This window comes from Miscanthus floridulus, chromosome 16, assembly GCF_019320115.1.
Source record: "Miscanthus floridulus cultivar M001 chromosome 16, ASM1932011v1, whole genome shotgun sequence".
In the NCBI taxonomy this organism is placed as follows: domain Eukaryota; kingdom Viridiplantae; phylum Streptophyta; class Magnoliopsida; order Poales; family Poaceae; genus Miscanthus; species Miscanthus floridulus.
In genome coordinates, this window is record NC_089595.1 from 118,585,839 (window position 1) to 118,656,104 (window position 70,266).

A 70,266-nucleotide genomic window follows, 5' to 3' on the forward strand; every position below is an offset into this window, starting at 1 on the left:
CTCATCCACTTCATTCCTAGGATTACATCGATTCCTACCCCCTGGTAGGAACTACAAGATCCATAAGGAACTCTGGATCTCCAATCTCAATCTTTACATCTTAACTACTTAGTTAGTCATGATATTATTTCCAGCAGCACTAATACAATAACCACCCTTGACAATTGTAATCACATTCATCTTATGCATAGATGCAAAAGTAGAACTCACAAAGGAATGTGAAGCACCCAATCAAAAAGCACAACTGTAGGGTGATCATTAACAAGGAACTTACCAGCGGTGACCACTTCACCAGTAGGAATTTCCTCCACAGTAGTGTAGTGAACACGCCCCTGACGGATGTTTCCCTGAGCATTCTGCTTGGGAGGATAGGGACAAGTACTAGCCCAGTGACCCAGGCTTGTTATAGTTCCAACACGGCCTGGTTTGCTGGCGGGACATTGGAGCTACCCTGTCCAGAGGTATTCTTGGGCAAGGAAACTATGTACCCCTTGCGGAAACCAGTTTTAGCTTGATCTTCTTCTGAGGTGGGCGATACCGGACATTAGCATTGGGTGGATGGTATTGGGTTTTGGATACCACTGGTGCTTTAGACTGAGAAGCATCTGCCTCAAAGTTTCTTTACAGGTCTTGAAAGCAGCATATATCTATCATATTCTCCTGAGTCAGGGTGTCACTGATAAACTCGTTGAAGGTAACACACTTGCAGTTGCCCATAGACTTCATCAGTTTAGGGGAAAGTCCCCTCTTGAAACTAGCTATCCTTTTGGCGTCAGTATCAACAAACTTGGGAGCATACCTCGCCAGGTTGTTAAATGCCTAGAGGTATTCAGTAAGACTCTTGTTGCCTTGAGTTAGCTTCATAAACTTGGTATGCTTAATGGCCATGAGACCAGGAGGGATAAAATGTCCCCTAAAAGTTGTCTGGAACTGGTCCCAAACTATCTCGACGTTTGCAGGGAAGGTGGTCCTATGATGGGTCCACCAGATGCCTACAGGGCCTTTGGAGCTGGTGTCCTGCATACGAGGCCTTCATACCTTCTGTCAATCAGAGCAATCCAAACCTTTGCTCTATCGTACTCAACCATTCATCAGCTTGTAATGGTTCTTCTTCCTCTCGAAAGATAGGAGGCTTTGTGTCCATGAAGTCCTTAAAGCTGCTATACTGGTTCGGCTTGGGGTCCCTAGCGGACATGTCGGTCATCACGGTTAGCCAGTTGGCGCATAGCCTCAGCTAGCATGTGCTGACTTTCGATGACTGTCTGCATTAGCTCAGCTGGTGTGGGCGGTGGAGGAGGTGGTTGTTCCTCATCTCCAAGGCTACGACCGCGATGAAGATTATAAGCCATCTGCAAAATGTATAGCCAATGAGCACTGATGATGTGGAAATTTTGTAGATGAATTGTATAATTATGCCAAACTGACTCCAATAGAGAAAATGAATTTATACTATCAACAGAGGCACAATCATCCATCACAATCACACAACGCATCAAGCGCATCAATTGACACATTAATGCGATGAACTTAACCAGCAATGAGATCGATAGACCGCACAGACGAAAATTATCAAAGGCTCACATACGTGGAGCATAACATGTTTGATAGGTTACATCCAAGCCATAGAGGTTCCAACTGACATCAAAGATAACTTAAGGTTTGATATTACATCCCAACGATTAACTTATTACAAAGCTACTCATTCATGCATGAGGATCAACAAAAGACTATCTCTAGCGCATGAGCGAAGTAGTAAGCTAAACTACGCATCGTCCTCGAAGTCAGTGTCAAAGATCTCTCCTCCATCTTCATCACTAGCAGGTTCTAACTCCTCATCTTCCTCCTCATCAGGTGGAACGTCCTCAGGTCCATTAATCTCCATGTCATCATCATCCTCAGCCATGATGACACCAGAGCCCATCTCATCCTCATTGTCATTCTCATCATCAGGGGGCAGGAGAGGGTGAAGCTAATTGTGTAACAGGTGAACCTCCTCATGGAGATGGTCATTATACTCTTCGGCAGCTGCCAACTGCTGCTCTAGTTCTACCTGTCGCGCTCTCAACACATTATCCTCGTGCCAGGCTTCATTCCGTTGGTTCAGCACATGAATCAACATACGTTCATAGTTGTGGTGAGCAACTGTCAACCTCTGAACCTCTAGGGTTTTCTTGATCCTATTCCTGTGTTACTTGCTCCAAACAGTGCTGAGCTACACTCCTCTCAGCAGTCACCTGGGCTAGCTCTGCCCTTAGCCTTTCCGCCTCAGTAGGCTCTGGACGGGGCTCACGAGGAGCTAACCGTGACGAGGCACCCTGCCTCCAGCGGACTTGCGAGCAGTGTGTTTCGTGCGCGCCATCTGTAGCAAAAAGTTGCAACGTAAGGGGAAAAATCATTTAAGGGATACGAAATTTAATTAGTCGAGACCATCAATTTTAACGGAGGAAGTAATGCAAAATGCTATGTATGCTTGAACATGATGCATGCACGATCCGTACGTCCTCACAAACCTAGAAAAATTTAAAGGCTAGCGAAATATACAGTGGCATACATACGTTCTCTCGTATACGGTAGCTAGTCGATCTACAATGATACGTTGTTAGTGTACCTACATAAAATTTCATTTCAGCCCAATAATTCCCAAAAGACATGCAAAGTAAGCAGTAAACTAAATACTTTCGTACATACATCCCCCGATGTATATACTCTAGTATCACAGCTACCCGACAGAGATACCCACACTTAAGTACTCTCATAGATACATGATCGAACATGTAAGTATGCGAGCAACCACAACTACTCTCCCCTAGACCGACGGTTGGACGGTCATGCTCTCACAACTCCCACTTACCAGACCGTAGAGGTATTCGATCCATACATTACCACCCAAGCGGATGGCATCTATACAATAGCACGCCGTATGGACAACGAACAGAAACAAGCAGGCACCCCCAAGTTAGTACTTTAATAAGCCACCTAAGAGTCCTTATTTGGGCATAAGGGGATATGACCACTGACAATACTTAGTATTTAATTAGAATTTTCACAAATACTTTTGTTTTAAATACACAAATGACATGTTTAGTGTCGAATCTGCTCTGATGCCAGCTGTAACAGAACCGACCAAATCATAAGAACGTAAGTACAAAAACAATCACCGAAGTAATCAAATTCCTGTACTTAAGCTCCCATAATCCCGGTAGTCCGGAAATCACGAAGGATTTCAACCAACTCTCGACGTACAAACCAAGATCGTAGTGATTCAACACAACACATCATTCGTTACAACATTTCACAAGTAGCATTCGGATTACATCCATCAGAGTTCAAATAAAATATTACAAACCAAGTTCGAATTTGCGGAAGCAACATAGTTTAGTACATAACTTCATAGTTTCAAATACATTGCCAGATCTCAGTCATGTCCCACAAAAGCATCTTCAGATACGAGAACTAGGAGAGACCGCGCCCAACGGTCTAGTCTTCATCCCCAGCCGGGAGAAGGCAATACTTGCAGCAACCAAAGTAGAACTGGTCATCTAGCAACAGGTGGGAGATAACCCTGAGTACTGAGAAGGTACTCAGCTAGACTTACCCAGTCCAAACCAAAATAAAAGACACCAAGGTTCATGCAAGGCTTATGAAGTGGGCTAGCTGGACACAGTTGCATAAAAGAGCTTATGAATATAGTAACCAATTTAAACTTCGCATCAAGTTTATCATCATTTACCTGTCCACTAGATTTGCACCTGTACTAGAGCACTCACTTATTAGGAGCAAACAATATTAACCATAGCAGGTATAATAAGGCTGTCATCATCATATCATCATTTCCGAACCATTATGTTATTTAGTGTATCTACTTGGAGATAAGCTCGTCAAGTTCTCACTAACCGGGAGAGATCGGCGACTCGAATCGAATTACTAACTCAGCTGAGGGGGTATTCCTAACTCTCACCCTGACATACATTTGCAAGGGTAGCCATGGGTCACTTTTGGGACAACTCAGGAACCAAATTCGTGGGTTCGATTAGCGCCAGCGCTCTCAGGGATTACCCTTCTGCCAGGACGATCAGGACTTTTAAATCACCTGCCCTTAGGACTCACGCCTACGGCTCCCTTCCGAGGCGTACTTTATACTTTATCGACTCCCGGCCTGAGTTGAGCTACTCGGCTTTCGCGGTCGGTCTTCGGACACGGCCAACTAAGAGAGAGGCATGCGTTCAACATGAATAGGAAAGGCTTCAAGATTCAGTCCTTAAGCGACACAGACGGAGTCACTACAAACCGGTAAGCCTCTGCCCAGGTCTTCATTTCAAATTAAGACAGGTTCTTTTCCACGATAGCAAATATAGCCAACCGTGCCATATGTATGTCCCTATATCTCGCAGGTGACAGGAAATCACCCGACTTCTACCGCGTTTAAGCTAGGGCTAAGCACTACACGAACCTGAAGCTACATAGGATTCAGGGCATCAATATCTAGACAAGGATTGGATAACCAATGCAGCAAGTGTTTGCATCCAACACCTAAACTTAATACAATATATATATATATGTAACAATAATACTTTAACTGTATTTCGGAAATTATGAGGCTTAATATGCTCCGGGGCTTGCCTTTCACAAAGTTGCATGGACGGTGATCCAGGGCACTCAATGGCGACCTCGTCTGGCACCTCTCCCATGGGCTGCACCTCCTGAACCTCCAGTGTTGGCTGCTGCTGCTTCCCGCTCGGTTCCTCGAATTCCAACAGTGTCACACCTTCTGGTACACCTATTGCATGCCGATGCACAAGATAAATATCATGGATGCATAAGGAATGACATGATGCTCATGATGAATGGATCACAGTAAGTGTTTAACGAAACATCACTGGACACTCGTTTACCGATTAAGAATAGCTCTATTCAAATCACTTTAAAACATGTATCTAACTTAACTTGAAGAACGAGATCTACTTACCTAACTTGCATAACCTAAGATAAAGGTGCTCATCTTCAGTTAAAGGCCTAACACCTAGGAACATTACCACAAGCTTAGGAATAGTAAAGGCATACTTAATTCAAAGTTAAGGTTTTACATGCAAACGAGTTGTTCCGTAATTCAATCACAACCCGAGTTCTATAAATTCAAATGACTTGCAAGAGGACATTCTGGAAAGCTTATGAAATTCTCTATAATTCATTTATAAACATCAAAGCATGATTCTTAAGTTAACTAAATCGAATTAAGTCAAACATAGAATCTATCCAGAAATGATAGGTTTACTAAATTAATTATTTAGTGATGATGCAAAAGCATAATTGGACCAAACCAAGTTTATCAACTTATTACATATATCTGAGGAACACCAGAAAGTATAGTGCCAACCTCTAAATAAATTATTTAATGTCCTTTTCTAATTTATTTAGTTAATTAGGTGATTAAAGCAACATATAGTAAAACTATTCAGAAAAATCTACAAAACTTACAGTAGCTATCTCATGCTTCACATAGACTACCATAAAAATTTCAAAGCAATTGGTCAAGCAAAACTTGCTGTATCAAAAATAACAGATGGCAGGGCCATTTCTAGCATAATTAGGAAACCATAATGAAAAGTGTCAAGCAACAGATTTCACATTTTTCCTAGCATCATTCTAGCATAAGAATAGCACTCACCAAATTTTACCTTTACTGGATCTATAGAAAAATTATGAAAATTCACACAAGATCCATCCATGCAAACAAGAGAATTTCCTAACTCCTACATACAGTGTCCAAAATGTATGAAAATTTAAATACAAGCTATTCATGATATGAGCAGTACACCATAAAAATTTCATGCCATTTGGAGCTACATAGAAAAAGATATAATTACCCCTATTTCCTTCATGATTAAAAGAGATAATTATCAACTCCATTTTTCATAACAGAACAAGGCATAAATTATATTTTTAATATAAACTAGACATTATCATGAACTCAACAAAATTGGAACCACATCATTTGGATCTACCAACTAGGAGATACATATTTTTGAATATATACACAAATCTGTGAAAAAGAATAAAACGAAACAAAAATGGAAACCCTAATGATCTACTGGGCTGGCCCGGACAGAGTCGGTGGCCCGCGACGCGCGCGCGTCAGCGTTCAGCGTGGCCCAGAACTCGGCATGGCCCATGCTGGCTCCCGCCTCCGCTTCAGCGACTGACAAAGGGGCCCCGCGAGTCAGTGAGTCAGATAGGGGAGGAAGAAAGGACGGCGGCATAGCTCGTCGCCGGTGATAGCTCCGGCGAGGTCAACGGTGCCAACATGTTCGTCTCCCCCGTGCGCACCTAGGGGCACCATCTATTGTAGTGATTACCGTAGCTAGAGGGGGTGGCGACGGCCATGGCAGCGCACGACCACGGTTTGGCCGGCTCCGGCGAGGCCCGACCCCGTAGGGTGCGGCTAAGCTCGGTACGAGCTTCCTAGAGTTCACTACTAAGCTAACCAAGCAAGGAGGAGGGGATGGGAAGGCCACGGTGGTAGTTGGCCGCGTGGAGCGCCAACTCCGGCGAGGTCCCGCCATGGCGGCGGTGGAAGAAATGGCGAATACGCCCTTACCAGGCCCCAATCGACCTGGCTGAGAGGTGGAGGTGGTAGAGGAGATCACGGCGAAGCTAGGGACAAGATGGCTGACGTGTTTTTGCAGTGGCAAGCGTGCAAGGCGATGACGAAGCTCGGTCAGAAATGGAGGAGCTGCTACGGCTTGTCGCTGCGCGCGGTGGAGGCGAAGGAGATGCAAATGAAACGGCGAGTGCATCGGGCAGGCGGGTGCGAGTTCAAGGCGTGGCCAGCAGCGCCAGGACACCCACGACGTGTGGTAGCGTGAGCAGGAGACCGGTGACGGGTGGCAAACACGCGGCGGTGATCTTCTGACGGTCGGTTCACTGTAGCAAAATGAAATTTCGATTCAGTACTCGATGGTGATGACTGACAGCGTGGCTTTGATGACCTATAACTCCCAAACGGTGACGATCTAGTTCATGGTATTGTTAAAAAAATTGAAGATCTAAATGAGTACAACAACTTTGTCAATTGGAGCTCAAGTTGGTTCGGCCTGGTTAGGGAGATATAAGGCTCCAAACAATGACACACGAAACTGAAAATCGTCTTAAGGACTTAGAAAAATTCTAAGTGTAGAATTCCACCCCAATTCTGACTTATGGGCCATGTTTGAGGCTGTTCCACACATTTTCATGAGTTGATCATAAAACAACTTTTGTTCCTTGATAAATTGGCTACAACTTTGGTAAAGGGTGCACAGCCATGCAAGATCTCTAGGTTGGACTTTTGAATCAGTCAAACAGTGTCCCTCTAAGGGTCATTCAAAGTCAAACATCTACTTGAGGGCATTTTTGTCATTTTGATCCACATGAACAATGTCCCATCAATTACCCTAAGTGTAGTTAAGGTGTATTAGACCATAATCAACCACTTTACACAAGTGCTATACTAATTTCTAATGATCACATGTGATAAAGCAACAAAACAATCAATTCACTCAAATGTTGCAATTCCATGTTTTACATGTTTCATGCCTTTGTTGCAATTTTAACTTGCCACATTCCTACCATGTTGCCATGTTTCAAGGTATGAGAAATTCATGTTGCATTCACATGTTGCACTACTACCATTCACAAGCAAATCAAGTATGAAACAAATAGAATTGCGAATGTTGCATATGTATGTTTCAGTGACAATGGCATGATGAGATAGATGATGCACATGTTTATGAAATGAAATGCACTTTTGTAGAAGCCAAACACCTAGGGTGTTACATCTACCCAACACGGCCTGAGTTGGAACGGCGAGGACAGTGATGAGCGGCCTCAGGGCCAGCACCGTTTCTCAGGTACTCCAGTGTCCTCCATTTTTGTAATTTTGTTCTGCCTCTCTGATTTCTCCCCGAATTGACTTCGATTCCTGTTCTAGGGTTTGGGCTCTAATGCTTGGTTGACCTTCCAGACTTCAGGTAATCTCCTAAACCTTGCAATTTATGAGTTCAATTTGCCTGAAAATATGTATGGCGTCACAGTTACTGTGCTAACATAACTAAAGAGGCACACTATGATTCTTTTTTAGGATTGGTTCAACAAAAAACAGTTTTGTTTTTTCTATTCTACCTTCTCTACTCATATCAGCTCATGACTAGGTATACCAAATTTATTTCCAGTCTTATAAACGAAACTATTGATTACATATAGCGTTTGGCATTTTTACATTTCAGTTACTGAACCTGTGTCAGCACTATTCAGACAAATATGCTTCCAGCTTTCTGTGTTTAGTCAACCTTGGTTGTTGATCAAATCTCATATGTACCTGATTTAGAAGAATCGAAAACAAAACGTATTTTCCATCCATTAGGTTCAGATACATCAAGCCTCTTTCTCTTTCTACATGTAGCATTTGATTATTGGTTCAAACAAGGCATCGGAGTGATGCATCAAAGTTCATGGATTATATTTTAACTATTTCGTACTGGAGTTATTTGGACACAAATCATAGTCACACAATACACCATTGGCCTACGTGCTTCAGCAACAATCAAACTGCGCAACCTATTGGATTTTAGACAAATGAAAACAACAGTGAACAATGAGACATCATCCTATGTACATGTCCTAAAAAACTGCAGCACAACTTAGTGTATCATGTTATCCCGTTATGAAATAATGTTATAATGATATATAGATGTACAAAAAAAACATATTTAGAAAGATCTTTTATTTCTTTACTGAGTTTCACTTTCATGCAAGTGGCATCAGGATCTTCAGAGGATGCTGCCATATCAAGATACAGATTGCCAGGGCAAGCACTAGGCAACTGCATATGTCTACCAAGCTGGCACAAGGTCTAAAAATGAAGAAAAACATCTGATTTGCCTTACATATTTTTTTCCAATTGCTCATTTCGTAAGATGACTACCTAGTCCAATACACTACAGAGAAGCAGATGTAATTACCTTTATTGAACTAGGATGCTGAGCCCTTCCAAACTGAACGCTATTTTGTCCAAGGCGCATCCCTCGCTCTTTGTCAGTGTGGTCTTGGTCAATTACAAGTACAGGTAGAATCAATAGTAATCTTGGCTTCTGCTGATCAGATGTTATAGCTTTATTCTTTCCATATTTTGGTGTCATAGCAAATTGGTAATAGTAAATATCTCTTTCAAAAAATGGTAATATTAAGTTACAACTAGAGAGGAATGACAAATCCATGCTCTAAGATCATTGATAACATGCAACATGATTATTCTGTGCCTCTTAGACATCTCATGCACCTTCCTGTATTTATCATTGATAACATCTCATGCATCTTGCTTTACTCGCATGAAGTAAAATCTCATCATGTTTTTCCTCTTTCATTGATTGGCAAACATGTCTGCATGGATGCATACACAAAGCTAAAATTGGTTTCTGTTCTTGTGCATTCATCACACCAGCAAGTGTCTTACCTTGCTTTGGCTGAAATGTTCAGAAACAAGTGGTCATATCTCCAACACAAGTGAGGTACTGAGTTGGATATGATTGTAGTTACATGCTCTGGTCTGCCTCAATGTTCCTTTTCAAGCCACAGCGATGTCACTGTTTTCCACACTACCATGTGTGTGCGAAAAAGTTCTAACAAAATAAGCTTGATTTGGTTTCATTCTGCTTCTTTGGACATGAAAAATCTACACACTCCTTCAGTTTTTAGCCATCAGTTTATTGGCTGTAGGCCCTGATCCAAAGAAATTTTACAATATCCATGTATGCTCCATTCCAAATATTTCTTCGGTTTACTATGTTCACCAACCTTTTTTGTATTTTCTAATGATTGATTTGTACATTATACCCACAGCATGATGACATGTGTTATGCATAAACTGATAATGAGTCCAGATGCTTTTGATCATCACCTTTATGTTGTATGTGGATTGTTACCAGTTTAACTAAGGTAACGAAGGTAAACCACATGTCTCCATTTGGATTTGGACAAACTCATGCCGCTGTCTTTAGATTGTCAGATAATTTTCCAGGATGTTTCAAAGTTTTACGTTCACTTGGTACATATTTTAGTCAACAGTTCATTGGTTCTTAACGAGGCATCAGGTTTCCGCAGCGAGATGGTCTGTACTGGATACGTTTTTACTTGAAATGGAACTACTAATGTATGAGCAAACAACCATTTGTAGTATGTTTTCCTTTTAATATGAGTTAGCACAAGTACATAAGCGTACCTCTCATATATGAGAAAGGACTGCCAGTTTTATGTTCATAGAATGCAAATTGAAATTATCTATTGTTGTCTTATATGCTCACACTATGTAGCTTAGTGCCTAAGGTTATCTAATTAAGCAAATATAAATATGTGTGCGCTCAACGAACGGGCGCAGCGGAGCGCGCCTATCGTGCTAGTTCTACCAAGCTGGCCCTTAGATTCTCAGTACTGAGCATTGTTTGGAGTAGTTGGTAGGCCAGAAATGCTATAAGCGGCCTGGTAGCCGGTTGCCGGGCTTACCGCTTTGCTAGCAGGCTTCAGGCACACGGACCGCAGCCCGCAGCGGAGCAAGCAGGAGGCGGTCGCATCGGCATCGTAGTCGGCGTCGGCGGTGCCTAACTTCCCTTTCCCCCTCGGCGTCGACGGGCCGAACCCCCGCGAGGCGCCGCGTCAGCGACACCAGGACCAGCTTGACCAATCAAGGATGGTGCGGGTGCTGTCGGAGCAGAAGCGGGCTGCGGGCGGGGTACTGCTCCGTCGTCCTCCTGCCGCGACGTTTATGCCATGCCCGAGAGCTGTGCCACGATTTCGAGGTAAAACCAACCTTCTCTTCTTAGATAGATGCGTTCCGATCGTTAGATGAGGGGGTCAATTTTGGGGAATCGATAACGCACCACTGCCGCTGTATGTGGCTCTAGTCCGCTAACTGTTTGGTTTTGGTTCCAACAATCTAGCTCGCTAATTGTAACTGTATATAAGTGGCCCGCTAGTCGAAGTTGCCTTTGACGGCGCAATGGCGTGTTTGCTTCTGTTTATGTTCCTGTCCTAGTGTCCCGATTATATTGAGATGAGCTGTGGCTAATCTTGCTCATTCCAACATTTTTTCCGGTACCTAGGCTTAGGTATCTGAACCAGGGAACCAGGTGGTTTAGCTCGGGCCTGTCTTGTTCTTAATTGTTACTATTCTATCGTCTTTTGTAAGAGTAAGAATTGTATCTTTGTATGTCTTCTGTTATGCAATGGGAAATGGAAGGCACCTCGTTTCGGTTATGGGCAAAAGGTATATATAATGCCATATTGATGTTGCAGATTCGTATACTCAATGTTGAGACAGCACATTCAAATTAATTTCCGTGGATACACAATGTTAAGTATCGGCACAATGCTTTTAGTCATCAAACAATCACACATTTGCCAGTGGAACGCTAGTATCACCAGCCTATCTACATCTGTATGCACATTGTTTGGTCAGCGTTACTTTCGACACAAACTGCTAATAGCTTTTCACTTCTTGCCTTCCTTTCCTTTCTTTCTCCTTTTGAAGGGAATTTGCCAGGGATTTTATTGTCTCTGTTATCTTATCATACGGATGTTTATTTGCACCCTTGTGGCCATTTGTGGTTAAATTAGCATATTTTGTCTTCACTTCTGGGGATCTACAAGATCATGGAGCACAATGCCAGTGTCACTATTCCTTATCAGAACCTCAGCAACCTATGCAGAGGTCACCATCACCTCTTTGGTCACCTCCTCAATCTCTGGATGTGGCAAGGAAAAAATTGTGGAGATCGTGTGAAATGCAGGACATCCACAGGAAATGACTCTAGATAGCAGAATAACATTAAGTACTGCTTTACACTTTCCAAGGTTGGTGTTTGAAAGGCAATGGCATGTTTGCAGTTTCATGTAAATTGTCATATGGATTTTGCATATCTGTAATTCTCCATACATGCTACTAAACAAGTATGAACAGAACTCTGCAGACGCACTGCAAGTACCAGTACACATCATTGGTCCAAAAACACAATGTTGACAATATGCAAACACTCGCATACGCCAATGGATTCCCTGTAGGATCAATCTATATGAAATACGATATGCATTGCTTTCATCTTCTTTCCTCTTCTAGAAGGAACTGCACTGGGTTTTATTTTTTTTCAATATCTTGTTCTCTTTCTCCTCATCCAGCTGGTTATTTGCTTCCTTGTGTTCAGTCTTGCTCTCAAACCGCTATTTGCTTTCATCTTCTTTTCTGGAAGGAATTTCACTGGATTTTATTTTTTTGCCATTATCCTCGTCGACTTTCTTCTCATCCAGCTGTTTATTTGCTTCGTTGTGTTCAGTCTTGATCTCATTGGCTTCCTTCATTTTTGACTTCAGGAAATCAACAAGATCATGAAGCACAACATCAGTGTCATCATTCCTCATCAGAACCTCAGCAACCTCTGCGGGTGTCACCGTCACCTCCTTGATCAGTTTCTCAATCTCTGGATACGTGTCATGGTACTCGATAGAGTGGTAGTTGTTGGCAAGGATTTGGAAAGACTCTGGGGTGCAATACCCCATGTGGATGTGCATGTCCATCCTTCCAGGCCGCAGCAGTGCCGGGTCGAGGCGCTCCTTGTAATTGGTTGTGAAGACGATGATCCTTTCCTCCCCACTTGTTGACCACAGCCCATCAACAAAGTTGAGCAGTCCAGACAGCGTTACCTGTTCAGAAAATCCAAATTCTTGTCAGGACAAGTGAGGAAGTGGTGGGATCGAGAAGATACAGGTTTTGTACATTGAAAGTTAGTACTCACCTTGCCTTCCTTCTTGTTTTGTTCTGTAGAATTTGACTCGTCATGTCCTTCACCTTCCTCCCGCTGTTTCAGTTCTATGGTGCAGTCAATATCTTCGATCACAAGAATGGATCGGTTGCCCATGTTAACAAGAAGCCTCCTGAGGTCTGAGTTGGATGTGACCGCAGTTAGCTCGAGATCATATATGTCAAACCTGAGATGGTTGGCCATGGCTGCGATTAGGCTTGACTTCCCAGTCCCAGGTGGACCATACAGCAGGTACCCCCGCTTCCATGCCTTGCCAATCTTCTTATAGTAATCTTTCCTTTTCATGAACCTGTTAAGGTCATCGATGATGGACTGCTTCAGCTTGTGGTCCATGGCAAGCGTGTCGAATGTAGATGGGTGGTGGAGGTCAATTGGGGACCAATTGTCGTACTCAGTCATGTATATCATGAGAGTTCTCTCCTGGGCTTTAATGGCCTTGGCTGTGGCCAAAATGAATGGGAGGTATGATGTGAGGGCCTTGTCCTTGTGCTTCTTGTTGAAGGTCAACTCGAAGAACTGGGACTCGCTGTGACTGCCGTTCATGGAGTCATTTGAGTTGTCTTTGCAGACAAGGCGCCACTTGAACTCCATGCCTTCATAAACATCCAGCATCTCGTCGCCCTCATCCATGCTGACCATCATCTTGTCATTCTCGTCCATGCTGCTGACGCGCAGGCGCTGCTGGATGTCAGTGTTCATGCGCGTGGTGAGGTAAGTCTTCACAGCGCAGTAGACGTAGTTGTTGGCGAACCCGTCGTTCTTCTTCTCGACGATGATGGTGTGGTCCGAAGACGTGCGCGAGCGCAGGTAGCCGAAGCCGGAGAAGAGCAGCTCGCGCACCTCGGGCGGCACCACCTCGTTCACCACGCTGCGCACCAGCATCATGGACGCTGCGACGGATGCCGCTGTGGTGAGGGCCTTCTTGTAGGACTCGAAGGCCTTGTCGTAGGACGCCATGGTGGTGAGCGAGTTCCTTGCCCCCTACTCTTTTTGCCTATTCTTGCTCTTGGATCTTGGTGTGGAACAGTGAGAGTGGTGTGAGAGGGTCAGGCTGGCTTGCTTTGTTGCTAAGGAAGGAGAGTAGGTGGAGAATTGGGTGCGGGCTGGGGATGGGTGGCTTTTATAGGCGTGAGTGAGTTGGGAGGGGTCAAGTGATGGATGACTTCGTCTAAAAGGAATAGTTTATATCACTAGATTATTCCAACTTCCTTGAGTGCGGTCTTGGTCAGAGAAGGAGAAGGAGGGCTTCACATGCATTACCGCATACCCGGACCTGTGTCCAACTGTGAATAATAAATCTCTCTTTTCATTAGTTATAGGTTAAGGCCTTGTTTAAATCCAGGGCGTAAAGTTTTGGGGTGTCACATCAGATGTCACATGGGGTGTCGTATGGGGTGTTCGGATACTAATAAAAAAAACAAATTGCAGAATCCGTCAGTAATCCGCGAGACAAATTTATTAAGCCTAATTAATCTTTCATTAGCACATGTGTTACTGTAGTACCATATTGTCAAATCATTGACTAATTAGGCTTAAAAAATTCATCTCGTAAATTAGTCACAAACTATGGAATTAGTTATTTTTTAATCTATATTTAATACTTCATACATGTGTCTAGACATTCGATGTGATATGGAGTAAACTTTAGGGGAACTAAATAATGGAGGCTTTTAAAATGCCTTTTCGAGGCGCGAATAAGTACCTTCCTTTTTGTCAGCTGCTCTGGTTCCTTCCAGCCGTTGATTGTAAGCCCCCCAACTTTGAATAATATCCTACTGGATCTTAGGCTGTGTTTAGTTGTAGGAATTCGGATTTTGGGGCTACTGTAGCACGTTCGTTTTTATTTGGCAAATAGTGTTCAAACATGGACTAATTAGGCTCAAAACGTTCGTATCACAATTTTTCACCAAACTGTGCAATTAGTTTTTCTTTTCGTCTACATTTAATACTCCATGCACGGGCCGCAAACATTCGATGTGACAGGTACTGTAGCAACTTAACTTTTTGGAAGTTGGGGTAGAACTAAACAAGGGCTTATTCGGAGTTCACACACTGAAGACTGCACTGCACTTAGACTAGTGCTTGGATAAAGTCATCATGGTTCAGTAGGAATGAAATGAGAAGACAAGTAGTAGCTGCATTTCTTTTATTGTTTGTTGTATAATTATATAGAGAAGAATAAAAGAAAAGAAAAAGCAGCATTTGATTTATTGTATTTCCTTGGCATCCAAGCTTCCTTCTGAAACGGCAGGCTGCTGCTTTTTCCGCAGAGTGCTGTGCGCCGCAAGTTTCCTCGCTGAACTGGAATGGAGAGTGAGATTGCCAGGAAGCTTCTCCCGCCGATCAGGTCAGGTCCAGGTCTCCGCTTGTTGATTCCCACTACCAGATAGATCCAGGGGGCACCTGCTCAACTGGGGCGTGTGCTGGAATGGTAATCGGTTAATCGCACGCGTTCCGTGCCGGCGAAGGAGCCTGATCCTGACGCGGTTGGTCGACGGCTCGATGGCGCCATCAGATAATCACAGTGTGGGATGCTAGTATGCTACAGGCTGGAAAGCGAGCGGACAGACCTTCCCTCCTTCTCAAAATAAGTAGAATCAACTAATTTCAAGCTTAACTAGAAAATGGTATCAGACATCTGTTACCCTGTTCGCTGATGCTGAAATTTGATTTATGCTGATGCTTATGCTGAAACGTTGTGAAAAAAACATTGTTCCATGGCTGAAAAGTAGTTCGGAATAAGCTCAAGCGAACAGGCCAAACCGGTTTACCATGAAACTATATGATGTGGTTAATCTAATGATGTTTATTTGGTATCATAAACATTATTATGTTTTTGTGTATATTTAATCAAACTTAAGATTTCTTAATTTTAGGACGGAGTGCGTGGATATGTATCCGTGTTCTTTCTGTCTGTGCCAGTTTTGTTTCCTCCTGGCAAAAGTTGCAAGTGACTGTACCCACGATTGTTTTGGAAGTGGAACGCCAAGTCAAAAGGATGGATCGGTCGCGTGCCAAATTGGACGTGTCGTGTTGTGGTACCATGAACATCTGGGTGCAATTGATCTGGAAATCTTTATATTAATATTTTTTATTAACTATGAATGTGCCCGTGCTTCATTCGATTCAAATCCTCTTAGATTTTTTTAGGTATACAAGAAAATATAGATTAATATTACATATAGATACATGTAATGTTTTTAATATTAGGTATAGATATAGATTAAATATCAGCCTGTTCGGCTGGTGCTGATACGATCGTATACGATCGTGGATTATTACTGCTGGCTGCTTTGGTGTGAGAGAAAAATACCGTTCTGGCTGGAAATTTACGATCGTTTACGACCAAGCGAACATGTTGTATCACTTAAGACGGAGATACAGCTCAAGATAGAGATAGATGCAGAGCTAGAGATAGAGATATATTGATGATCTCATTTGTTTTAGAAAAATGATTTTTTTTTAATTCTGACCTCTACACAAGTCATGCACTTAGTCATCCTTTATTACAAGTATAGCATCTGACTGATAGTAGCAAGCTCTCATAAAGAAAACAAATACATGCATGCACCAAACTATGTGCTAACTACTAAGTCTATTAGAAAACAATCACTCATACTTAGCAAAGATCTCCGTTGTTGCGGCCTGTGACGTACAATATACCCTCTCGTTCTCCTTTTAGAGGATGGACCAAAAACGTGCCCAGCACATGGCCTTAAAAATAACCTATAAGTAATAATAAATTCACTTTTTGTCAAAAACCTTATCATTTCGGCTCAACCAAATACTATAGTAATTGATTACATTTACTCCCACACAAACTTGGGATCAAGATTTAGAGTACTTTGTTTTGCCAATGCCAAAAAAAAAAAACTATTGTGTTTCTTGGTGGTTGTAACCAAAAGCAACATGAACCGCTCTCCAAAGAAAACACGCCGCATGACAATCGTAAAACAAGTGTTGAGGGTTTCTTTATTGATGCAAAACAACATTTTTCAACATCTTTTCAATTCTCCTTAACAAGATTATCATGTTGAGTTAAAATTACCTCCTTTATAAAGAACAAAGGGAGACTTAATTTTAAGGGGCAATTTTAGCTTCCAAATAGCCTTACGAACAAGCAACACAATTTGGTTTACCAAACGGTTTATACATTGACTGATTGACTATACTATAAAAGAAATCTTGTTGGCCATTTAATTGCACAAAAGTAACTTTCATGGCCAACTCATTCTATTTTGCTACAGAGTGTAAGATTAAGCAGTCTAGAATTAAAGACCTGAATATCTGAAACATGCCTTTTACTAACAATATTATAGAGAGATGGCATTGAGCGAAGCTTCCTAACCACTTATCTTTCCAAAACCTAATATTACTATCATTGTGAATTATGAAATTAGATAACTCTAAGAAACAGTTTCTGAACTTCATAACGTTTGACTAGAAATGCAAGTCTCCGCTGTGCTTCACAATGGTCATGTTTTTCCCCCATTGATCTCATAAGATTCTTCGTATTGTACTTGAAAGAAAAAATTCTTCATTTGAGGTGTGTTTCCAACGGGAGACTGCTTTTATGAATCCTTGGATGCTACTCTTTTTCTTTTTCTTTTTCTTTTCTTGTAACCTGGTGCTCTAGAATTCCCACAAACCTCATCATCATTAAAATTTGAGGCAAATAAACCTAATAATAACAATACAAACAAAAAGGGAATGCCCAGCCCGTGCACCCAACACGGCAACAAACCACGAGAGACGATCCACTTCGCTAATGGTCTGGGCCATAGATGCCGACACGATCCGATTCGCTACCAAGCTGGCCCCAAGGACCCATTGGGCCGTGGTCCACAGCCCACGGCCCGCGAAAGGCAAGGAAAAGCGCGACCCAGCGACAGGACAGCCTGCCGAGTCACGTGTACCCGCCTGTCGTCTCCCTCACCCACGCCCACGGCCCACTGCCTCGCATCGGCATCGGCATCGGCATCGCCATCGCGTGCGCCAGTGCCAAGCTAAAATTCCCCAACTCGCGTCGCGTCGCCAGTCCCCCGTCCCGTCCTCATCGCCAGGCCCAAAACCCCCAGCCCCGGCGAGCGATGGCGGGGTCCGCGGCCGACGCGGAGCAGGAGCAGAAGCGGGCGGCGGCGGCGGCGTACGACTACGAGGGCGACGCGCGCTGGGCCGACTACTGGTCCAACGTCCTCCTCCCGCCGAACCTCGCCTCCCGCCCCGACGTCGTCGACCACTTCAAGCGCAAGTTCTACCAGCGCTACGTCGTGAGTTCCACTTCCACCGCTGGCGCCGCCATCCACCTGCCCTGGAGTTCCGCGATTCCCCTTCCCCTCTGCCGCCGCCGCTGTTCCCCTACCCGTCCGCGCGCGCTGAGTAGCAGCACTAATTTAGGATCTGACGCGCTTTCCGTACGGAATAGCAGTCCTGCTAAATTCGTGTGCTGGGGTTTGCTTAGGCTTGTCGTGTTGAGGTCCAGATTGCAGGAGCGTGCCTTGTAGCGTCGGGTTTATATGCTGGACTGCTGGTTGCAGCGAGTGGCTGAGCAGAGATCCAGTCGCGGCCCGCTGCTTTGTTAGCAGGTGACGGTCTGCTTGCTTACTGTAGACTGTACCTGAACACGGCATGTTCGATCGATTCCATGTGTTGCTTGCTTCCAACCCTGGGTGCTTGTGCTACTCCTTCAAGCTTGTGATTTCATTATGGGGAATGCAGTATGCTCATTCATAGTTAGTAAGTTTATTATCCATACAACCCATCTATAAGTTGAGTCAGGATACTGTTATGCAGTTGAGCAGGCAGGGCCACAGAACAAGTTTGTTTGTATGCAGACTTTTAAGAAAATGGAAAACAAATTCTTGCCATTTGCTTTTGTACACATTTTGAGTTAATAAATATCATCGCTTGTGTGCCTCTGGACACTGAAGAGTGAAGCAATACAGTAGTTCATGCATTTTGATTTCCCCCCCTTTGGTTCCACAGGACCATGATCTGGTCGTTGAGCCGAGGTCATTCACAGGTTCTACTCAGCCCAGCAGGCCAGATGTAAGGTCTTCGTCTTCGTCATCCAGCGAGAATGTCAGGGCACTTAATTCAGGTAAAACATATATGTTTTGGACATCCATCAGTTTCTGTATCACATGTATCGTTAGCTGAATCGATTTCTTGTGTAGGATCTACTTCGAGGTCAGTGCCGCCGCCGCCGCCACCTACACAAACAGACAGTGCTGCCAACCCTTTACGGTTCGATGCACGGAGTATACATTTCTCCCTCAACGCATGGGTAAGGGATAAGCCACTCTTTTCTTTGGTTTATTGAATTGTTAATTGCATGTGTCTAAAATGCTAGCTGGTTTTTCAAGTTCCATTGTTCTGCTTGTTTCTATGGCAATCCTTGTGGGCATGCCATTGGGAAACTCTCTTTGTTCTTGACCGCTGACTCATCAGCCTGTCATGTTACTGTTCTGAACCTTACTTGTGGTTTTTTGATTCATTACTTGTGGGCATGACCGAAATATTATGTTTCAGATACTTGTGGTTGCTGGTCTGGGAATGCTTCCTATTTTGCCAAAACACCTTGCTGACAGAGCTTGCAAACTTTCACTACTGGGAACAATATTTTCATCAGGATATTCTCTATACAGTACTTATGGGGTAATTACCTGCCTATCTTACCAGATTCTTTTCGCATGATGTGACTTTGATTAAATTTTCTTTTGTGTACAGAAACCAAGAGCATGGAACATGCCAGCAATTCAAGCTTGGTTGCAGTCTGTACTTGCAACCAAGGATTTTATCCATTTAATGTTCTCTTTTATGCTCTTCACATCTCAATTGCACTTGAAGAGTAAGATGCACCTTGTTTCGTGCAAATTCATGTCTCTGATGTCTGCTTTTGGATATGCTTGCCTCATCATAATTTTATATTTCTCACAGCTGCTGCACTACCTGTGCTTTGCTGGGCACTTGATCATGTTGCCAGATTCCTAAGGCGTAACTTTGCTCGATCCTCTTTCTATAGGTAACTGTATGTGGATTCGTTTCTGTATCCTTGGCACAATTGGTATCCAGTTCCCATTTCTCAATACTGTGTCGATGTCTTTTTCAGGCAATACCTGGAAGAGCCTTGTCTTTGGGTAGAGACAAATAATACTACACTGAGCCTCCTTAGTTCAAATGCTGAAATTACCTTGGGTTTTCTTCTGATCATATCACTGCTCTCGTATGTATATTCAGATTTCCATACTATTGTGAAGTTTTAATTTTATCTTAGGAACTACAGTACATCTTTGATCTTTACCCTTTTGGGTTGCAGGTGGCGCCGTAGCATAATTCAGACATTCATGTACTGGCAGGTGAATTAGCCCCCAAAAGTTCAGGCTTCCCTTTTTGTATTTCATCTCTTACTTGCATGCTGTTTTGCTGCATGTAATTCCTAACCTCTGTATCTTTGGCCAAATGTACTGATTTACCTTGTTTGTGTTATTGTTTCAATTCCAAGAGATCCAATTTATCTTCTGCCTTGCTTTTTGCCCACCAACAACCAGCTAGAATTTGGTCGACAATAGCAACTAGGTTATTAGTTATAACTATCGTCTGTTAGGTGTATTACTGCTCTTTCCCAAGTAACTTGTATTAACGGTCAGCACACACACGCTGCATTGCCTACCAGTGCCCTTCACATGCTTGTTTATCGTGCAGGTATTGAAGCTGATGTACCATGCTCCTGTGACATCCAGCTATCACCAGAGCGCCTGGGCGAAAATCAGCAGGATTGTGAATCCATACATCCACCGCTACGCCCCGTTCCTCCAGACGCCCATTTCTGCGATCCAAAGATGGTGGTTCAGGTAGAGAGACAGGCGGGTAAAAAGAAAATCATGTATCTGCTGCTGAATCACTGAACAAAACATAGCACAGCTGCCGCGTTCTTATGTAAAGCTGCAGCAGTGCACTGTATAATATAACCTTTTGCGGGATGACTGATATCCCTGAATTCTGGAGGGCCTTATCATAACAAGAAGGTTGCTGTATGCCTGTAAACTCTGAGGTTGCAGGGATGACCAACAATGCTGAATTGCAATCCGTGGGCTAACGTAACTGTGTTCCATGCTTTTTAGTCACACAATCCACTGTCAGTATATGTACATTAGTTGTTGGACACCAATGCCTTCGTAGAGCCCACAGATTTGCTTCGACGGGGTATTATGTTTGTGCAGAGGTTATGGGTGAATCTTCTTGGTTCAACCCGCAATCCGTTATGTGTTATGCCGTGACTTTCCATGCATTTGGATCAACCCGCAGTCTGCAGGATTGTTGAGATGAGAATGAGATGCGATGGCAGGCTTTTTTTTGTTGCGGCAGTGCCGGACGCGTGTCCTGCGCTCCGTTTTGCACGCCCATGTGGGGCCTGCACCGCACGAACATCGCCCACACCACCTGACCCCCGCTTGCGCCCCCTCCGCTTCCCCGTCCGAACGTCTGTGCCCGCGCGGAGGTGGGTCCTAGCAGTAATATTGAATCTACTTTTAAAATATTTAGATAAAACATTTGTAGCATTCTTCTAAAGACGGATAAAACAATTAAACATGTATCTGAAATCCTTGCAAGAATATAAAAACACTTGAAAAGCCATTGCAACACATATAAACATTTTGATAAAACTTATAACACATGTGTGAAACATATGCAACATCCAAATAAGCATACTTGCAACATACGTTTAAAAAAACAGATGAAACATTTAAAACGGACGCTCGCATCATACATGTACAACCATTACAACATATGTAATATCTTAATCTATTTTTACAACATCCATATAAAACATATGCAACATATCTCTAAAGCATCTAAAACAATTGAAAAATACTCTTGTAACATCCACTTTCAACACAAACATCTCCTTGTTGCTCGGCAGAATGGAGGCTCTGTTCACTGGAGGCAGTGGCCCGGCGACGCTTATAGGTGGCGAACGGCGACAATGGCTACACATCGCGGAAAAGGGAGGCATCGGTCGCACGAGCAAGGAGGTCGCATGACTTGGAGAGGGCAGCCGCGCGTCGTAGGGTCGGTAGCCGAGCGCCACGTCTCAGAGGTGGCCACGCACCGTGCCTGGCAAGGCCAGTGCCCGAGCGTTGCACCTTGGAGGCGGCTACGGACAGCGCTTGGCAGGGCCAGCGGTCGTGCGCTCGGAGGCGGCAGGCAGGAAGGGGAACGGGCGGATAGAAATAAATGGATGAATCCTTTTTTTGAGAAACGAAGGAGCGTGGGTTGTTGGGCTAGCGTCGTGGGCTAGCAACAGAGCGTCCGGACGGATGGACGTCCGGTTAAGAGCATTACCGTTTTTTTGTGTTGCCTTCTTAGCCCTGGGCTTGATTTTTTTTTTGAGGAAAAGCCCTGGGCTTGATGCCAAGGCATCAATTTAAGTTGGGTCCAGCCCAAATATTTCAACACTTACGGCCCAGTCCATCTGTCTCCTCCGAATCCGAAACCCTAAATAAAAACCATTCGACCCTAGCACACACCGCCGCCGCCAGCGCCAGCAGCCCAGACCAACCCCCGCACCGCACACGCCGCCGCTGGTCACACCGTTTCAGTTCCAGCGCCTCGTACCCTCACCGATGTAGTGCACGCTGCTCCGTCTCCGCCCCCACCTATCCAGACAGGCTCCGATCCGCGCCGTCCGTTCAGCATCCGGCCACGCGGCCGGTGGTCTCAGAGCTTCTGCCCTGCCGTGCGGGAGCAATTCGTCGATCAGCTAGAGGCGCGAGGCCGGGCAACCCGGGCGTCAACCATGCACTCCCAGCTGTTCGACGAATGCCTCCTCCACGCCAGGCCTTGCCACGGCTACCCCCGCCTTCAACCACCTCCTCGCCCATGTGTTCGCCGCTTTCTGGACGGGTTGCAAGGTGGAAAGAAACGTATATTTGCTTCTATAGGGCAGGCTGATGTATATGTATATGATTTGCAGGCTCATCGCCAAGTACAGGTCCAGTTTGCCTATTCCTTCGGTTACCATTCGTCGTCTGATCTCCACCTCTAGTTTATGATGAGAACATGAGTTTTTCTTTTGTGGATGATGACCAGAAAGATGAGATTGAAAAGGTGAAGCATCTTGAGCTTCTTGTTCTTCCTGCTCATGGAGCAAAAGTGTCCTTGTTACTTTTTTATGCAAGTGCTAATGCAAAGGAAAAAAGAGGAGGGAGTGCTAATGCAAAGGAAAAAAGAGGGGGTGGGGGAGCTGTATGCATTTGGTAATTCCTGAAATTAAGAAGTTGCCTTTAAAAGTTTAAATTCAGAGTTGATCTTCGTGTTAAACCATGCCAGTGATTTATATTTATATCTTTTTTTTAAAAAAGATGGATAAATATGATAAAACAAGCATCTGCTAGCAGAGATCTTCCCAAGACAGGAGTAGGAAACTAAGCTGAAAATTGTGTTCCTGTATACTTTTCTGTTTAGTTTTGTGAAGCACTGTTAGACAAGTAAAATGCATGGATGTATGATAAGCTCACATCCGCCTGCTATTATAAGAAGTTTTGCAGCAGTTGCACTGTTGAACTTAGTTGAATTTAAAATACAACCTTGTGATTGGTTTGAGACATAACAAGGTACAAGGTTATCTGATTACACTTACATCCTCTTGCTATTTTAAAAAGTTTGCAGTGGTTCCGCTGCTGAGTTGAAAATGCAGAACCTTGTGTTTATTTATTTATACTTCCAGAAACCAGAACTGTTGTGTTTATTTATACTTCCAGAAACCAGAAGTGTGGGTGGTGGTGGATTATGTTTTCCTAATTTATCGAGGAACCTTTCTAAAATATTTTTGAGCCCAAACTATACAAGCCTACCCAACTTGCATGTGGCTAAATGCCTTTGTTGATTCCATATTATCCAAACTTCGTTTTGCAACCCAAAGAATGTGAATACATGCTAGTACTTGTTGGTTACGTGTTACACTTGATTAACTCATATATATCTTGTGCTTTGATACTAGCTAGATGTCTAGACCCTATTATTTTTTTGTTCTTGTTACAGGAATAGGGAGTCTCTTACTCACAAGCTAAGAACAGGCCATTGTTGGTAATGCACTCCATGATTTGACACATGATGATTTCATAAACGCAGTAGAAGAATTTTGAGCTGTTGCAGTGATATTTCCATCTTTTATTCATACTAGCAAACTTGCCCGTGCGTTGTAATGGGAGAAAAACTATCAAACTCGTTCATATGAAACGGCAACGAAAATGGTAGATATCTATTTATGTTTATCCTTTCTATAAAATTTTGAATCTATGACTATAATATATAAGTTAATGTTGGCAATAATATGAGAATGAATATTAAGACTGCATCGAGTTAAAATACAACCTTGGTAGATTTTTTCTCATTGCAAAGCACAGAGGTATTTAGATAAATATATTATATCCTTAATTTTCATAATATCATGGTTAAATATTAAGCTCCATGACTTTTTTGAGGACTCGCTAATTTAATCTCTCGCTAAAGTCAACAAGAAGTTAGTTGTTGACATATCAAAGATTGGTTTGGACCGTCAATGATTGTGATCGGAAACCTCTCGAGATTTGTCGCATAGCAACTCTCTTTAGTGATTGCATTTATTTAGGCTGAATTAGACAACAAATTGTTCAAGATTTTAGTTCACAATTACCTAGATCATCGGCTATCTACATTTAGTAAGTATAAAGTTTGTTTCTAATCAGAACTACATCAATAATTTGATAGTGTAAATCTTTTGTTTTTGGAGAAAGATCAATCTCTTCTCTTCTCTTCTCTTCTCTATCTCTCATCTCTACACCAAAAAAGACTGTAACATCGTCATCTAATTGTTGATATTAAATCTCGATCCTGCTCACGTATCCGCGTCCGATACGAATCTGTATCCTGTCCGGTTTGGATACGAAGACCAAACGCATGTGTCCATGTCTTATACGAAATCCTTGAAGGTCACACGTATGTGCAAACGTGGCCTCAGTGCAATGCACGGTCAAGCATTAACGACGTTCAGCATTAATTTCTCTAGTTTCTAACTCTCACTATTGATCCTAATATCCTATTGCTTGATTTGTTTCAAATAAAATAATCAATAAACTACTAAAGTGAATTAAAAATGAACATACCTTATACCTTACCCCTAAAAAAAAATTGAACATTCCGTATACCTGTGCTATACGTGATCTGTTGGGTGCTCGCTGATGCGTACAGGTATAGCGCACCTCCTGCCGCAGACCCGGCGTGCCGGCGTGCTACCGAACTGTCTCCGGCCGTCTACGGACCACGATCCTTTATCCTGCTGTGTTCTGCTGGCTGCTGCTGCTAGTGCGTAGCTCTGCTACACGCGGCGCCGACGCTCCGAGTGGAAACCACGAATCTTTTTTTTTAGAATGGAATTCGTGAATCTGCTGCCGAGATCCACCTCCATCCGTCGCATCTGGTGGCCAGCCCCTGCGCTCCCAATATGACAGTTGAGAGAGAGACATTGGAGAGGACTTAAAACACCAGATTGGAGTAAACCCAAGCGGATCTGCAATGGAGAAAGAAAAAACACCGCCGATAGGAGTTCAATCGGAGCCGAGCAACAGACAAAAGAAAAACCAAGTTAGACGAAAAAAGTTGTTGCAGAAATTTTGCTCCTTTGTTATACGGCAAAATTGGCTATGGGACACTGAAAGTGACCTCCTTTGCTGCAGGACATTCAAGATGGAGCAGTTTGCTGAAAGACACTCTGCTTCTTATCAAATTTGCTGGTGGATATCGGATCCAATAAAATATTCATTTATAGAATTCGAGGAGAGATAAGAGCGGCAAAATGTCCGTTATGCCCCTGCCTTTTTCTTCTTCCCCTCTCTCTATTCGAGTTAGCAACAAGGCGCCCATGGCCCCGCCCAGGCCGCGTCCACCATGGCCGGCTCCGGTGAGGCCACAAGGCCACCTGCGCTTGCCCAAGCCACGACGCTGGCTACGACCTCCGTCCGCCCCAAGCCTGCCCAGGCTGCGAGCCCGGCCCTTGAAGATGGCCCCGCCCACCATGGCCGGCTCCGGTGAGGCCACGGGGCCGCCCGCGCCCACCCAGGCCGTGATGCCGAACGCGACCTCCATTCGCCCAGCCCTTTTGCTTCGCGGCAGGCTGCCCTCGGCGGCTCGCGCTCCCATGGCCGGCGAGCTCCTGCAGCCACGCCCCCGTGACGCGCGCAGCTGCATCTACCCTAGTCGTCGCTCGAGGACCACGCTCGACGCACGCGAACCCTGCCGCGACTATCGCACGGACGAATGCCTCGGCCACCGCGCGAACCGAGGGGGCTAGGCCAGATGAGCCAGACAGGCCCAGCCCGACGCGGACGCGCTTCATGTCCTCGCACCCCCGCTCCAGGATGCGCGCCCCGCTCCCCTATCCCCGACGCGCACCTCACCCTCGCCCTCCTCTCCTGGCACAACACCCACCACCGTGATGCCGCCTCCTACGAGGACGTCGAATGGAAGGGGAGGCCATCGTGGCGTGCACGCACGCCAGTAGGGACTTACACAGCGCGCTCCCTAACGTGATGTCTGCTACAGCGCAACCCGAGTAGGGACCTGCACGCGCGCCAGCAGGGACCCCTGCGCCCACGCCTGCGTGGCCGCGACGGAGACCACGCGTGCCCGCAAAGCAGCGGCGGAGCCCGCTGTGACAGAACCGCCTGAAATAGCACACTTTCGGAGGCGCTTGTCTTCCACCAGACCCAAAAGTACCTCGAAAGCTAGCTACATCGAACGGTTCCATCGAGCACACCCCAAGGAAGAACTCGAACAATACATGTTTTTCATCCAGGATCCAATAATGAGTACGAGTTTACAATACTTTGTCCATTTCATACAACAAGAGTTCTCGAAAATACATTATTACAATACCAAGTTCAGAGTGCGGAATTTAAACAGCGGAATTGAAATAAACATCTAACGATAAGATATAAGGATCCGTCTGTGCCCACCAGAAGAATCATCCACACAACAACCATTTCTCAAGCCATACTTGCAACAGGGGTAAATAAACCCTGAGTACACAATGTACTCGCAAGACTTACCCGACTAGTGGAAATAATTTCCCGACTCTAAAGGATATAATAAGCTTTATGGTTTGCTGGGTTTCTTTTTTGTGAAAAGCCTTACTAGTAGTTAATCCTTATGTAGATGCTTATTAGCAGTCATGATTAGTTCATTAGCTAACCATTCTATGTAAGCATATGTTCTACTTTCAAGCAACAGTTGAGCAATCAGATCCATTTCACCATCTTTCATCTTCCAGTTATTACTACGGTGCTAGATCGCAGACAAGTCGTACCGTATCACACGGTGATTCGCAAAATCAATGTAGCCCAGCTGGGTACCCCGAAACACACGCCCCACTTGTATCCCAGGCACAAGCAGGACTAACCCACCACTCTCCTATCAAGAGGTCTAGGTCCCCATCCAAACTTAGACTCCAAGCCCCCACACCTGAGTCCCGGCCTCAGTATGGTGCTTAGACCTCCACCATCCCCGCCTCCAATCAGTCGGTCCGAAAATAGCCGAAACCCACGACAAGAGAGCAACGAGCTTCCCCGCCCCCATAAGCAAGTATGTGCTCAGGATAATAAGTCTGTGACCTGACTAGAATCCAATACAACGACCGATCCTTAACCGACATGGACATGGAAAACAGTGTAACCAAGCTATACCCCGTTGACCGCGGGACACAACCTCTTACACTCACCAATACCCGTACCATATCCATGTCCGGTCTCCATTTCCTTTCACCATTTTATTATAAGAGTAATATTAATAATCACATATTATGAGTAACTGCAGGTTACTCACGCTACCGAAAAGAAACCTAAGCATAACAGCTACGCGGCCTAAGCTAGTAGAACTCATAGGTAGGTATATCTATGCATGTAGTTTCAACAATAAGCCTGTAACGTAATTGCACATCACATATATATATCCAGTGATTATTCAAAATAAGGGTTATGCACCGGGGCTTACCTTGGGTAGGAGGGGTGTCATCTCAGTCAGTCAGTGGCGGCTCCAGGACCTCCTCCTGCACGAGGATCTCCTCCTTGTACTCCTTGATCACCTCCTCGAACTCATGATCTCCGATGGTCACGATCTCCGCCAACTCGTTCTCTACATGCATGCGATGATGATGCAACACTTAGCATTTTGGCAACAACAACTCTTAAAATAAGAATACACATGATAACTACTAAGCTAGCTCTAATGACTAAGATACTAAGCTAACTATCATCTTCATCAAGTAAAGTGTTGGATTCAACTAACAAACACCTAACTTTACAAATGAAGGATATATCTATACTTTTACTAATGATTTAATGTATATTTGAAACAAAGAGCATTTAACTACCCTTATGTTAAGTCTATTCTAAAGCTATAAAAATTATAGTGAACACATAATAATACCATGAAGCTACTGTAAAATTTTCAAAGCTAAAGCTATCACCATTTTGCTACAAAAAAATCCAACAATATTTAACCTAATAATATTAAGCACTCTCAAATGATTTAATAGCTCATGGTATCAACAAGTATATATATGAACTAAATACACTAATAAATAGAGCATAATTTTAGAAACTTAACAAAATTAGTTTCACAATTTTTGGATACCTACATGATTTTATATTAATTACCAAAGTTTAGCCCAGAATTAAAATGAAAAGTTATTTCTATTCTCCACCAAAAAGCTAAACTAATTTCTGCCCAACACGGCCCACACGCGACGCAGCGCGCGCGAGCGCCTGATGGCCCATGGTGCGGCCCATGCGGCACCAGCCCACGCACGCGAGGCGACCCGTGGCGAGAAAGCCCGCACGCGCTGGCACATTAGCAAAAACGCCCTCGCGTTATTAGAAAATAGCGCGAACACTACACGTACTATTTCTATAGACAACGACTTTGCAACGGAACCCTCAGATCTTTCTCCTCATTACAATGGCAAGGTCCCTGCCCTCCCCCGCGTGCTCCGGCACGGCGAGCGGTGGCATTGGCGCTTGCGCCAGCCACACGGGACCCACACTAACCTATCTACGAGGCCGACGCTCACCTAGGGTTTGACGCGAAGCGATGGGCGGTGGTGGCATGAACGGGGTGAAGCAGAGCGGGCTCTCCCTAGCGGCGGACGACCTGCAACGGCGATAACCGTGTTCCGGCGAGCCACAGTGCTAACAAGACAGTAGAGATAGGGGATAAGCACTAGAGACACACCGCTAACCCCGTCGAAGTGGTGGTTCGGCCGGCGACTACCTGAGCAGTGCTGGCCACGTGTACGCGACAAGCACGGCGATGAGTCACGGTGGATACGACAGCATCAGCGGCAGCGGGGAGGCGGTAGCGCTCCCACGGGCGTGCGCACAGTGAAGAGGGAGCCAAGGTGAGCTAGTGGTGTAGAGGAATTTGTGTGGGGTGAAGTGGTGTAGGCTAGCCACGACGCGGGCGGTGCCGGTACATAACGACATGGTGGCAGGTAAAGCTCAAAAAATTGAAGCTCGGCTGAGCCACAATCAAGGCGGGGTGGGGTCGGCTGGAGAGGGGGCATGAAGGCAGAGATGCGAGCACGAGGAATTGATGAGAGGTGCTCGCTCTCTGACTCGTCGTGACGCGACTCGATGGCGGCAAAAAGTAGAGAGAGAAGAGAGAAAGAGAGAATTGGAGCGCGACAGTGGGCTTGACTCGTCCTTGCCTTAGCGGGACACGAGCGGCGAGCTCGGGAGGCCCACGCGCCGGCGCTACAGACAACGTGTGCGCGCGTCCGACCGGCATGCCCCGCGCGCCGCAGTGCCATAAATGGCATGACGACGGCGGCTAGCCCACGTGCGCGCGGCAAAGGCGACACGCACAGGGCCGGCAACAGCGTAGAGATGCAGCGGACCGGCGCGGACGCGACGACGATGTGACGACAGCGGCAGCATCGTGACGCGAGGAGCGTCGGACGCGATGGCAGCGCAGCGCGACCACGGCGACACCCAAAATGGCAGCGTAAGGCAGAGCAGCAGGGCACGGGGCCAGTGGCTCGCTGCGGCTGGCCTCGGCCAAGCCCAGGTGGCTCGATCGGCCAAGTGCGGCGGCACGGTTGACCATGCGGGACACGGCCATGTGCGCGGCGTGAGAAGGCCACGCGGTGACTGCGCACCCGGCACCAACCAACCCGAGACAGTGACACACACTAATTTTAAAGCGTTCAACACGACCAAACGATTGCTTTAGGATCTAAACCATCTTAACCATGCTCAAGATGGCACATAAGACTACCAAATTGAGTTATAACACTACACCACTCCTTAACCCAATCTCTCACAATAAATTGCTAAACATAGCAGTGTCTAACTGTTGGCAGACTTGAAAATTTCTAATTTTTTGAGCTGGATTTGTTTCCAAGTTCCGTTTCTAGACTATTAGAAATATTAGCTAGTAGCATTATTTTTCGACCGTAAGTATTTCACTGTCATCTACAAAGTTTGTACTTCCAACTTTATTAAGGTGACACATATATGTTCTATAGCTTTTTTGCTTAATAAAAATGAGTTTTCAACCTTAAGTGATATAACATGACTATTAAACCAACTTTCGTTTCGCATTTTTGTTGCGTTTCGAGTTACGGAAATTGATATACACACTTTATTACATGCATTAACACATAAACATGATGTCCATGATATGTTTTAGTAAATGATTTACGGTATAACACCGAGGGTGTTACACCTGCCCACGGCCCTGAGGCTGCCCCGTGTCGCGCTCTCACCTACTCGTCGTGTCTGGTTGTCGCTGCCCCGACCTGTGTCCTGCTCGATGCGCCGTCGTCTTGTTTCCTCTCACGGCACGAGCATGTTTCACTGCTTGCCGCGGGCACTGAACGAGGCCACAGCCACCTTCGCCCAGCTCACCGGCGACTCGTGCCCGAAAAAAGAAAGCGAGCAAGGAAGAAGAAAGAGGCAGGGGCATAACGGACATTTTACCACTCTTCTCTCTCCTTGAATGCTAGAAATAAATATTTTATTAGGTCTGATGTTCACCAGTAAATTTGACAAGAAGTAGAGTCTTTCAGCAAACTGCTCTATTTTGATATCCAGCAACAAAGGGAGGTCAATTTCAATGTCCCGGAGCAAATTTTGCCTTATTATATATATAGGTACACCGGGACACAGAAATCAGAATCGGACAATCTAAGCGTGAATCCGGAGGAGATTAGGTGATGGACAAAAAAAATATGGCAAGAAATTTTGCCTTAGATATAGATATAGATTTTCCTTTCGTGTTTTGCCTGACCACGGCCTGCAGGGCAGCATTTTGTGCTTGTGACTTCGCTTCCACCACAGCAAGGTGGCAGTCGTACTCTTTTTTTTCCTTCTTTTTTTTTTGCGAAGGAGGTTGGTCATGGTAGTGGGTAGTGGTAGCGGCAGTTGCAGTGGTGGATCCAGCTCCGGTGGAAAGCGACAAAGGGGAGTTGATAGTAATAATAGCAACAACAGCCGAAGGGGTGTGACAACGTCCATATTGATGCTTGCAGATGTGCTGTTAGCACTCAGAAGTTAGACCCTCAGTGCCTAGCACTTTGAGTATTTTTGTTGCATTGCCATGCTGGGTATTAGATAATGCTGGAAACTATACTCTAGTAATTTTCGTTTTCTCTGATGTGTCTCGGTAGCAAGCCGCTGTTGTTAGAATGACAATACTGCAAGTTGCAGATGCGGTCTGTTGTGCTGTGGCATTCTATTTGTGTGTCAAGCTTGAATAAAGGGTGTTGTGTTCGCTGCTGAAGAAGTGTACTCTTTTGCCGTGTTCAGTTAATTCAATGTGGTGGGTAAAATGAGATGTGTCAACCAATCACAACCTCTAGATTAAGACGTGAGCAACAAGATTTGCTATATGCCTTTGATCATTATTAATCTTGATGATTTTGCTAGTGAACTCGTGATCAACTAGCGTCGAGATGACAAAAGTGATCACTCAAAAAGTGAATTCAGTACGTGCTGATCATCTTGATGTGACTTGTCAATTTGTTGGAGTGATTATTCTGTTCTGAGCTCTAATGTGTTTGGCCTTGCTGTGTGAAATGCTCTGAATGATGAAATTCTCTAGAGAAATGTTCTGCTGTTAGTGCACTTCAACATCAAGTTTATCACAGGTAAAGTAATCTTTTGTATAGCCCTCATAGCATCCATCTGCCTATCGTTTGCCGGGAAGATGACAATGAGTGAAATAATGTGGCTATTTTCTTTGCCTATACTATTCTAATGCTTATTAATACATGTAAAATATGAACGAAAATTCAGAATTTTTCAGACTCTGCGGTACATAACATCAGTATTTCTTTTGAGCAAGTACGTAACATCAGTATGTGATTGGAGGGGAGAGAAAGAAAAGAAAAGAAAAGAAAAGAAAAAACAGTCAAGAGAGAGGCGGGACAATTGGGGCTCAGTAGCGCCCAGCAGACAGCAGTGGCTCAATTCAACGGCGACCGCCCAGCAGCACCTGTGCCCGTCGCCTGGCCTGCCCAACCACCAGCGCGCGCGCACGCCACCGCCACCGCCCACCAGCTCCTACCCTCACACAACCCAAGGCACAGTACACGCGGCTCCGTCCAGTTCACGAGAGTGCTCTGCTTGGACGCAGCGCGCCGCCCGCCCGTCCATGCCTCTCCTCCTCGCTGGGCTACTAGCCCCATCACCCGCGCACCGTCGGCATGTCCCACCGCCTGAGCGCCGCACGCGACCGGTGCTTGGAGCTAGAGCGCGTCATCGCCGGCCGTGCCCGCTCGGGAAGCCTCGGCCTCAACGACGCGCTCAAGCTGTTCGACGAATTGCTTCTCCACGCCAGGCCTGCTTTGGTCATCGCCTTCAACCATCTGCTCACCGCTGTGTCTCGTGCCTCGGGACGGCGCCCCTCCACCTCAGAGTCAGAGCTCGTCGTCTCCCGCTTCAACAGAATGATCCGTGAATGCGCTCTGACGAGGTGGTTCCCAACCTTTGCACCTATAGCATCTGCTTCTGCCGCATGGGACACCTGAAGCATGGCTTCGCCGCCTTTGGCCTCATCCATAAGACGGGCTGGAGGGTGAATGACATAGTCATCAATCAACTACTCAAAGGTCTCTGTGACGCAAAGAGGGTGGGCGAGGCCATGGACGTTTTGCTCCAAAGAATGCCTAAGCTAGGCTGCACACCGGATGTGGTGTCCTACAACACCATCATTAATGGTTTCTTCAGAGAAGATCAAGTGGACAAAGCTTATAGCCTGTTTCTTTACATGATGGATACAGGGATTCCACCGGCTATTGTGACATAGAACACAGTAATTGATGGCCTGTGCAAAGCTCAAGCGATTGATAGGGCCGAGGGTGTCTTTCAGCAGATGACTGATAAAGGTGTCAAGCCCAACATTGTGACGTACAATTGTCTGATCCATGGATATCTCTCTATAGGAAAGTGGAAAGAGGTGATTCAAATGCTCAAAGAAATGTCTGCACATGGTCTTGAGCCAGATGTTTTTACTTATGGCTTGCTGCTGGACTATCTATGCAAGAACGGAAAATGTAGAGAAGCTAGATTTTTTTGATTATATGATTATGAAGGGCATTAAACCTGATGTAACTATCTATGGTGTTCTGCTTTATGGGTGCGCCGCCAAAGGTGCTCTTGCTGATATGAATGATCTCCTAGATTTGATGGTAACAAATGGTATTTCACCTAATCATCACATCTTCAACATATTCTTCGGTGCATATGCTAAAGGTGGTATGATAGATAAGGCAATGGATAATTTTAACAAAATGAGGCAGCAAGGGTTGAGTCCTAATGTTGTCAGCTATGGAGCACTAATAGATACACTATGCAAGTTAGGTAGGGTGGACGATGCTGTCCTTAAATTCAATCAGATGATCAATGAAGGAGTGACTCCTAACATTGTTGTTTTCAGTTCCCTAGTTTATGGACTGTGCACCATTGACAAATGGGAGAAGGCCGAGGAATTATTTTTTGAAATGTTGAATGTAGGGATACGCCCTAACGTGGTGTTCTTCAGCACATTAATTTGTAACTTATGCAATGTAGGACGGGTCATGGAAGCCCAGAGGCTCATTGACTTGATGGAACATGTAGGCGTAAGGCCGAATGTTGTCTCATATACACCGTTAATATATGGTTATTGCTTAGCTGGAAGAATGGATGAAGCGAAGAAGGTATTTGATGGTATGGTTTCAATGGACCTGACACCTGATGAAGTTACTTATAATACTTTGCTTCATGGCTATTGTGAAGCTCAAAGGGTAGACGATGCATATAGCCTTTTCCGAGAAATGTTGCGCAATGGCATTACAGCTGGAGCTGTGACTTACAATACTATACTGCATGGTCTGTTTCTAAATGGGAGATTTTCTGAAGCAAAGGAACTCTATCTCAATATGATCAAAGGTGGAAAAGAGTGGAACATTTACACATGCAACATAAATCTGAATGGGCTTTGCAAAAACAATTGTGTTGATGAAGCATTCAAAATGTTTTAGAGGCTGTGTTCTAATTATTTCCAACTTGACATTATTACTTTCACCATTATGATTGGGGCTCTGCTCGAAGGTGGCAGAAAGGAAGATGCAATGGATTTGTTTGCTACTATCTCTACTCATGGTTTGGTTCCGAATGTTGTGACCTACCGGTTAATAGCAGAAAATCTCATAGAAGAAGGGTTGCTAGAGGAGCTCGATGGTCTGTTTTCAGCAATGGAAAAGAGTGGTAATGCTCCAAACTCATGTTAAATGCTCTAGTTAGGAGGTTGTTGCATAGAGGTGACATAAGCAGGGCTGGGGCTTACCTCTGCAAACTTGATGAGGAGAATTTCACACTTGAGGCTTCTACAACTTCTATGCTTATATCACTTTTCTCGAGGGTTGAATATCAGCACCATGCAAAGTCTATGCCTGAAAAGTATCGTTTCCTCAATGAAGCGAACAGTTGAGTGTTGACAAAAAAAAAAGGTGAATTCAGTTTTCAACTATGCTGATACATCTTCATATGTCATCTAATTTTCTGACCTGTTCTGTTGTCTTCTTTGTTTATAAAGAAACACTCTCGAGAAATGTTATCCTATTAATGCACTTTGGTATCAAGCTCACCAGCTCAAGGAGTCAAGTTATCTGGTGCCAGTTATATAAGTATGTTTAGAGGGGGAAACAATTTACAAATTAACGGGTGTTGCAGCATTCACTCCTTATTGTTGTATATTTTTGCAAGAGATCCTGAAGTCCTGGGGATAAAATCAATCATCTGGACCTCTTTATCCCTGATGAAATCGTATATTTTAAAACCTGTATCGTCCCCTCACTGTTAGCAGTGGTTACTGTTTGTAATTATATGGATTAAGAGAATAAGAACAAGCTCTAACAATCACGCTTCTGTTGTTTCATATAATACTTTTGATCTTTTTTAAGGTTTTTGTTTCTATATTCACCACTTCTGGACGGGCTGCAAGGTAGATAGAAATGAATATTGTTTGTACATGGCAATTTCATGTATATCTACATGATCTGCACGCTCATCGCCTAGTACATGCCCAACATGTCAGTTCCTTCTGTTATCATTCCTCTGTCAATTTGTGGAGTTTCACCGGTGCTTTCGAGGTATGTTGTAAACTCAAAAGTGTGTTTGTGATCTTTCACAATAGACGTTTCCTATTTATGCAGTGTGGGCATTGTCTATTATTAGCGTGCTGATCATTTGTTTGTGAGTGGTAACATTGGTCTTGCGAAGTTTCTCTTGTTGACATTGAACATGTAACCAAACAACATTGCATATTGCAGTATAGAGGAGCAGTATGTCAATATTTTCCATGCGATACTCCAAAGAGGCACTTACTATCTCATGCATAGAATTGTTCTGAATTCTGTTTGATAGCAGTTCTTTTCCGCTTAGTACTCTGTTCTTTTGTGATTCTAGTAGGATTTCGCTCAATGCTGCTGCATCTGTGATATTTCTTTTCCTTTGAAACAAAAATCAAGTGCCTTGAATGCTTTTTTGTTTTAGAAGAAAGGCTTGTGCTTATACTTGGCACTATTTAACTCATATTCATTAGAGAGAAGAAATGGTTGCATCAGTGTGCCATAACATCCAGTTGTTCAGTACATGATAAAAGTAGTAATGGAGAAATTTGGAAGTGTATTGTGAGACCCCACTAATGGGCCTTGGGCCGGTCTGATGGTGGGCTAGGCCGAATGGCAAGTACTGTAGCATGGCTTTGGTGGTCGGTTACTGTAACTTCACGAAACACTGTAGCTATAGGAATTAGTACCACATCGGAACCTGGAGGGGGTTGAGCCAACTTAAAAGTCTGAGCTCCGGAAAGCTAAAGAACTTCGGTTTAAATATTTTATGCGAAGCGAGGATGAAAGCGCAAGTGAGTTAATTAGTAGGTGTGGTCCATTCAACGTGTAGAGTGGATCTTAGCCGTCTTCTCGGGCTGCGGCGTTACAAATGGTATCAGAGCCAACTCTCGTGATTTCACAGATATATGGCTCAGGAGCTCGGACAGGCTGCGCATGACTCCTGTGAGAGCATGGCACTTGGGCCGGGGAGTTGGGAATATATACGTGGGCTAAGAGAGTTAATCTTGGACATTTGTCCCGTTTAGGTAGGTTGGTTCGACCCTCGACGAGGACGAGTGGTGGGTGTATGTGAGACCCACTAATGGGCCTTGGGCCGGTCTGATGGTGGGCTGGGCCGAACGGCAAGTACTGCAGCATGGCTTTGGTTGTTGGTTACTGTAGCTTCGAGGCTCAGGAGCTCGGACAGGCTGCGCATGACTCCTGTGAGAGCATGGCACTTGGGCGGGGGAGTTGGGAATATATACGTGGGCTAAGAGAGTTAATCTTGGACATTTGTCCTGTTTAGGTAGGTTGGTTTGACCCTCGACGAGGACGAGTGGTGGGTGTATGTGAGACCCCACTAATGGGCCTTGGGCCGGTCTGATGGTGGGCTGGGCCGAACGGCAAGCACTGTAGCATGGCTTTGGTTGTTGGTACTGTAGCTTCGCGGAACACTGTAGCTACGGGAATGAGTACACATCGGAACCTGGATCCAAACCAACCTAAAAACCTAGCTCCTGGAAGCTAATGAACTCCGGTTCGAATTTTTTACGCGAAGCGAGGATGAAAACGCAAGAGAGTTAATTAGTAGACGTGATTCATTCAACGTGTAGAGTGGATCTTAGCTGTTTTCCTGGGCTAGGGCGTTACATGTATCAACCGTCAAAAGCATTGTCTCTGTTAAAACACATGTAGTTTATTTAGTATTTGCAGCTCTGAAATTTGTATGAAAAGAGAATCTATGTTGTATGGTCCAATAGTGTGGTGAAATGATACGGCTACCCTTCCATCATTTCTTTTTTGTTTTTCCATTCCATCGAAGGTCTTAAGATCAGCCCTTTGAGCTGTTGCAGTGATATTTCCATTTTTTTAATCCATGCTTTTCCTTGGTTTTTTGCAGATCCCTTGTCGCCAATGTTATTCGTGCTGGGCGTGGACGTGCTCAACAGGATTATCTCGTGGACTGATTATCAAGGTTCCCTAACCGACTTGGGCTGCAATGCCATGCGATTCTGGGCCTCTACGTAGACAACCTGGTGCTCTTTGTTGCCCCTAGGATGCATGCAGGATCTCACGGTTTTGAAGACATGCTTGGACATTTTTGGTGCAGCAAGCATCAGGTCTGTTCACTAATAATTTGGATAAATGTGTGGTTACGCACTAATAATTTGGATAAATGTGTGGCTACGCCACTCAACTGCTCGGGGGCAGGGACGCCGCGATGGGTAGGGTTTCAGCGAGCTTTGCGGGTCCTATTCCCTCATCTCTTCGGCGAGCTCGAAGGTAATGGGCCAGGTCTGTTTTTGTACGTTTTTTTTTTGCTGTTTCTTCCATGTTGTAATGGGTTTTTTGAGATGTTGTAACATATGATTTTCGAATGTTGCAATGGGATTTTTGGGTCGTTGCAATAGATGTTTTTGCGATATTGTAGTACTACTGTTTGAGATGTTTCAGTATATAATTTTCGATGTTGCAGCACATATTTTTTCGATGTTGCAGTACATGTGTTTTCGATGTTACAGTACATGTTTTTCGATGTTACAGTATATATTTTTTCGATGTTGCGGTACATGTTTTTCGATGTTGCACTACATGTTTTTCGACGTTGCGGTACATATTTTTTCGATGTTGCGGTGCATATTTTTCGTTGTTGCATTACATATTTTTCAATGTTGCAGTGCATGTTTTTCAATGTTGCACTATATATTTTTACGATGTTGCAGTATTTATATCCCGATGTTGCACCACATAGTTTTTCCATATGTTTGCAATGTTGCAATTGAAGTGTTTCGTGCTCTTTTGAGATAGGGGCGTAGTGGGAAGCGGAGGACAGGGGCGGGTTCCGTTCTACACGCAGGGGGCGGGCAAGGTTCCGCTCTATTTCGTGCGGGGGACGGGCGGGTTTTGGAAGCGGACGGGCGTCCGGACATACAGGCGCTAGAATCCCCGTTAGGACAACCCTGTATGCAATGCAATCCCGGCCGGTGCACTTGTCCATCGCGGTATGCCTCTCATGATCCTGGGCTATTGAAGCAATTGACAAGCATCGTACGGCTTTGATTTAGAGCAGCACAGGCTCTGTGAGTGGCGGGTCCTGTCGTGTCGCTTGGGGCATTTCTATCCCTAACCAATGAGGCAATGAGACTGAACATCAAGTCAAGCAGCGCGCTCTCGCAGCCCCTGCCTGCGCACTAGTTATTTTTGTCTTGGTCATCGCCGCCCAAGATGAAGCAGTCAAGACGCTGCTTTTCATCGAAAGATGCAGCTGCGTGTGTTATAACTAATGCAATGCAATGCAATGATGCAAGTAGTAATTTGCACGATGACTACACCTAAGAGTTGTTGTGTGCGGGTGCTTATCATGGCAAGAAGGTTAATGTACTATGCCTGTACACTCTAGATGCAGCAGGTGGCGCTCACGAACGACCCTGCCTGCAGAGAAGTACTTGGCACTTGGCAGTGCCAGCCTCTGTTGTTCTGTTCACTGTTTCTTCAACATCTAACGACGCCTTTGTGTAGAGCGTAAATCCGTTTGATTACTAGGGTCTCTTTGGCACGGCTTATGCCGGTTTCAACCTCATCTATTTTGCGTAAATCGATGCACTGTAGCGTGAAGCCGTTTTATAAGCCGGGGTTAAAATGAACTATAAACCAGAAAAAACCAGTTTTTCTGGCTTCACCGACTTTGACTTCACCGGTGAAACCGTTTTGAATGAGCGTGTGACAAAGGAGGCTTTAGTATCTTGCGTTCTCGTGTAGCCGTGTGTTTGCAGGAAGTTACAACGTACTACAAATACAGGGGCCATGCTGCAAAAAAGAAAGAAAGAATAAAAAATAACAAAATATGTTGCTGCCCAGGATCGAACTGGAGACCTTCAGTGTGTAAGACTGACGTGATAACCACTACACCACAACAACTTACGTGCCCCCTCTTTCGAATAATTTAATTACATAACTTTTTTACATATATGGTAGACACAACTAAAATGCCGATAAGAAATTGCGAATTGCGGGCACGTACTGCTCGTTCTCCGATTCCCTTGCACTTTTCCTTTTTTTTTTGTGCGGAGAGAGACGAGGAGGAAAGAATCTGAGTGAGTGCTGAAAGAGGACGAAAATAAATATCTGACAAGAAGAGAAATACTCTCCTACTCGTCGTAGAAAAGATCCCAACTCGCTTTCAGCCAAGATCGTCTTTTCCCCTGCTGCCAAGGTCCAACCAAACAGGAGGCTTGGATAGGGCTCCCGGCTTTTCTATCCCTCCCTCTCCCTGTCCGTTCCTTCACTCCCAGTCCCAGCTCAGCTGCCATTGCTGCTGCAACACGTACAGCACAGGAGGAAAAATAAAGAGGCTGTACCTGTACGCATGGGTTTGCAGATGATCCATGGCAGGCCATGCGCCTATTGCTGCCCGTCGTCCTCCTCGTCGTCCTCCTCCTCGTGGATGATGCAGGCCCTGCCCCCAAAACAGTCTCACCATCCATGTCAGTGCTCATCTGCTCCTCAACTCTAATTACACCTGCATTTCCTGCCATCATCCTGTGCTGTATGTAATTCTCTATCGATTGATGACATACTAGAAGATTACTGTTGTGACGGACTGACGGTAGGTAGGTAATGTAACAGTAACACCTTCCTTTGCTGTTGTTCCAAAACGAACTAACCAAGGACATGCATGCATGAACTCGTGATTGACTCTGTTTCTCTTTTTTTTTCATTCCAAACAAAACGAAGGTCATGGTCATGATTAAAGATGGCAACGGGGACCCGATACCCGATACCCGACGGGTATTTGATCCATTAGGGGACGGGGATGGGATCATATCTTTACCCGCGGGCATCTAAATGGGCAAGAATCCATACCCGACGGGTATAGCGGGTACGGGAACGTTCCCTGTTTACCCGTCCCCGTTACCCGTTGGGGAACCCGACTATTTGAACTGTCATGCGAGTATTAGGCCCAAAGGAGCTCAACATAGATATTTTGGTCCAAATATGAACAGTCATATATATAGTTTGTGTGTTCTAGGAACCCTCGTTTAATTTTTCCCCACCATCTCCGCCAGCAGCACAAGCACGCCTGTCTCACGAGCGCTCGTGCCCCTCGCTTCCTCAGTTCGGTCTCTATGCCACCTTTGCTCGTCCTCCTCGCAACCTCGCTCCTTCTCCTCGGCATCTCCGAGACTCCGACACTTATACCCGGGTGAAGAAGAAACGTCTCCGATTGCAAAGCTGCGACCCCAAGTGTCCTTGTTTATCGGGTATGCAGTACCCGTCGGGTATCTGTTACCCGACCGATACCCGACGGGTACGGGGATGGGCAAGAATCTATACCCGAGACAGTTAATGGGGATGGGGACGGGATGAATTCTCCGTAGCGGGGAAGAGAACGTTCCGGCGATACCCGACGGGTATATACCCGTTGCCATCCTTAGTCATGATCGACTGAATCGATAGCGTGTTCTTGCCATTTCTGCGTTGTTTACAGTGAATGGAGGGAAGCCAATTTTCTCTGAATCCCTTGCAGCACTGGCCATGCATCTCCTGCTAAAGCGTCGCAGAGACCGTAGCAGCAGGGACATTGCGTCTTCAGCCGGCGTGCTCCAAATCACAGAGAACAAATCAGCTGCGGCCAACTTAACAAAACACAAGGTCCTCCATCTTCATCACTCTACGATCAGAAAGGTCTTTCTTTCCCTTTCTGTTTGTTCTTGGTACTGACACAAAAAAAGTATTTTTACAGTCAGAATTGCAGGTGATGAGTGCAGAAAGGAAGCTCCTTGATGACGCTCTTGACAGAACTAGTGTACAGTATGACAGCTGGATAGATGAAGAGACATCATTCTGGATGGACAGGGATAACACGAACAGCAATTTGCAGTACGGTTTGTTAATGCAGAACCTTCAGGAGTTGGAGACGAGTTTGGATGGTAAAGACTTGAAGACGCTGGAGAATGACATCCTTGCACACATTGAGCAGCTTGGAGCTCTGAGATCGTTTAACGCGTCTATGAACAGGGCCACCCTGCTAGACAACCAAACACATGATCAACCAGACAGCTCTCTGCTTGACCACCAAATCATCAAGTTTGATCCAGAGACTCCACTGGATGAGGAGCAAGAAGGTAGCGAAGTAGTCGTCGTCCGGAGTGGCAAGAGTCAAGAGAGGAAGCTGAGAAGAATCAGAGCGTCAGAGAAAGGAACCAGGATCTCAGTGAAAGTGAATCCGCGAAGACCCAAGAAATCATCCCGGAAGGCGAGTAGCAGCCAGTTTATATCAGAGTGGAAAAGTCACCCAGGACGAAGAAGGATCATTGTGCGTGAGCAATCAGCACTGCTAGCGACCATCAAGGTACTACTACTATGTAGTACATGTCATGTCAAGCAGCATTTTATATATATCTTTATTACTGGTGAATTAGAATTACATACGTTACAGCAGAGAATTGAATGTCAAATTAAATTGTTCAGGCTTTTGGTTTGGTTTATTTGAGTACTGTTTTTATATATACATACAATATGTTTGTTGATCTGCATGCATGAAGGAATGTGCAAGCCTTGAGAAGATAAGGGAGAAGATGGTGAAGGAAGGGCAGGAGGTGAGCTACCACAGGTGGGCAGAGGCTGCTGGTGTGGACGAGGCAGAGCTGATGAGCAGACTGCAGGCAGGCTACTGCTGCCGGGAGAGGCTGCTGGTGACCACCGAGTGGCTGGTCAGGTGCATCGCAAGATCATACACCGGCATGGGGACGGCATTGGACGATCTGCTTCAGGTTCATATATCTAAACACAGCACTACTGCATCTTCATCAGTCACCATTCTGATTATGTGTGACTGAAGATCTTGGTTATTGTTGGCTTGAAATGGCATCGACCTCTGCAGGCTGGGAAGATGGGCGTTCTTGACGGCGCGGAGAAGTTCGACACCAGAAAGGGGTGCAGGTTCTCCACGTACGTCAAGTACTGGATCAGGAAAGGGATGCTCGCTCTCCTCGCTGAAAATTCAGGAGTCACCCTGCTGCCTGTACGCCGACATGTTTTCAGTTTGCTTCCTATCAGCAATTTAATTTTGCCACTGAACTGATCACGAGATTCACAATGCAAGTGCAGGCAAGAATGGAGAGCATCATGCGCAAGGTGAAGGAGGCGCGGCGCGGGATCCGGTACAGCCAGGGCAGGAACCCGTCGGACTCCGAGATCGCCGCGGCCGTCGGCGTGTCGGTGGCCAACGTGAGGCTGGCGCGCAAGTGCTCCCGCAGGCCCGTCTCGCTCTACTCGGAGATCGGGATCGGGCAGCACGCCAAGTTCGCGGAGGTGATCCCGGACGAGGCGGCGGCGTCCGCGGAGGCGCCCGACGAGGCGGCGCTGTTCCGGGGCCAGCTGAGGGAGCGGCTGCTGCTGGTGCTGGGCAGGCTGCCCGCACGGGAGGGACACGTGCTGAGGCTGCGCCACGGGCTGGAGGACGGCCGGTGCAGGTCGCTGGAGGAGATCGGCGGCATGTACCGCGTGTCCAAGGAGTGGATCAGGAAGATCGAGAAGTCCGCCATGGCCAGGCTCAGGGACGACGACGACGTGCGTCGCGACCTCCACGACTTCGTCTGCCGCTTCTGATTAATGCACTGCAATTGTAGTTTCAGGGAATAATGATGTACGACTTGCGGCAGTATCAGGGCATCAGGCTGAAACTGAAGCTGTGCAGTATAGTACAATACAGACACAAATTATACAGGTATACATACATACATGATAGAAATTTTTTTACATGATAGAAATTTGTGATCCGTCACGCTGGGAATGTTTGAAAACGAAGGAAACCTTATTCTGGGCAGTAAATTAAATTAATTGAGCTGATGATGGTCATGACATTGTAGATAGGGGGTTTATATTAGGAAAAAGTCTACTTAACCCCTCAACTATCGGTGGCCGTCTACTTCACTCTCACCTATAAAACCAGGTATTCTACTCTAAACTATTGAAAACCATCTAAATAACCTCCGAGGTTGTTTTAAAGGTGATTTTGCTAAAGTGGCATATTAAAAAGTCTATATAACCCCCTAACATATTTATGGTTGGTTGTGCGACCTCATCAACTATAAAATATGATATTGTAGCTTTTAAAGCATCTAATAATGTTCAAATATTGGTCATGTATCACCACATTGGCATAAGCACACAGACCCATCGGCTGCCTCCCTCTTTGAACTCTTTTTTAGGCTTGTGCTACTGCCTGATGAGCACCAACTTATTTTCTACTTCACCTCATGCACTCCTCGACGACATTAAGCACATGCACTACGCTTGCGCCGCTCTCATTTTCTCCTCGTATGGCTATCTAAAAAATTGAAGGACGATCGGATGGAGGATGTGGGAGGGTTGAATGACGATGATGTAGGCGTGGCATGCTTGAGCTTAATCCATCAACGAGTGTTGGAAGGTGGAGCAGGAGATAAGGTGTCACATGCTACTCGTTGGACGGTGTATCAGTCTAGAAAGAGTAGGGAGGTGGAGGCAATAAATGGCCTGCGTGCAAGCATGTGTGTTTAGGCTAGCGTGGTGGGATACGGTGTTCACACAACCCTAAAGATCATCTGGTGAATCATTTGAACATTATTTAATGCTTTACGGGCTATAATATCATGTTTTATAGTTGAGGGGGTCATGTAGTCGACCTTTGATATGTTAGAGGGTTATATAGACTTTTTAATATGCTATATCAGCAAAACCACCTTCAAAACCGTCTCAGGAGGTTATTTAGACGGTTTTCAATAGTTTGAGGGGTAGAATACCGAGTTTTATAGTTAAGAGGTGAAGTAGATAACCACCAATAGTTGAGGGGGGTTAAGTAGACTTTTTCAGTTTATATTAGTAGTCTTTTTTTTTTAGAATTACACAGTATAACGTAGACGTCCATAACACGCACGCACACTCACCCATGTAAACACACGTACATAAACCCTACACTTATGAGTACATCGAAGGACTAAGCTGTCAGATTTTGAGATTCACGAAGTCACCACTGATGCCTCGCTGTAGACGGGGACATCGCCTAACATTGAAAGCGTAGCGTCGTTAAATCCTAAAATAAATAAAAAAAATACGAGCACCCATACCAAATTAAGGACTTAAACCCCCCACAAAAAAAAACTAACCAACTAATGTACGACCGATTCGCGTTTATATTAATAGTCATCTAACGGTGTCGTGGTGTAGTTGGTTATATCCGGTTTGAGTCCGGGCTACGCCACTTTATTTTGTAATCCATTTCTTTTATTTTTCGTTTTTCTTGTGCAAAAAAAACCTAGATGACTGGGGAACAAAATAACAAACCTAGGTCCCGTTCGCTGGTCTGAATTTTGGCTGAAACTGGCTGAAAAATACTGTTCCGGCTGAATTGTTGTGAGAGAAAAACACTGTTTCGGCTGAAAAAACAAGCCGAACAAGCCAAATTTAAGACAAGCGAACGGGGCCCTACACTCATGCGCAGCACTTTCAAACGGTGACAAAATTTTTAAATTTCGCCAAGTGTCATGGTTGTATGATTTAAAATCGAGTTTGGTGTTCCTCCTGTTCCATTACCCAGAGAAGCCTATTATTAAAAAAAAAGGCGAGCGAGTTCACATCTTGCTTGCGCCATGTGCCCCTGTTCCTCTCGCTGGGCGGCGCGCACGTGCCTTGCGCCGCCGGCGCCAACGCTGTTGGCCCATCCACTCCACCAGGCACCACTCCTCCCACCACACAAGGGCACGCCGCATGTCGCGAGGGGTCAAGCCAGTCCACCGCACGCGCATGGAGCTGGAGCGAACCATCGTAGAGCAGCACAGCTCCGGAAGCCTCGGCCTAGAGGATGCGCTCAACCTGTTCGATGAATTGCTTCCTCAGGCCAGGCTGGCCTCGGTGTATGCCTTCACTCGTGTCCTCACTGTCGTCGCTCGCGCGGACTCCTCGTCGTCACTGCGCCACAGCGCTGCGCTCGCCGTGTCCCTTTTCAATACCATGGCCCAGGCTGGCGTCAATAAGATGGCCGCCAATGCTTTCACCTTTGGCATCCTCATCCGTTGCTTCTGCACTGTAGGCCGCTTGGACCTTGCCTTTGCTGCCTTTGGCCATCTCCTCAAGACAGGATGGAGGGTGCAGGTCATGGCCCTCAACCAGCTAATCAAGGGTCTCTGTGATGGCAAGAGGACGGGTGATGCAATGGATATAGTGTTCAGACGAATGCCACAGCTTGGTTGTACACCTGATATTTTCTCCTACAACATTCTCATCAAGGGTCTCTGTGATGGCAAGATGACGAGCGATGCAATGGATATAGTGTTCAGACGAATGCCGGAGCTTGGCTGCACACCTGATGTTGTCTCCTACAACACTCTCGTCAAGGGTCTCTATGATGGCAAGAGGATGAGCGATGCAATGGATGATGGAGCTTGGCTGCACACCTAATGTTTTCTCCTACAACACTCTCATCAAGGGGCTCTGTGCCGTGAAGAGGAGTCAAGGGGCTCTCGAACTGCTGCTTCACATGATGGCTGATGATGGATTCAACTGCCCTCCCAATGTGATGTCATATAACACGGTCATCGATGGCTTCTTTAAAGAAGGTGAGGTCGACAAAGCTTACACCCTGTTTCATGAAGTGCTGGGTCGGGGGTTCCCACCTGATGTTGTGACATACAACTCAGTCATTGACGGCATGTGCAAGGCTCAAGCAATGGACAAGGCTGAAGCAGTCCTACAACATATGTTTGATAAAGGTGTTATGCCGGATGGTTGGTCATATAACAGCCTGATCCGTGGATATTGCTCTTTAGGACTGTTGGAAGAGGCAGTGAGACTGCTCAAAAAGATGTCTGGAGGTGGTCTTCAGCCGGATGTTGTCACTTACAGTATCCTGATAGACTATTATTACAAGATTGGAAGATGCACAGAAGCTAGGAATATCTTTGATTCAATGGTCCGGAGGGGTCAAAAACCCAATGTAACCACCTACTGCAGTCTGCTTCATGGGTACGCCACCAAAGGAGCTCTTGTTGATATGCATGATCTCCTTGATTTGATGATTCAAGACGGTATCCCGCTTGAACATCATGCCTTCAACATCCTGATACGTGCATACGCTAATCATGAAACGGTGGATAAGGCATTGACTGCATTTATAGAAATGCGACAGAAAGGTTTAATGTAGTCACCTACAGCACGGTCATTGACATTCTTGGCAAGAAAGGCAGAGTGGAGGATGCTGTGTCCCATTTCAATCAGATGGTCAGTCTCGGTTGTCTCCTGATATCATAAGTTTTACCTCACTAATACATGGTCTCTGTACCATTGGTGAATGGAAGAAGGTTGAGGATCTGTCTTTTGAAATGATCAATAGGGGCATCGATCCCAATACCATATACCTGAGCACAATAATGGACAGCCTATGCAAGGAAGGAAGGGTTGTGGAAGCACAGGATTTCTTTGATCGGATGAAACACATTGGTGTGAAACCAGATGTTGTTTCATATACTATACTGATAGATGGATATTGCTTAGATGGAAAGATGAATGAAGCAGTTAAGCAACTTCATCGTATGGTCTCCATTGGCTTGCGACCTGACCATTTTACTTACAATGCTTTGCTTAATGGCTACTGTAAGAACGGAAGGATTGATGATGCACTGGCTATTTACAGAGAAATGTTGAGCAATGATGTTAAACCTAATGCTATTACATATAATATTGCACGGGTTATTTCACGTTGGTAGGACTGTTGCTGCAAAGGATTTCTACATGAAAATCGTTGACAGCGGAACATAGTTGGGAATCGACACATACAACATAGTTCTTGGAGGGCGTACCCAGTGCAGAGAGCTCCCGCTCTGTGCGGGGTCTGGGGAAGGGTGTCAGTGGCAAGCCTTACCCTCACCCGTGCAATGCGAGGAGACCGCGACTCGAACCCAGGACCTTCCGGTCACAGGCGGTAAGACTCTACCGCTTGCACCAGGCCCGCCCTTCGACATAGTTCTTGGAGGACTCTGTGAAAATAGTTGTGTTGATGAGGCGTTGAGAATGTTTCAGGGCTTGCGTTCAAAAGAATTTCAGCTTGAGGTTTGGACTTTCAATATAATGATTAATGCCTTGCTGAAAGTTGGTAGGATTGATGAAGCAAAGGGCCTGTTTTCGGCTATCGTGATCAGTGGTCCATTGCCTGATAGAATAACCTACAGCTTAATGATACAAAGTCATATAGAAGAAGGTTTGTTGGAGGAGCTGATGAGCTTTTTCTATCTATGGAGAAGAATGGTTGTGCTGCCGACTCACGTATGCTAAATGCCATAGTTAGAAGACTACTTGAAAAAGGAGATGTGAGAAGGGCTGGGACCTACCTTACCAAAATTGATGAGAAGAACTTCCCCCTTGAAGCTTCCACTGCTGCTTTGCTGATTTCTATTATTTCAGAGGGGAAGTATCAGACAGAAGTGAAGTTTCTTCCTGAAAAATATCATTCTTTCATGGAACCTAGGGATGATTGAGACATTTTCCGGGTTTTACTGTGCTAGTTAGACACTACAGATTGTTAACTGAGAGTACATGGTCTCTTGTCCTGTAAATGTTATATTTGCAAGGTGCCACCTCTTGCAACCTTTCATAAGTTGGATTGAATCTAAACTCCAGAGAAGAAATCATTTCTATCTGTTCTTGGTATTGCCACAAAAAAAGTATTTTTACACTAAGACTTGCAGGTGCGTGCAGAAAGGAAGCTCCTTGATGACGCTCTTGACAGAACTAGTGTACAGTATGGCAGCTGGATGGATGAAGAGACATTGTTCTGGATGGACAGGAATCACATGAACAGCAGTTTGCAGTACGCCTGCTAATGCAGAACCTTCAAGAGTTGGAGACGAGTTTGGCTGGTAAAGACTTGAAGATGCTGGAGAGCGATATCCTTGTGCACATTTAGCAACTTGGAGCTCTAAGATCGTTTACTGCTTCTATGACCAGGGGCGCCACCCTGCTAGACACCCTAACACGTGTCTCATCATCACATGATCAATCAGACAGCTCTCTGCTTGACCAAATCATCAAGTTTGATCTAGAGACTCCTCTGGATGAGGAGCAAGTAAATACCGAAGTGGTCGTCGTCCGGAGGGGCAAGAGTCAAGAGAGGAAGCTGAGAAGAATGAGAGCGCCAGAGAAAGGATCCAGGGTCTCGGTAAAAGTGAATCCACCAAGACTCAGAAAATCACGGAAGGCGAGTAGCAGCCAGCTTATATCCGAGTGGAAAAGTCACCCAAGACGTAGAAGGAGCATTGTGCATGAGCAATCAGCACTGCTAGAGACCATCAAGGTACTATATTATGTGAAGCAGAATTCTTATCTTTACCAGTGAATTAGAATTACATTACAGCAGAGAATGCATGTCATATTCTTCAGGCTCTTTTTTTTTTGAAAGCCACCAGCAAGAATTTTGCTGGGCATGCATTAATAGAGAATAATATTCTTCAGGCTCTTGGTTCAGTTTAACTGATGTTTCTTTTTTTTTTTAAGTAAAAGGCAGGAGCTCTGCCGCTCAATTAAGTAAGGAAAAGAGGTTTATGTACACATGACACCCACTGTGCCAAACAAACTGGTCCTAGGACCAAAGAGTTACACGCCTGCCAATGCCCTATGTCTCTGCACTATGTCCTCTTTGGTCATGGAGGCCACCTGTTGTGCCGTCTTGTGTACATTTTCGAAGATCCTCCTATTCCTCTCCTTCCACAAGTTCCATGCAATGTAAATAACAACTCCATTGAAGCGCCTAAGTTCTTGCCTTGGCATCTTGCTAGCCGTATGTTCCCACCAAGCGGCGATTGAGGAAGGTTCTTGTTGTGGCAGCTGTAAAGCAAAATTTTCCCAAGATAGCACCTGAGCCCATACGGCTCTTGCAAAGGGGCATGACAAAGAGAGGTGTAGTCCTGTCTCCAAAGGACCATTACACAAGACACAATGGTCTTGGTGCGGCCATCCCCTTTTTTGAAGATTATCAGCCGTTAGGATTTTATCATGCAAGATAACTGATGTTTCTATATATACTGTATGTTTGTTGACCTGCATTCAGGAATGTGCAAGCCTTGAGAAGATGAGGGAGAAGATGGTGAAGGAGGGGCAGGAGGTAAGCTACCACAGGTGGGCAGAGGGAGCTGGTGTGGACTGTGGACGAGGCAGAGCTGATGAGCAGGCTGCAGGCAGGATACTGCTGCCGAGAGAGGCTGGTGGTGACCACCGAGTGGCTCGTCAGGTACATTGCGAGAACATACATCGGGATGGGGACGGCCTTGGACGATCTGCTTCAGGTTCATATATTACATTGCATCTTCATCAGTCACCATTAATTCTGATGATTGTCTCTTATTTAACATAGTAAATGAATACATATATATGCATATGCATCGACACTTGTCCGATCATTAATTAGATTATGTGCAAGCGACTGATGGATTTGCTCGGTTATTGTTGTGGAAATGGCATCGACTGCTGCAGACTGGGAAGATGGGTGTGCTTGATGGCGCCGAGAAGTTTGACAGCCGGAAGGGGTGCAGGTTCTACACGTACGTCAAGTACTGGATCAGGAAAGGGATGCTCGCTCTCCTGGCTGAAAACTCAGGAGTCACCCTGCTGCCTGTAAGCCTCTCTATGTCTCTCTCTGCAACCATCTGCTAGGAAACCTTTTGCCACTGGACTGATCACAATGCATGTTTCCAACGTCAGGCTGGCGCGCAAGTGCTCTTGCAGGGCCGTCTCGCTCTACTCGGGGAGATCGGGACCAGACAGCACACAAAGTTCACGGTATCAACCTCTACCATCACTGCATCATGCTTCGCAGTACACGTTTGACAATGAGTGATTTGTTTCTTGTTTTGTTCAGGAGGTGATCCCAGACGAGGCGGCGTCTCCGGAGGCTCCGAACGAGGCCGCGCTGTTCCGGGGCCAGCTGAGGGAGAGACTGTTGCTGGTGCTGGGTAGGCTGCCCGCGCGGGAAGGCCAAGTGCTGAGGCTGCGGCACAGGTTGGAGGACGGACGGCCGGTGCAGGTCGCTGGAGGAGATCGGCGGCATCTACCGCGTCTCCAAGGAGTGGATCAGGAAGATCGAGAAGCCGGCCATGGCAAAGCTCAGGGATGACGAGGACGTGCATCGCGATCTCCACGACTTCGTCTGCCACTTCTGATTAACCAGGATGCGCGTCGGACCTTCTGATGAAGTAGGCAGCCTTCGTTTAGTCGCTCAACTGCAGGTATATAAATAAAAGGCATGCTGTTGTGCAGGTATATAAATTGGTTGCTGAAGGTGACCTGAGATTGAGAAGCATGCTCCTGAGAAGCAGTAATCTTCAGTTTGTGCATGGTGCTGTAGTGCGTGGCCTGATATCTGCAGGGCAGTCTTTCTATAATACGCAATAAGTTAAAGTTACAATTTCTAGAAATATAGATGTTTCTAGGAACAATAGTCATGACAATGACATTGTATTATTACCTGGATGTATCAGCTATGGTTTGCATTTGGCTTGTTTTTAGATTGACTGTGATTTCCAGATTCTATGTTTGCATCTTGTCAAGGTAGCAGCCCGATCCTACTTACGTGTTCCGCTGTTTGTGTGTGGGCACGTGCATGCAATTGTAGCTTGGCCGTTGCATGTAGTTTCAGGAAATTTTACAACTTGGACAGTACGTATATCAGACTGAAATCACTGAATGAAGGGGGTATACTGCATAGAATATCACTCGCACCACGTCTACAGTGTACAGTATATACACAAACTATACAGGTATACATGATACGAGTAGAAATTTGTGGTCCATCACGGTTATAATGACGCTGGCATCACTGGAAAACGAAGATCTTATTAAATATTATATTTAGCAAATACGCGTGAGTCGAAATCACGCAATGGTGTCGTGGTGTAGTTGGTTATCACGTCAGTCTAACACACTGAAGGTCTCCGGTTCGAACCCGGGCGACGCCACTTTTTTTTTTTGGCCGTTTTGCTTCCCTTGGTGGTTGACAAGACTCAGGCCGGTAAAGAAGTCAACCCCATCTCGCTGGGACCGAGTTTGCTTCAAAAACCAAAGATCTGCCTTGACTTCGCGCCCAAAGGAACCCTTGGAAAGCTTAGGCCCCGTTTAGATCCAAAATTTTTTGGATTTTGGCTTACTGTAGCATTTCGTTTGTATTTGGTAATTAGTGTCTAATTATGGACTAATTAGGTTCAAAAGTTTCGTCTCGCGATTTCTCGACCAACTGTGTAATTAGTTTTTTTTTCGTCTACATTTAGTACTCCATGCATGTGCCGCAAAATTCGATGTGACAGATACTGCGCAAAATTTTTTGGAATCTAAACAGGCCCTTATTTCTGGTATGAGAGACTGCTAGTGGTCTTCACGAATATGTTATCAAGAATGTAATAAAAATGCCCTTGGAAAGCTTCTTTCTGGTATGAGAGACTGCTAGTGGTCTTCACGAATATGTTATCAAGAATGTAATAAAAATGCATGATACTTAACATATGGAGTAGTTCTCTTTGTTCTTGCAGAAAATTTTTTTTGGACATAACTGGCGCATACGCTTTAAATTGATAAAGGGGGTTTGTGAGGGTCTAAGCTACCTTCACGATGCTTCCATTGAACATTCTGATATAAACCTAGATAATATTTTTCTGGATAACAAAATGGTACCGAAAATATCAGACTTTGGTTTACCAAGGCTACTGGGCGAAGAAAACACCATAATGGCACAATCTCAGATGGGGAGCCAGCTGTAAGATTAATTCCCATTTGAACATCTTTTTTTAGTCATCTAATAAGCTTGTTTTCATTACTCTTTCTTATCTTTTGCATTTGTTATACAGGGAATTCTCGCAAGCTGAATCTAGTTACAAGCAAATAATCTCAAAAAAGATTGATATATTCAGCTTGGGTGTTATAATAAAAAGGATAGTGCTTTCTGGTGTAATGGACTATGTGAACACCCCAGACATGGAGGATCAGGCATTTATTGAGCATGTAAGAATATGTTTCTTTGTTTTATCCTAATATTAAATCAAGAGTGGTTTCTTTGTTGTCCTTCGTCCAGCATAGATTTTTCAGTTCGGTTCTGGTTCCATCCTGTCCATGTCCGCATTTAGTTGTTTTTCCATACAACAACAACAAAGACTTCCAGTTCCAAACAAGTTAGGGTAGGTTAGAGTTAAAAACTCAACATGAGCCCCTACTCACGGTTCAGGCATGTCAATAGCTGCTTTCTAAACACTCCTATCGAAACACAGATCTCTAGGTATATTCTAACCTTTTAAATATCTATTTATTGCCTATTTTCATGTCAATTTTAGTCTTCCTCTGCCTGTCCTCGCATTATTATCTTGACTTGGGACTCCAGAATGCACTAGAGTGCTCCCTTGGACATGGCCAAACCACCTCAAACCGATGTTAGACCAGCTTTTCTTCAATTTGTGCTACCCCTAGACGATCACGTATATCATCATTCTGAACTCGACTCATCCTTGTATGACCATAAATCCAGCGCAACATACACATTTCTACAACACTCAGTTGTTGAACATGTCGTCTTTTTGCAGGTCAACATTCTGCTCCATATAACGCGCATAGCGGGTCGAATCGTCGTTCTATAAAGCTCGCCTTTTAGCTTTTGTGGTACCCCTTGTCATAGAGAATATCAGATGCTTGGCGCCACTTCATCCACCCTGCTTTGATTCTATAGTTAATAAATAAACTCATCTTATATATATTATAACCTGATTTAGCTTATGGTTCAACTAATCAAATCATGAACTGAAATCTTGAGCAGTTTGTTGTCCAGTTGAATCTAATAAATGTGTCCCAACTGATCGAGAGAGATCTCTCTTCATAATCTTCAACCTTCAACGTATAGACCAGTCCTTGATACGTCGGCAACTAGAATTACATATTTTTATAGGTCAAAGGAACTCATAAAACTCGATATTTAACTATACCAACACATGGATAGTATGCAATTAAAGTTATAATTTATTTATATGTAAATATTTCTGTGTTTTGTGGTGGGTGAAAAATATATCAAGAATTTATTTCAAATTAGACATAGGCTTAATAGGACATTGTCGTATCATTGCTGATATTACTTTATATTATGGATGTCATAGTCATCATAAAATAAACTATAACTTTAAAAATATATAGATAGAAAGGATAAAACATAAATAGATGGGAAAAAGTCTACTCCACCCCCTCAACTATGGAAGGTGGTCTACATAACCCCCTCAACTATGAAACCGTCTGTTTTACCCCCTGAACTTTCCAAAACCGTCTAATTTACCCCCTGGGCGGTTTTTCAGGGCGGTTTGCTACAGTAACAGCGGGTTGGCTACAGTGAGAGCGGGTTTGCTACAGTACCGATGTTTTGAATTTTCTTTTTTTTCGTTGAATTTTTGAAAAATCATAGTAAATCATAGAAAAATCGTAAAATGAAAAATCTAATTTTATTGGACTCCACATGAGTAGATCTACACAGTGAATATATAATACGGTATGTTTTAGTACAAATTTTTTTTTGTAGCTTTAGATTAATTGGAAAATCCAATTTTGTCTGTAATTAATTAGAATTTATCTATAACTAAGTTATACATAGTCCAATGAGTACAAAATTTTTACTATAGTTCAAGCATACAATAATTAGCGTACCATAAAAATTTCACCATAATTGGACCATAGAAGCTGCAGCTATGAATTATTCCCATTAATTACAGACAAAATTAGATTTTCCAATTAATCTAAAGCTACAAAAAAAATTTGTACTAAAACATACCGTATTATATATTCACTGTGTAGATCTACTCATGTGGAGTCCAATAAAATTAGATTTTTCATTTTACGATTTTTCTATGATTTACTATGATTTTTTCAAAAATTCAACGAAAAAAGAAAATTCAAAACACCGGTACTGTAGCAAACCCGCTGTCACTGTAGCAAACCCGTTGTTACTGTAGCAAACCGCCCTAAAAACCGCCCAGGGGGTAAATTAGACGGTTTTGGAAAGTTCAGGGGGTAAAACAGACGGTTTCATAGTTGAGGGGGTTATGTAGACCACCTTCCATAGTTGAGGGGGTGGAGTAGACTTTTTCCTAAATAGATGCGTATCAATTTCGGTCCTAGTTTCCAATGAAGATTCGCTAGATTTTTTTCTCTCCTGTTGAGTAGTATATATGTTACCGTACTAAAGGACCAATTATATGTTGAAGGAAACTATTGCTGCGTCATCAATAAATATATATATATAACCCCCCTCCTCCCACACCAAAAAGAGAGAGATAGAAGCAACTCAAACGCCTTCCTTGACATTGTTGCTATTCCAGTTTTTCTCAAATTTGTTGTTATTAAAAGTATGATGTATTCTGTTCTAAAATTAGAGTATTATTCAACTTGTTATAGCAAATCCTTGTGTTAACATACGTATTCAACTTGTAGCAAATTTCTCCCTGGGGGAGAGGCTTGCATCTCTTGAGAACACGACTTAGATATCAGGAAAGTTAGGTCATTCTACGACCTTGCAACTTGTAATGGTAGAAGGTTGGTCGTGCCATCTCCTTTGGGTGGGTGTACGAACGGACGTGGGCTGCCTAGTGTGTAGGTGAGGCCGCCCTTGCCGCTAAGAGTTCTGCCCATCCTTGCGTGTCAATACCTTATAACCCCTTTAAAAGGAGAGAGAGAGAGAGAGAGAGAGAGAGAGAGAGAGAGAGAGAAAGAAAGAGGCAAAGAAATAGAGGGAGACAGGTGCATAAGTAATTCCTATAATGAATTTCTTAAGAACCATGTAATAAATGAAATATACTAAACTGGGAGCAATCAAATATTGCTAAGTCCTAGTATTTAGGACAGCTCAAAATTAGACCACAAGGGGATTTCTATATACACTAGGACTATAATATATACCAAATTAGGAAGGAAGGTCGGAATTAGCAATTGGTAAAAAAGAAAGGATATGGGCTTGCCCGTGTATAGAAAACAAAAGATATCTATTTTATGAAATTTCGTGATTTAGAACTTTAACTGTTGGAAACTTCTTAAGTTCTTCTGCTAGGCCTTGATTATTAGCAATTGGTAAAAAAGAAAGGATATAGGCTCGCGTGAGTAAAAACAAAATATACCTATTTTATGAAATTTTGTGATCTGGATCTTTAATTGGTGGAAACTCTTAAGTTCTCCTGCTAGGCATTGATTAATTAATCTAGGCTGCCCGAGAAATGTTATAACGTGTCTACCGAGCACACACACTACTCACGCCCGCTCAGTCCCCTCGGGAGGAAAATCCCTGGTGCAACCCCCGGTTGAATCCTGGACTGGTAATTGAACTCGGGCATGTGTCCTCCACGCCGAGAGAAGCTAACATCGCACTGTGAGCGCGTTTGCAGGTTGGGCGCTTTGACGAACCCCTGTGTGGGCTCCTTGCCTGACGTGAGGGGTGTGAGTACGTTATTTTTCAAAATAGCGTTGTCCTAAATACATGCTTTTGAACTGTAATATACAAAAAAAATATATTGACATACATGTTTCATTATCTCTATTTTGTTTACAGCTGAAAATAATCATATTATAAGGAATTAATCCTCATGTGGTTCCTGGAAAACGATGTTTGAAGTGTACGACCCACGTCTAGCAAATTTTTTTGAATGCAATTTCTTTTTAGCTCAACCCGCGGGGAAGACAGCCCTCGAACGTTGTGCTTAAGGTAGAAAGGAGACCTTCTCACGTGGTCAAGGCTCTTGGCCTATGCTTGCGTGAGGCAGACGAAAGGATTTTTTTAACCACATCCTAATGTTTACTCGTGCCCATGGAGAGTCAAACTCGGACCTAAGAAGTGCTATTAGAGTCACCTAAGCAATCTGGCTAGGCACCAGTCGCAATGCAATTTCTTTTTTAACGTAAACATCTAGAAAACTGAACACTTTTTGACTATGTACACAACACGCTTGTACTGTCTTCGATTTTTCAGGTACAGGACTCCTGGAAGAAAAGGTTGCGGGAAATATCGAGTGATGCATCACTTGAGGCAAATTGCAAACAGGTGCAGACTTGTATTGATATCTCGGTAGTCTGCATGGAGACGGATCGATACCAAAGACCTACGATGAAGGAGATTATTTGTAAACTGAATGAGGTAGAGACTACGGGAGATGATTCCTCATCATGGTCCCAGACAGAACAGGTATGGTCATTAATTCCTCGTTCGAGGATTAGGACATCTTTTATTTACTCTTTTTTTTTTTTTTGCGAACCAATAGATTACATGGTAAGACTACCATGGATGAATTTGGTTTTATAGAGCCCCAGACGTTTTAACTTTGGATTCAGATCCCATCCCATATTGATATGTTGAATAATGAACCATGCACTATCAATAAATTTTAGTACCACAAAAACCGGTTCCCGTCCTCTACATATCAGGGCTCTCCTTGTGCTCCATTGAAGTTTGTGATATGTCCTCAAGGTCCTCCAATCCAAGGATGCATCCCTGAAAAACCTCTTGGAAAAAAAAAACCGATTCCTCCTCTACCAGCTAGACCTCCCATCATCGATGCCCAGGATGTACTGTGCCAAGATTTAATATAAGTCCCCCATTTCCTTCACAAAAAAAAAGATGCCCATGATGCCGACCTTGGTGCCATTGTACTAGCAAAAGGTAGTAGTTTCTTGTTTACCAACACCCACTTCCCATAATGTTTGCATTTTTAAAGGATCTTGATGTCGCATAGAGGAGGTGAATAGGAAAAACCTACAAGTTAAAACAATTTTTGCATGCTTGTCACAGCAAATCCGGCTAAGCCGGGTTCTATAGTTTTGCCAGAACAAAATCAATTCAAAATGCACACTGCCCCTAATGAGTTCTATTTGAAACTAAACCCTAATGAGTTATATCTTAAACTAAACTTTGTTGTTGTGTTCTTAGGGTGCCCAACAACTTATTGATGCAGTACCCGCACCCACAAACAAGCACACTAAAGTAGATCGAAGCGAAAACACAAGTATGAGATAGAAATGTAAAAGTGAGGCAAACTAAAATGAAGACACACAAAGATTTGTTTCCTGAAGTTGAGGTTCACCACTTGAATCCTATGTCTTTGTTAAGGAGTCCATGAGTGACTGATGAAGGTCAACCTCTAGGTCGGTCTCTTTCAACCATTTTCCTTAATTACACTAGTTGATCTTTTTCCTTGGTGTAAAATGACCTAGAGCTTCACCACTAGCCCGGGAGCTCACCGAGCAACGCCTAACCATCTAGGAGACTATCTCCAAGACTAACAAATGCACAACCAAAATCTTTGACTTTGTCAAGCACACTCAAGGCTATGGACTGCTCACACAAGCTCACCAAGGCTTTCAATTCAAATTTCTCAACTAGACTCAAAGAATTTAACTCAGAACACTCAAGTCCCACAAATGGAGGTTGGGGGGAGCTCTAAAGACCTTTGGATGTGTATGGAAGTTGACTAGCACTAGCCACCGGCCAAAAGGGATGAGAGAAGGTTATGTATAACTCTCCAACAAAAACTAGCCATTTGAGGCCAACTCAATAAAAATTGGCTAAGCTCTAGCTCTTAGACCAATAACAAACACTATTCAGACATCCAAAACATCTTTTGCAATTATGAAACAAAGAGACAGAGAACCCTTGCTTGGAGCACCCCTCCGGAGGACAGCCACGGTCCAAACTTGTTAGTCTATGGTTTCTCACACATAGTTTCTCACATGCGTTTACTTGAGCACTTTAACTTGCTCATCCAATGATGCATCTCTCCTGATGGTATTGCATACCTAAACTCAATAATAAATTATAACAAATTTTTTCTTCATCTTGAGCCTTGTATTATCAAAGTCTTACCATTACTTGTTCATTCAAACCTTGAGGGCTATCATCACTTTAGATATCAAACATACCCTCGAGCATATGATTTCATATCTTTAAATCACTTCAATTTCTAATCCAAGAATAATTTGATATTTTGGCATTCATAACTCAGGGCTTTATTAGTCCTTCGGTGTCAACACAAGTACTTGCCCCTTCACCTTTGCCTTGGTTTCACTATCCCTAAGCCGTTGCTTGCCCTTCACCTTCACTTAGTACCCTGTAACCATTTCCTTGCTTAAATCTTCATTCAATCTTGTCATCCTCAAGTTAAGCTTTGCCTTCTATCAACAATAATCATACATTTGAGATCCATTTCTTCACTTGATCAAACTAAATACTCTTATCAATATTTATTATTTGTATGTTGACAAGGTTCTTCATGTGAGACAACTAAAGTGCAATTACCCATGTCTCTTTTACTCTTTAATATTCATGCTCGTCGATGGTCAATTTGAATGCCATCTTTGAATCAATAGATTTTGCCAAATATCCTTCTCTTGAATTGATCTCCAAAGATGCACACTTTCTTGATCATGTAACTTTCATATTTGATGATCAACAACATTTGATTGGCCCACTATCATATAGACATGCTTTTCACACTTGAGACCATTGATATGCATGTTTCATGTTATGCATGACATGATGATACCATAAAGATTGAAAAAGAATGGCATGGTTTTGTATTTCACATGCATGTAGTCTAATTTTGACCCCCAAATTCTGAGTCTCATGCCCATTGTCGCCCGACTGGGTGGCATGGGTGGACTAAAATCACCATGTCATCACTATCTTGTCCAATCAGCTTCCTTGCCACCGCTAGAGTGCGTTGTACAGATGCCCAAGCGACCACGGTGATGGTGGCGATAAGCCCCTTTGGCTACTCTAGCTCCTTATTCATCCCTTTGCTCTCTTCTATGTTGATAGCTAGTGGCAACAAATCTAGCTCCTCACCCTTGCTGATCTAGCAGCTTGGGGCATGGATCATGCTTCTTTGGAGCGGATTGGTAGGCAAGGTCCTCCTTAATCGCAATATGCTATGTGGCATGGTGACCCTATTGGTGTCGATGGCTAGATTGCATGACAGCTTGGGCACAGACGTAGCATGGCGAGCGACGTAGGAACATGACAGTGGTGGCGACTACAATAGCTTGGGTGCCGCACATGGCCAATGGGTTTGGTAGAGTGGTGGTAGTCCAGGTCCTCTTGTTGTTACCTCAAACCTTGTCTCACATGGTTTTTTTATGAAAAAGGAGGGGCAAGGAGCCCCTACTGGATAAATTAAATAAAAGGACAGTCAAGTACAAAAACAAGAACAAAGAAAACTAAAGTGCTGGCTATAATCTAGGGCCAAAGAAAAACTAGAGCTAGGGAACTAGGAAAAATTGAATAGGAGCAGTTCCCAAACTAAGGGTCGCCAAGTTAATTTAGGTTGTCTATCCATTCTCGAATCTTGGGGAAATACTTCTTTCTTGCTCTGCATAGTAGCCAATGGAATTCTGTTCTAAAGATGAGTTTGCAATTCTAGGTTGAGGGTGGCGTTTGTCTGAAGATGAAGTTGTTTCTGCTCATCCAGATTGCCCAGCTGAAAAGTATAATAATCTCCATAAAAAAACTCTGATTGATTTGATTTATAAGCAGCTCTAAGTTCTGTAAGGGATGTAGCTCAGTATTGACATCTAGGTTGATGGAATGCCATGCTTCCACTGCAAATGGACAGTTGATGAAGAGATGCTCAATTGATTCTTTAGTGTGTTGATTACAGAGGACACAATCATAACACTCCAGATTCATATTTCTTCTTCTAAGACACCTCTAGTGTTGAGCCTATTTTTGAGAATCAGCCAGAAGAATACACCATGCTTGTTTTGGCAGGAGCTCCTCCAAAGCCAAAGGTATGCTGCATTAGCATTACTGTGACCACTGAGCTGCTTATAGATTCTAGATAAGGAGAAGAGATCTGATCCCCATATGAATGTTCAAGTATCTTTGGAATATGAGATTTGAAGGTTGCCCAACATGTTCTGTAGTTGAAGAATTTGAGCATAGGCTTCTTCAGATAGGGGCAGATGAAAATGGTTCTGTAGACTGTCTAGGTTCTTGGCTGCCATGGTTGTGATTTTTTTGTCCTTAGCATAGGAGCAAAGCTCTGAAAAATTGAGCTCAGGAATTGTGTCAAGCTAAATATCAGACCACAAGAGACAGGTCCTTCCATCCTGCTGGTTGACCTTTGCTAAGCCTTTGAATTTATTAATGAGCTTAGTAATATCCCTCCACCAAAATGATCCCCTATTAGTACCTCCTGGTAATCTTCCATTTTCATAGTAGGATTCCCATACAAGGCCAACCCATGGGATGTCTTTCCTATTGAAGAACTTGTGCAAGTGTTTCATGAGTAGGGCCTCATTATGGGTTTTTAGGTTGATAACTCCTAGTCCTCCCTCTGTCTTAGAGGTACAAACCATGGGCCAAGCAGCACTTGCTGGCTTTTTGGATTGAAGATCAGAGCCTCTCCATAGACAGTGTCTTCTGTATTTATCAATTTGCTCAATTACTATATCTTGAAGCTTGGATGTGTAGAGGGTGAATGTTGGAAGAGCAGATAACACAGAGTTGGTCAGTTGAAGCCTGCCAGCTTGATTTAAGAATGAGGAAGCCATGACCAATCTTCTTTCATATTTACTAACTAGTGGAGAGAAGTCTACCACTTTTGGCTTATGCAATCCCAGGGGTAGTCCCAAATAAGTGAAGGGGAGACTTCCTTTCTGACAGTTGAAAGTTCTAGCTAGATGCTCTAGATTTTCCTCAGAGATATTGATGGGGATCATCATTGGTTTATTATAATTCACCTTCAACCCAGTTGATGTCCCAAATACTTGAAGAATACCTTTGAGTGCAAGGAGTTGGAAGGCAGATGCTTACATGATGATCAAGGTGTCATCTGCATACTAGACTATTGGGAAGTCAGAGGTGTGGTTGAACTCAATTGGTAGGTTGATAATTCCTCTGTCTCTAGCCTGGTTGAGAATAGACTGGAGCATATCAGCAGCTAGAACAAAGAGAAGGGGAGAGAGGGGGACCCCTTGTCTAACTCCCCTTCTGTAGTGGACTATTTTTCCTGGCACTCCATTAAGAAGGACTGAAGAGTTTCCAGAGTTCAAAACAGATTTGACCCATTCCATCTATTTATTTCCAAATCCTTACCTTGACATGATTGGTAAAAGTGCTTCATGCTCTATCTTATCAAATATTTTCTCAAAGTCTAGTTTAAGGATGATCAATTCCTTTTTGGACTTATGGCAGATATGTAAGTATTCTAAGGCCCATCTCAGGCAATCTTGAATGGTTCTTTTCTTAATAAAACCATATTGATTTTTGTGTATGAGCTTAGGAATAATCCCCTATAGCCTATGTTCTAAGAGTTTGGTGATAACCTTCATGGAAGTGTTGAGGAGGGATATTGGCCTAAAGTCATTCACTTTGTTGGCTCCTTCAGACTTAGGGATCAGGGTGATGTTTGAGGCATTGATACTTCTTATGCATAGCCTTTCTTGTTGCAAATTTCTAATAAGATCATAGAAGTCACTGGCAATAATTGACCAACAACTTTTGATAAACTCGTTAAATCCATCTGGACTAGGGGATTTGTCTCTGGGAAGTTGGGAAATCAATGCATCGATCTCATCTTTTGTGAAGTCTGCCTCTATACTAGATAGATCAGTGTTGGCAACTATAAGCTCAGATAAGTTAAACAACATTCCTTCAAATTCAGTGATTCGAATCCTCTGTTTGAAAGAATCCCAGATTAAATCTCCCTTTTGGTTATGATCGAAAACTACTGAACCTTGATCATTTATAAGAGAGGGGATTGAGTTTCTTCTATGTCTTACTGTAGCATGAGCATGGAAGAATTTTGTGCTTGCATCATTTTCTTTTACCCACTTTATCTTCCCTCTTTGTTTCCAATATGCTTTTTGCATTCTGAGAAAGGACACTAGCTTGTCACACAAGATATTCCTAAAGTTCTAGTCCTAGATACTTAGGTCTCTGAGGAGCTCTATATTTTCCAAGAGGTACACTAGAGATTTCACCCTTTGGATGAGTAAATTACGAGATGAAATGCTTGTCTTCCAGGTTCTTAAGATCCTTCTTAGATTTTTGTACTTTGCTATTAGCTTTTTTGCTGGGTCTATGAAGATGGAGGGAGCTGACCAGGCTTGCTATACCAATGGAAGGAAATCATCATGGTGCAGCCAACAATTTTCAAATCTGAAAGTTCTAGCACTTGGAATGAGAGTGCTGACTTCAATGACACAAGGCCAGTGGTATGAAGTTTCCATGATAAGAGATTTTGCTATTGTGTTTGGGTATCTCAAGGTCTAACTAGGTGAAGAAAAGAACCAATCTAATCTTTCGAGCAGGGGTTCTGATTGTTTGTTGGTCCATGTGTACTTTCTCCCATGTAGTGGAATTTTCACTAGGCCCAAACTACTGATGTCTTCATTGAATAAGAGCATTTCTTGGACATCACCACCTTCCCTGTTTCTGTCCTCTGGTCTTCTAATGAGATTAAAATCACTCACTATAGCCAACTTACTTCCTCTGGTATTTGAATTGCTTGAAACCAGTTTAAAAATTGTCTCTTGCCTTCATAGGTACATGGTGCATAAACTGTAGTTAAGATCCAAGTATCTTCATTCAGTTGAGATGAGAGACTGATGGATATAGCATATTCATTTTGAAATATCACCTCTCCATTAAAGATAGCACCCTGCTAAGCAACTAGAATTCCCCCTGAGGTGCCAGTTGAAGGGAGGTAGTGAAATTCATCAAAGCTTGTATTGCAAAAAATTTTGAGGTAAGCTTAGCTGAAGTCCTGTCTTTTGGTCTCTTGCAGGCAGAGGATATTACATCTACTTTCCAAAACTTTATCTCTAATGGAATTCTATTTCTTATCAGAGTTGATTCCTCTAACATTCCAACATAAAATTTTCCATGATCTATTACAATTCATTGGGACACAATAGGAATAACAGAAGAAAGATAGTGAGGGTACTAGCCTCACTCAGAGAAAACACAGAAGCCAAAGAGGAGCATGAAAGGTAAATAAACTTAATTAACACATCCTAGGGAAGCAAAAGGTGCCAACAAAGTTTCATACAACTAGAAGCAAAAGTAAAACAAATCCCAGAAGGGGAAAAAAGAAATAAAACTAGAAGAAAACATAGAAGCTTCAAGAGCAAGATGCCAAGCTTCTAGCCAAACTTCTAGGGCCTCCATCGACAGATTACTTCTTCCTATCTTCATTCTTCTTCTTATTTCCTTTTTCTTTGGTTTTTTTCTTCTTAGAACCAATAGGCCCAACAGCTCTTTTCTTAGACAAGTTCTCATCTGTCAGTAGCTTGGGATCAATCTAGCAAAGCTCTGCACCCAAGATTCTGATGACTGAGGCAGGGATGATTGGTGGAGGCTTGTTGGAGCAGCCAAGATAGTTAACCTTGCTATAGCTGCTGGTCTTGCAGCCTTGATTCCCGACCTTCAACATGTTGCTCCTCCTGACTTCAATCTCAACCAGACAAACCTTTGCATTCTTGGAACTAACATTCTGTTTAGGGATCATTTTAGCAGGCTCGACAGTTTTCTTGTTTGGGGAAATTTCAGCCAGGTCAGGATGCTCTTCCATGTCTTCCTCATTTTCATCTTCAATGTCCTCCTCTTCTTCAGTTGTCGGTGTTAGACATAATCTGCTGCTCCCCATTTCTCCCTGGTTGGAGACTGGTCGGCTCGGCCGACCACTCCCTGTTGGGAGTTGGGGACTGATCGACTCTGTCGACCAGTTCCTATAGTTGGTAGCTATTACATCAGCCATATCTTGGTAGTGGGCTGAGGTAAGCTTTGTACTACTAGGAGTAGTTGGTATACTCTATACCCTAGGAGTAGGTAGTTGGTGTACCATGTACCTTAGGAGTTGGTAGTTGGTGTACTCTTGTACTCAGGAGTAGGTAGTTGGCCAACAACTATGTACCTGGTAGAGGTACAGCTAGAGTTGTATATATTCCATCCAAAGGGCAATGGAATACTCAGTTCAGTTGCCACACTCAGCTATAGAGCTCTGGTTCAGAGCAGCTCTGGTTCAGCGCTACAGCGGAAAGCTCTGGCCAATGCCGGTGCTTTGTGCAGAGTGTGTGTGTGTGTTGTCCTCATCTATCTTCTTCTACCTCTAGCCATAGTGAGTGAAGTGTGCCGGTCGGTAAGCTAGCTATTTACCAGTGCTGGGCAGCCGAGGGACTAACAAGTGGTATCAGAGCCGTACAAGCGCCGTCACCGGACTAACCGTTGGCGATGATGGATGGTTTGGAGATGGGCAACAGTAGCGGTGCTGCTGTGGCGGCCCAGTCACGACAAGAGGTCATTGTGCGCATGGTGCGGGAGGTCAGCGGCACTAGTTGGCCAACGATGACTCGCACCAACTATGGCGAGTGGGCGATGACCATGAAGGTTAAGCTTAGAGCCCGACGGCTCTAGAATGCTGTTGACAAGGGCACCGACAATGAAGAAGATGACATGTCAGCGTTGGAGGCTATCCTCGCTGCTGTGCCAGTGGAGTACAGGGAGCCTTTAGGGGCGAAGAGCTCTGCTAAGGAGGTGTGGAAGGCCATTGCGGCAATGCGCGTCGGCTCCGACCGCGCAAAAAAGGTGACGGCCCAGCTACTGAAGCAGGAGTACGCCAACCTCAAGTTCAAGGATGGTGAATCGGTTTAGGACTTCTCCCTTCGCCTGTAGACGCTCATCAGCAAGCTGAGGAGCCACGGCATCACCATCGACGAAGAAGAGGTGGTCTCTAAGTACCTCCACTCCGTGCCGGTGAAGTACATCCAGATCGCTCTCTCCATAGAGACGATGCTAGACCTGTCCACCCTCACCATTGAGGACGTGACTGGTCGGTTGCGGCCGGTGGACGAGCGCCTAGAGCAGGCGACAGCAACGACGGACAACGACAAGCTGCTGCTAACAGAGGAGGAGTGGGCTAAGGCTCATTTAGCGTAGGCTGATGATGATGATAAGGCCACTCTCCTGATGGCGACATTCTGTGCACTGCACGACATTGAGGCTGAGGAGAAGGGAGAGGTGATGGCGGTGGAAGGGCCTCGGAAGGCTCTGAAGGCTGTCAACCTCGACGAACCGCGTGCCCAAGTCTACCTCAGACGTGTGGGCGGTGAGCAGGAGCAGCGGTGGTACCTAGACTTTGGAGCCAGCAACCACATGATGGGCTCCAAGGCAGCCTTCTCCGAGCTCGGCGATGACGTGGCCGGCATGGGGAAGTTCGATGACGGCTCAATGGTGGCAATCCGAGGGCGCGACACCATCATCTTTAGGTGCCAGAACGGCGAGCACCGCATGCTAACGGATGTATATTACATCCCGCAGCTGCGTTTAAGCATCATCAGCATTGGCTAGCTGGATGAGCGCGGCAGCGAGGTACTGATCAAGGACGGCATCCTTAGGATCAGGGACCGGGAGCAGCGGCTTCTTGCCAAGGTGAAGAGGTCCCAGAACCAGCTGTACCTGCTTGACCTGAAGGTGGAGCAGCCCATCTACTTGGCTGCACGGCGCATGGAGAAGCCGTGGCAGTGGCATGCCCGGTATGGACATCTTAGCTTCGACGCTCTTGGTCGGCTAGAGAAGATGGTTACTGGGCTGCCTCACATCAAGCATGTAGGCAAGCTGTGTGACAGCTGCCTGGCCGGGAAGCAAAGAAGGCTGTCGTTCCCGAAGACGACGAAGTACCGCACGACAGAGGCCCTCGAGCTGGTCCATGGTGACCTCTGCGGGCCGATCACGCCGGCGACGTCCGGTGGGCGCAAGTACTTCATCTTGCTGGTGGATGACTGCAGCCGGTACATGTGGCTGCAGCTTCTGACTAGCAAGACTGAGGCGGTGGAAGCGGTCAAGAAGTTCAAGGCACGCTCGGAGGCAGAGAGCGGCAAGAAGCTACACGTGCTGCGGACTGATCGCGGCGGTGAATTCACTTCGGTGGAATTCGCTGCGTACTGCACGGATCAGGGCATGGTGCGACACCACACCGCGCCATACTCGCCATAGAGGAATAGCGTGGTCGAGCGGCGGAACCAGACGGTGGTCGGCAAGGCTTGATCCATGATGAAGGCTAGGAAGATGCCGGCGGAGTTCTGGGAAGAGGCGGTGACCACGGCGGTGTTTATCCTCAACCGTGCGCCCACCAAGGCCCTGAAGGGCAAGACGCCATTCGAGTCTTGGCATGGATGCAAGCCGAATGTGTCCTTCCTTAGTACATTTGGCTACATCGGCCATGTGAAGAACACCAAGCCTCACCTCGGCAAGCTGGAAGACAGGAGCACGCCCATGGTGCTCCTGGGCTACGAGGAGGGTAGCAAGGCCTATCGGCTTTATGATCCCAAGAGAGGCAAGGTGGTGATCTCTAGGGATGTGGTGTTCGATGAGATGGTGGCCTAGGACTAGGATAGTCCGAGCACAGGAGAAGCTGGCGGCTTCACCAGCACCTTCATCGTCGAGCGCATGGTCATCCACGGTGGTAGAGACTCTGGAGAGGAGGTGCCGACCACTCCAGCAACAGAGCCGAGCACTCCTAGGGCGGTGCCGAACACTCCGGGAGGGGTGCCGAGCACTTCAGCAGCAGTGCCGAGCCCTCCAGCAGTGGAGTCGACCACTCCAGGACTGGTGCCGACCACTCCAGCAGTGGATCCGACCACTCCGGTAGTGGTGCCGAGCGGTCCAGCCGTGATGCCGACCACTCTGGTAGAACAGGGAGGCCAGGGACCACCGATCGAGTTCACCTCCCCTCCAAGCGACATCAGCGAGTTCGTGGATGCCTTCCACGACGGCAAGGAGGTCTGGTTCCATAGACTGGACAACATCATTGGCAATGCAGGGGCCACAGGCCTGGCGAGTCGGCTGCTCGACGATCCAGAGCTGCTCCTTGTTAGTGCCGAGGAGCCACCGACGTTTGCAGTGGCTGAACGGGACGCCAATTGGTGACGGCGATATTGGAAGAGATGAAGGCCATCGTGGACAATGGCACATGGGAGCTGGTAGATCCACCGGTGGGCTGCAGGCCAATCGGCTTGAAGTGGGTCTACAAGGTGCAGCGAGATGAGCACGGCGCCATTGTCAAGTACAAGGCTCGGCTCATCGCCCGTGGCTTCGTGCAGCGTGAGAGCATCAACTTCGAGAAAATCTTTGCTCCGGTGGCGCGAATGGAGTCCGTTCGCTTACTGTTGGCCATGGCAGCAGCGAAGGATTGGCGCGTCCACCACCTCGACGTCAAGTCTGCGTTCCTCAACGGCGAGCTCGCGGAGACGGTCTTTGTCAAGCAAGCTCCGGGCTTTGCCATCAAGGGCGCTGAGCACAAGGTGCTCAAGCTACGCAAGGCGCTCTACGGGCTATGGCAGGCCCCTCTGGCATGGAACGCCAAGCTCGACGCCACCTTGGGCGAGCTTGGGTTCACTCGCTGCGCTACAGAGCATGCGCTCTACACGCGGCGACGGAGGAAGGAGGAGCTCGTCGTTGGCGTGTACATGGACGACTTAATCGTCACCGGAGCACGAGCAGAGGACATCGACGGCTTCAAGCACGAGATGGCTGCTCGATTCAAAATGAGCAATCTCGGCGCGCTCTCCTACTACCTCAGCATTGAGGTGAGGTAGGGGAAGGAGCACATCTCCCTAGGCTAGCGCGCCTATGCGGAGAAGCTGCTGGAGCGGAGCAGCATGGCGGAGTGCAAGCCGTGCGCAACTCCGATGGAAGAGCGGCTGAAGCTGTCCAAGCACAGCACGACGACGAAGGTAGACACGATGCGCTACCGGAGCATCGTCGTTGGGCTGTGCTACCTCATGCATACTCGGCCAGACATCACGTTCGCGGTCCGGTACGTCAGTCGGTTCATGGAGGACCCGCGTGAGGATCACTGGTCGACGGTCAAGAGACTGCTACGCTATGTCAAGGGGACGCTCGATCAAGCGATCATCTTCCCCAAGAGTGGCGGCAAGGGAGGGTTGCGGCTCACGGTGTTCAGTGAGGCACCCCCCAAGGAAAAGGAAGGTGAGCCGGAGCTCACTGTCTTCAGCGATGCAGACATGGCGGGCGACATTGATGGGCGATGGAGCACCTTTGGCGTGCTCGTCTTCCTTGGAGCGACCCCCATTGCTTGGCAGTCGCTAAAGCAGAAGATAGTGGCGATGTCGACGTGTGAGGCGGAGTACGTCGCAGCGGCCATGGCGACGTGCCAGGCTGCTGGGCAAGCTTACTGGCGAGGAAGCTCACCCACCAGCTCTGATGGTGGACAAGCAGCCTGCCAGCGCCCTCGCCAAGAACCCTGTCCTCCATGACCGGAGCAAGCACATCGACATCAAGTTCCACTTCCTCCAGGACTGCAACGATGGAGGGCAGATCATCATCGAGTTTGTCGAGACCGGCGAACAGCTCGCTGACATCCTCACCAAGTCACTCGGACGCCTACGATTCATGGAGCTGAGGAAGATGATTGGCATGGATGAGGTCAAGGCATCGGGCTAGCAGCAGGATTGGGGGAAGAATTGTTAGACATAATCTGCTGCTCCCTATTTCTCCCTGGTTGGAGACTGGTCGGCTCGACCGACCACTCCCTGTTGGGAGTTGGGGATTGATCGGCTCTGCCGACCAGTTCCTATAGTTGGTAGCTATTACATCAGCCATGTCTTGGTAGTGGGCTAAGGTAAGCTTTGTATTGCTAGGAGTAGTTGGTGTACTGTATACCTTAGGAGTAGGTAGTTGGTGTACCCTGTACCTTAGGAGTAGGTAGCTGGTGTACTCTTGTACTCAGGAGTAGGTAGTTGGCCAACAACTATGTACCTGGTAGAGGTACGGCTAGAGTTGTATATATTCCATCCAAAGAACAATGGAATACTAAGTTCAGTTGCCACACTCAGACTACATAGCTCTGGTTCAGAGCAGCTCTGGTTCAGAGCTACAACGCTGGTGCTTGTGCAGAGTGTGTGTGTGCATTGTCCTCATCTATCTTCTTCTACCTGTAGCCATAGTGAGTAAAGTGTGCCGATCGGTAAGCTAGCCGTTTACTGGTGCTAGGTAGCCGAGGGACTAACAGTCGGAGGGTACCATTCTACCAGTTTTGAGCAGCCTTTTCCTGTGAGTGAGGGACCATTTTTGGCACTAAAACAGTAGTGGACTGCCCTGAATTGGTTAGGAATGCTGGGACCCTTGCCATGAAAAATTCTTTGGCTTAGGAAAAATGAGTTCGGCTTTGCAGTAGGGAAACAAAAAAAGTAGCCCAATCCATGGGGATGTCCACAGTGAGGGAGCCTTGCCTCTTGGGGATGTTTTTCTCCTAGGGGGAACAGAATGGGCCTGCTACTAATTAAAATTCTTGGGAGAAATGGATGGTGGAGGCCCATCCAGGATTATTATAAGTCCCACCGGCAAGTTGTTTTCCATGGGCTCAATCTGGTTTTCTTCTTGCTGCTCCAACATGTCCTGATTTGCTAATTCAGCATCATTTATTAGCATATCCTCAGGAATTTCATTATGTAAGAAATTAAGGTTCTGCTGAATTGGAGCAGGAGGAGCAGGGGCTGGTTGCTGCTCATTGACATCCAAGATGGGCTGGCAGGTGGCTCAGGCTGAGCTATCTCCATTTCAACCTCTTCATTCATATGTTCCAAGTCAAGATCATGCTGTCCTTGAAACAGAGCTGGTGGTGGGTGGATCAAAACCTCATGGGGTCCTCAAGAAAAGGCTCTTCATTGAGGTCTTGTAGGAGAGGCACAGCCTACTGATTGAGAGAGACTTCCTGATCCAACACCTGAACTTGCACACCTTGCTGACCC

General features: G+C 45.1%; 4 protein-coding genes, 2 long non-coding RNA genes, 2 other non-coding genes and 3 pseudogenes across 11 annotated transcripts; 9 read left to right on the plus strand and 2 right to left on the minus strand.

Moving 5' to 3' along the window:
• The first annotated feature begins 8,606 nt into the window (after positions 1-8,606).
• LOC136514502 (uncharacterized) lies at positions 8,607-9,150 on the plus strand. Its single transcript, XR_010773663.1, has 2 exons — positions 8,607-8,885; positions 8,979-9,150. It is a non-coding gene; the product is annotated as an uncharacterized lncRNA (long non-coding RNA).
• Positions 9,151-11,332: 2,182 nt separating this feature from the next.
• Positions 11,333-13,935, minus strand: LOC136511997 (AAA-ATPase At3g50940-like). The gene is made up of 2 exons (XM_066506009.1): positions 12,816-13,935; positions 11,333-12,723 (listed from the first exon to the last, which is right to left on the minus strand). Exons 1-2 carry the CDS (start codon positions 13,797-13,799, stop codon positions 12,244-12,246), a joined length of 1,464 nt encoding a protein of 487 aa, XP_066362106.1. The 5' UTR covers positions 13,800-13,935; the 3' UTR covers positions 11,333-12,243.
• LOC136511998 (uncharacterized) lies at positions 12,664-15,640 on the plus strand. Its single transcript, XR_010772944.1, has 3 exons — positions 12,664-12,803; positions 12,888-13,073; positions 15,113-15,640. It is a non-coding gene; the product is annotated as an uncharacterized lncRNA (long non-coding RNA).
• A 2,160-nt stretch (positions 15,641-17,800) lies between these two features.
• LOC136512575 (uncharacterized) lies at positions 17,801-20,940 on the plus strand. The gene is made up of 9 exons (XM_066506542.1): positions 17,801-18,112; positions 18,828-18,942; positions 19,019-19,128; positions 19,374-19,499; positions 19,572-19,692; positions 19,782-19,866; positions 19,954-20,067; positions 20,161-20,200; positions 20,547-20,940. Exons 1-9 carry the CDS (start codon positions 17,933-17,935, stop codon positions 20,697-20,699), a joined length of 1,044 nt encoding a protein of 347 aa, XP_066362639.1. The 5' UTR covers positions 17,801-17,932; the 3' UTR covers positions 20,700-20,940.
• An 11,643-nt stretch (positions 20,941-32,583) lies between these two features.
• Positions 32,584-34,850, plus strand: LOC136511379 (protein Rf1, mitochondrial-like; annotated as a pseudogene).
• A 4,467-nt stretch (positions 34,851-39,317) lies between these two features.
• Positions 39,318-39,390, minus strand: TRNAV-UAC (transfer RNA valine (anticodon UAC)). Its single transcript has one exon. It is a non-coding gene; the product is annotated as a tRNA-Val (tRNA).
• A 363-nt stretch (positions 39,391-39,753) lies between these two features.
• Positions 39,754-43,275, plus strand: LOC136513451 (uncharacterized). 4 transcript variants are annotated; one of them, XM_066507453.1, is made up of 6 exons: positions 39,754-39,956; positions 40,961-41,157; positions 41,228-41,824; positions 42,018-42,245; positions 42,356-42,496; positions 42,583-43,275. In XM_066507453.1, the coding sequence occupies exons 1-6, from the start codon at positions 39,839-39,841 to the stop codon at positions 43,081-43,083; spliced, it is 1,782 nt and encodes a 593-aa protein (XP_066363550.1). In that variant the 5' UTR covers positions 39,754-39,838; the 3' UTR covers positions 43,084-43,275. The 4 variants fall into 4 exon arrangements, with proteins under 4 accessions (XP_066363550.1, XP_066363551.1, XP_066363552.1 ...); XM_066507454.1 differs by having other exon boundaries at positions 40,961-41,124; positions 41,216-41,824; XM_066507455.1 differs by having other exon boundaries at positions 40,961-41,124.
• Positions 43,276-45,165: 1,890 nt separating this feature from the next.
• On the plus strand, positions 45,166-48,242 carry LOC136513625 (protein Rf1, mitochondrial-like; annotated as a pseudogene).
• Positions 48,043-50,972, plus strand: LOC136511381 (RNA polymerase sigma factor sigC-like; annotated as a pseudogene).
• Positions 50,973-51,381: 409 nt separating this feature from the next.
• Positions 51,382-51,455, plus strand: TRNAV-AAC (transfer RNA valine (anticodon AAC)). Its single transcript has one exon. It is a non-coding gene; the product is annotated as a tRNA-Val (tRNA).
• A 16,699-nt stretch (positions 51,456-68,154) lies between these two features.
• Positions 68,155-68,772, plus strand: LOC136511382 (secreted RxLR effector protein 161-like). The gene has a single exon (XM_066505457.1). The coding sequence runs from the start codon at positions 68,155-68,157 to the stop codon at positions 68,770-68,772; it is 618 nt and encodes a 205-aa protein (XP_066361554.1).
• Positions 68,773-70,266: the final 1,494 nt, after the last annotated feature.

Bases quoted from the DNA above. Each gene is read 5' to 3' on its own strand.
- LOC136511997 (XM_066506009.1), bottom strand. From the start codon at position 13,799: ATGGCGTCCTACGACAAGGCCTTCGAGTCCTACAAGAAGGCCCTCACC. The intron at 12,724-12,815 runs GTGAGTACTAAC...TTTTCTGAACAG, and splicing joins AAAACAAGAAGGAAGGCAAG to GTAACGCTGTCTGGACTGCT.
- LOC136511382 (XM_066505457.1), top strand. From the start codon at position 68,155: ATGGCGGAGTGCAAGCCGTGCGCAACTCCGATGGAAGAGCGGCTGAAG.
- LOC136512575 (XM_066506542.1), top strand. From the start codon at position 17,933: ATGGCGGGGTCCGCGGCCGACGCGGAGCAGGAGCAGAAGCGGGCGGCG. The intron at 19,693-19,781 runs GTAAGATGCACC...TATTTCTCACAG, and splicing joins ATCTCAATTGCACTTGAAGA to CTGCTGCACTACCTGTGCTT. The intron at 20,201-20,546 runs GTGAATTAGCCC...TTTATCGTGCAG, and splicing joins AGACATTCATGTACTGGCAG to GTATTGAAGCTGATGTACCA.
- LOC136513451 (XM_066507453.1), top strand. From the start codon at position 39,839: ATGGGTTTGCAGATGATCCATGGCAGGCCATGCGCCTATTGCTGCCCG. The intron at 41,158-41,227 runs GTCTTTCTTTCC...TCAGAATTGCAG, and splicing joins ATCACTCTACGATCAGAAAG to GTGATGAGTGCAGAAAGGAA. The intron at 42,497-42,582 runs GTACGCCGACAT...ATGCAAGTGCAG, and splicing joins CAGGAGTCACCCTGCTGCCT to GCAAGAATGGAGAGCATCAT.